Source organism: Rana temporaria, chromosome 11 (assembly GCF_905171775.1).
Source record: "Rana temporaria chromosome 11, aRanTem1.1, whole genome shotgun sequence".
NCBI lineage: Eukaryota > Metazoa > Chordata > Amphibia > Anura > Ranidae > Rana > Rana temporaria.
Window position 1 is genome coordinate 1,900,906 of NC_053499.1, and position 72,089 is coordinate 1,972,994.

General features: G+C 48.8%; 1 protein-coding gene across 1 annotated transcript; it reads right to left on the minus strand.

The window, feature by feature from the left end:
- Positions 1-5,582: 5,582 nt before the first annotated feature.
- NRIP3 (nuclear receptor interacting protein 3) lies at positions 5,583-49,059 on the minus strand. Its single transcript, XM_040327711.1, has 7 exons — positions 48,790-49,059; positions 21,674-21,850; positions 20,141-20,223; positions 16,434-16,573; positions 13,660-13,712; positions 12,270-12,367; positions 5,583-6,368 (listed from the first exon to the last, which is right to left on the minus strand). The coding sequence occupies exons 1-7, from the start codon at positions 48,979-48,981 to the stop codon at positions 6,353-6,355; spliced, it is 759 nt and encodes a 252-aa protein (XP_040183645.1). The 5' UTR covers positions 48,982-49,059; the 3' UTR covers positions 5,583-6,352.
- Between the last annotated feature and the right edge of the window lie 23,030 nt (positions 49,060-72,089).

The window sequence follows — 72,089 nt, forward strand, 5'->3', positions numbered from 1 at the left end:
AGTATATCTGTAGTAGTATATCTGGGAGTAGTATATCTGGTAGTAGTATATCTGTAGTAGTATATCTGGGAGTAGTATATCTGTAGTAGTATATCTGGTAGTAGTATATCTGTAGTAGTAGTATATCTGTAGTAGTATATCTGTAGTAGTATATCTGTAGTAGTATATCTGGTAGTAGTATATCTGGGAGTAGTATATCTGTAGTAGTATATCTGGTAGTAGTATATCTGTAGTAGTATATCTGGGAGTAGTATATCTGGGAGTAGTATATCGGGTAGTAGTATATCTGTAGTAGTATATCTGGGAGTAGTATATCTGGGAGTAGTATATCTGTAGTAGTATATCTGGGAGTAGTATATCTGTAGTAGTATATCTGGTAGTAGTATATCTGTAGTAGTAGTATATCTGTAGTAGTATATCTGTAGTAGTATATCTGTAGTAGTATATCTGGGAGTAGTATATCTGTAGTAGTATATCTGTAGTAGTATATCTGGTAGTAGTATATCTGTGGTAGTAGTATATCTGTAGTAGTATATCTGGTAGTAGTATATCTGTAGTAGTAGTATATCTGTAGTAGTATATCTGGTAGTAGTATATCTGTAGTAGTATATCTGTAGTAGTAGTATATCTGTAGTAGTATATCTGTAGTAGTATATCTGGGAGTAGTATATCTGGGAGTAGTATATCTGGGAGTAGTATATCTGGGAGTAGTATATCTGTAGTAGTATATCTGGGAGTAGTATATCTGTAGTAGTATATCTGTAGTAGTATATCTGGGAGTAGTATATCTGTAGTAGTATATCTGGTAGTAGTATATCTGTAGTAGTATATCTGGGAGTAGTATATCTGTAGTAGTATATCTGGTAGTAGTATATCTGTAGTAGTAGTATATCTGTAGTAGTATATCTGTAGTAGTATATCTGTAGTAGTATATCTGTAGTAGTATATCTGTAGTAGTAGTATATCTGGTAGTAGTATATCTGGTAGTAGTATATCTGGGAGTAGTATATCTGTAGTAGTATATCTGGTAGTAGTATATCTGGTAGTAGTATATCTGGTAGTAGTATATCTGGTAGTAGTATATCTGTAGTAGTATATCTGTAGTAGTAGTATATCTGTAGTAGTATATCTGTAGTAGTATATCTGGGAGTAGTATATCTGGTAGTAGTATATCTGGGAGTAGTATATCTGTAGTAGTATACGGTATCTGGTAGTAGTATATCTGGGAGTAGTATATCGGGTAGTAGTATATCGTGTAGTAGTATATCTGGGAGTAGTATATCTGGGAGTAGTATAGCTGTAGTAGTATATCTGTAGTAGTATATCTGGGAGTAGTATATCTGTAGTAGTATATCTGGGAGTAGTATATCTGGTAGTAGTATATCTGTAGTAGTATATCTGGGAGTAGTATATCTGTAGTAGTATATCTGGTAGTAGTATATCTGTAGTAGTAGTATATCTGTAGTAGTATATCTGTAGTAGTATATCTGTAGTAGTATATCTGTAGTAGTAGTATATCTGGTAGTAGTATATCTGGTAGTAGTATATCTGGGAGTAGTATATCTGTAGTAGTATATCTGGTAGTAGTATATCTGTAGTAGTATATCTGGGAGTAGTATATCTGGGAGTAGTATATCGGGTAGTAGTATATCTGTAGTAGTATATCTGGGAGTAGTATATCTGGGAGTAGTATATCTGTAGTAGTATATCTGGGAGTAGTATATCTGTAGTAGTATATCTGGTAGTAGTATATCTGTAGTAGTAGTATATCTGTAGTAGTATATCTGTAGTAGTATATCTGTAGTAGTATATCTGGGAGTAGTATATCTGTAGTAGTATATCTGTAGTAGTATATCTGGTAGTAGTATATCTGTGGTAGTAGTATATCTGTAGTAGTATATCTGGTAGTAGTATATCTGTAGTAGTAGTATATCTGTAGTAGTATATCTGGTAGTAGTATATCTGTAGTAGTATATCTGTAGTAGTAGTATATCTGTAGTAGTATATCTGTAGTAGTATATCTGGGAGTAGTATATCTGGGAGTAGTATATCTGGGAGTAGTATATCTGTAGTAGTATATCTGTAGTAGTATATCTGGGAGTAGTATATCTGTAGTAGTATATCTGTAGTAGTAGTATATCTGTAGTAGTATATCTGTAGTAGTATATCTGGGAGTAGTATATCTGGTAGTAGTATATCTGGGAGTAGTATATCTGTAGTAGTATACGGTATCTGGTAGTAGTATATCTGGGAGTAGTATATCGGGTAGTAGTATATCGTGTAGTAGTATATCTGGGAGTAGTATATCTGGGAGTAGTATAGCTGTAGTAGTATATCTGTAGTAGTATATCTGGGAGTAGTATATCTGTAGTAGTATATCTGTAGTAGTATATCTGGGAGTAGTATATCTGGGAGTAGTATATCTGTAGTAGTATATCTGGTAGTAGTATATCTGTAGTAGTATATCTGGGAGTAGTATATCTGTAGTAGTATATCTGGTAGTAGTATATCTGTAGTAGTAGTATATCTGTAGTAGTATATCTGTAGTAGTATATCTGTAGTAGTATATCTGTAGTAGTAGTATATCTGTAGTAGTATATCTGGGAGTAGTATATCTGGTAGTAGTATATCTGGTAGTAGTATATCTGGTAGTAGTATATCTGTAGTAGTATATCTGGTAGTAGTATATCTGGTAGTAGTATATCTGGTAGTAGTATATCTGGTAGTAGTATATCTGGTAGTAGTATATCTGTAGTAGTATATCTGGGAGTAGTATATCTGGGAGTAGTATATCTGGGAGTAGTATATCTGGTAGTAGTATATCTGGTAGTAGTATATCTGGTAGTAGTATATCTGGTAGTAGTATATCTGGTAGTAGTATATCTGGTAGTAGTATATCTGGTAGTATTGAGTCACATTCAGACGTTGAAGATGCTTTGTAGCTTATCCAAGTCACTTCTTCAGTTCTAATGAATATGAAGAAGACACCCCGATATTTAGAGGGGCCCGGGCAGCACAGACACCTCTATACAGGTTTTCTCAGGGAAGGTTTCATCCAGAAGTTGCTAGTCAGTGTTTCTCAACCTGGGGGGTCGAATGATGATTTGCCGGGGGGGGGGGGGGGGGGGGGGGTCACCAAATCCTGGGCTGTTCCCGGAGCCCACGGCTGCCCACTCAGCCTCTTCGCAGCTGCCCACTCAGTTAGCGGCATGGTTGGGGCAGAGACTAGAGGTCAGCTGACTGGTGAGGAATGTAAAGTGGGAGGGGCTGGAGGAGACCCCATCTCCTGATTTCGGCATAGGTGTCACTGCTGCGAGACATCACAGAGTCAGAGACACACTGAGTAACACTGCCTGTGATTAGAGTTGCCATTAAAAGTCCCCCCTACAGTTCTCAGATCAGCAGATGACCTTGATTAAGAGCACCTAAGTTGGCCGATCAGAACTCCCCCCCAGCACTGCCACTGATCCCAACTCCCCCCCAGCACTGCCACTGATCCCAACTCCCCCCCAGCACTGCCACTCATCCCAACACCCCCCCCCCCCCCAGCACTGCCACTCATCCCAACTCCCCCCCAGCACTGCCACTGATCCCAACTCCCTGCCAGCACTGCCACAGCAGGTCCACCAATCACATTGCTTGATATACAGCTGGCCACTAGAGGGGGCATGCACACATCCTGTATATGGAACATGGATGACAGGTCCACTTTAACTCTTAACAGCACAAAAGTCTAAACCTCCGTACAACATAAAGTAAAAAAACACAAAACACTCAGCAATTTGTATCTGAACATCAAAGCTTCTTCTCACTGACAGATACAATCATCCAGCTGTGAATGTGAATGGAATCATTTATAGGAAAATTACCAACTGGTCGTTATTTCATACAATATATTCTCTATAATATGGAGGGCCAATCACCTTCCTCTGATTTCAGTCTATACTCTGTACAAAAATATTCTTTCATCTTTAGGGTCCCTGAAAAGTTTGGAGCGGATTAAAGAGACCCTGTCATTGTGTGTCTATAGGAAAAGACGAGGATAGTACTCACTATTGGCCCCACTGATGGATCGTATTTGTGTTGCACGCCGACACTTCCAGGTGTGTCGGGGTTTTTGGGTCTCCCCTGCTGTACGCTGTCCCTCCCCCTCCAGACTGCTACGGCACTATCACGATGTCAGTAGAGCAGTGGACGGTGTCAGTAGAGCAGTGGACTGGGTCAGTAGGGCAGTGGACGGTGTCAGTAGAGCAGTGGACGGTGTCAGTAGAGCAGTGGATGGTGTCAGTAGAGCAGTGGACGGTGTCAGTAGAGCAGTGGACGGTGTCAGTAGAGCAGTGGACGGTGTCGATAGGGCAGAGGACGGTGTCAGTAGGGCAGCGGATGGTGTCAGTAGGGCAGTGGACTGTGTCAGTAGAGCAGTGGACGGTGTCAGTAGGGCAGTGGACGGTGTCAGTAGAGCAGTGGACGGTGTCAGTAGAGCAGAGGACGGTGTCGGTAGAGCAGTGGACGGTGTCCGTAGGGCAGTGGATGGTGTCAGTAGGGCAGTGGACGGTGTCAGTAGATCAGTGGTTGGTGTCAGTAGAGCAGTGGACGGTGTCAGTAGAGCAGTGGACGGTGTCAGTAGGGCAGTGGACGGTGTCAGTAGAGCAGTGGACGGTGTCAGTAGAGCAGTGGACGGTGTCAGTAGAGCAGAGGACGGTGTCGGTAGAGCAGTGGACGGTGTCAGTAGGGCAGTGGACGGTGTCAGTAGGGCAGAGGATGGTGTCAGTAGAGCAGTGGACGGTGTCGGTAGAGCAGTGGACGGTGTCGGTAGGGCAGTGGACGGTGTCGGTAGGGCAGTGGACGGTGTCGGTAGAGCAGTGGACGGTGTCGGTAGGGCAGTGGACGGTGTCAGTAGAGCAGTGGACGGTGTCAGTAGAGCAGTGGACGGTGTCGGTATCGCAGTGGACGGTGTCAGTAGGGCAGTGGATGGTGTCAGTAGGGCAGTGGATGGTGTCAGTAGGGCAGTGGATGGTGTCAGTAGGGCAGTGGATGGTGTCAGTAGAGCAGTGGACGGTGTCGGTAGGGCAGTGGATGGTGTCAGTAGAGCAGTGGACGGTGTCAGTAGAGCAGTGGATGGTGTCAGTAGAGCAGTGGATGGTGTCGGTATCGCAGTGGACGGTGTCAGTAGAGCAGTGGACGGTGTCAGTAGGGCAGTGGATGGTGTCAGTAGGGCAGTGGATGGTGTCGGTAGGGCAGTGGACGGTGTCGGTAGAGCAGTGGACGGTGTCGGTAGGGCAGTGGACGGTGTCAGTAGGGCAGTGGATGGTGTCAGTAGAGAAGTGGACGGTGTCAGTAGGGCAGTGGATGGTGTCAGTAGAGCAGTGGACGGTGTCAGTAGGGCAGTGGATGGTGTCAGTAGAGCAGTGGATGGTGTCAGTAGGGCAGTGGACGGTGTCGGTAGGGCAGAGGACGGTGTCAGTAGAGCAGTGGACGGTGTCGGTAGGGCAGTGAACGGTGTCAGTAGAGCAGTGGATGGTGTCAGTAGGGCAGTGGACGGTGTCAGTAGGGCAGTGGACGGTGTCAGTAGGGCAGTGGATGGTGTCAGTAGGGCAGTGGACGGTGTCAGTAGAGCAGTGGACGGTGTCAGTAGAGCAGTGGACGGTGTCAGTAGGACCCGACGCTCTAGCGGTGGGTCAATCCCAACAGACTTGTCACCAATGGAAGGGAGTTCTAGTGGCAGGAGAGGTAAGTCTTCTTTTTTCTCTGGGTAAGTGACAGGGTCTCTTCAATCCAGACTATGTGGAAATATACTGTCCGGTTTCTCCCGCCCGGCACCGGCAGCCCTTCGTCAGTGACAGGTACTCTTTCTCTAATGGTGCCAAATAAACCGATGGGCTTTCAGCAGTCAGTTCCAAGGAACGTGATTTAAAATTGAACTTTTGCTACAACTTTACAGAGCGGATAAGAATCGGATATTTTATCAGAAATCTATATGGCTGTTTGCTTCCCATTGGATCCAATGCTAGTCCTGTCTGGGGGCCCCCCCCTGTATACAGGCCCCTCGAGGCTCCGCCTTCTACATATACAAGACGTCTGGTGACAGGTTCACTTTACAGATCGGTAGAAGTACGAGGCTCGCCCCCGAGTACAGTGCGTGTCGTTATCTAGAAATTCCAGCATAGTAAAATACATCTAGTAAAAAATGGTAACAGTGATATAGAATCTCAGGGGGGGTGGGTGGGTGGGGGATGGGTATAAAAAGCACAGAGAGACTCGGATCTGGATACACACGAGGAGGACACACGAGCTTCCATCCCATCTGCTGATGATGGCGGCGCTTCTGGCTTGGTTGGCGCTCTTCCTCCGATTATGCATCTGATGGGCTGATACAAAGAGGCGATCGGTTATTGCAACGGCATTGGGCAGCAGATGTACAACAATGTCACAGAATTTATGAACACAACTCAAGCAGGGTCTGGGCCCAACTGGCCCTATGTTATTTCAACCCAACCCGCAGATCAGTCTGTCCCCCAGTATAGACTTTCCCTCCCCCAGGTCAGTCTGTCCCCCAGTATAGACTTTCCCTCCCCCAGGTCAGTCTGTCCCCCAGTATAGACCTTCCCTCCCCCAGGTCAGTCTGTCCCCCAGTATAGACCTTCCCTCCCCCAGGTCAGTCTGTCCCCCAGTATAATCGTTCCCCCCCCCAGGTCAGTCTGTCCCCCAGTATAGACCTTCCCCCCCCTAGGTCAGTCTGTCCCCCAGTATAATCGTCCCCCCCTGGTCAATCTGTCCCACAGTATAGACCTTCCCTCCCCCAGGTCAGTCTGTCCCCCAGTATAGACCTTTCCTCCCCCTAGGTCAGTCTGTCCCCCAGTATAGACCCTCCCTTCCCCAGATCAGTCTGTCCCCCAGTATAGCCCTTCCCTCCCCCAGATCAGTCTGTCCCCCAGTATAATCGTCCCCCCCTGGTCAATCTGTCCCACAGTATAGACCTTCCCTCCCCCAGATCAGTCTGTCCCCCAGTATAGCCCTTCCCTCCCCCAGGTCAGTCTGTCCCCAGTATAGACCCTCCCTCCCCCAGATCAGTCTGTCCCCCAGTATAGCCCTTCCCTCCCCCAGGTCAGTCTGTCCCCCAGTATAGACCTTCCCTCCCCCAGGTCAGTCTGTCCCCCAGTATAATCGTTCCCTCCCCCAGGTCAATCTGTCCCCCAGTATAGACCTTCCCTCCCCCAGGTCAGTCTGTCCCCCAGTATAGACCTTCCCTCCCCCAGATCAATCTGTCCCCCAGTATAATCGTTCCCTCCCCCAGGTCAGTCTGTCCCCCAGTATAATCGTTCCCTCCCCCAGGTCAATCTGTCCCACAGTATAGACCTTCCCTCCCCCAGGTCAGTCTGTCCCCCAGTATAGACCTTCCCTCCCCCAGGTCAGTCTGTCCCCCAGTATAGACCCTCCCTCCCCCAGATCAGTCTGTCCCCCAGTATAGCCCTTCCCTCCCCCAGGTCAGTCTGTCCCCCAGTATAGACCTTCCCTCCCCCAGGTCAGTCTGTCCCCCAGTATAATCGTTCCCTCCCCCAGGTCAATCTGTCCCCCAGTATAGCCCTTCCCTCCCCCAGGTCAGTCTGTCCCCCAGTATAGACCCTCCCTCCCCCAGATCAGTCTGTCCCCCAGTATAGCCCTTCCCTCCCCCAGGTCAGTCTGTCCCCCAGTATAGACCTTCCCTCCCCCAGGTCAGTCTGTCCCCCAGTATAATCGTTCCCTCCCCCAGGTCAATCTGTCCCCCAGTATAGCCCTTCCCTCCCCCAGGTCAGTCTGTCCCCCAGTATAGACCTTCCCTCCCCCAGATCAATCTGTCCCCCAGTATAATCGTTCCCTCCCCCAGGTCAGTCTGTCCCCCAGTATAATCGTTCCCTCCCCCAGGTCAATCTGTCCCACAGTATAGACCTTCCCTCCCCCAGGTCAGTCTGTCCCCCAGTATAGACCTTCCCTCCCCCAGGTCAGTCTGTCCCCCAGTATAATCGTTCCCTCCCCCAGGTCAATCTGTCCCACAGTATAGACCTTCCCTCCCCCAGGTCAGTCTGTCCCACAGTATAGACCTTCCCTCCCCCAGGTCAGTCTGTCCCACAGTATAGACCTTCCCTCCCCCAGGTCAGTCTGTCCCCCAGTATACTCCTCCCCCAGGTCAGTTTGTCCCCCCAGTAAAATCCTTCCCTCCCCCAGGTCAGTCTGTCCCCCAGTATAGACCCTCCGTCCCTCAGATTAATCTGTCCCCCAGTATAGACCTTCCCTCCCCCAGGTCAGTCTGTCCCCCAGTATAGACCTTCCCTCCCCCAGGTCAGTCTGTCCCCCCAGTAAAATCCTTCCCCCAGATTAATCTGTCCACCAGTATACTCCTCCCCCAGATTAATCTGTCCACCAGTATACTCCTCCCCCAGGTCATTCTGTCCCCCAGTATAATCCTTCCCTCCCCCAGGTCAGTCTGTCCCCAAGTATAGACCTTCCCTCACCCAAATGAATCTGTCCACCAGTATACTCCTCCCCGGGTCAGTCTGTCCCCCCAGTATAATCCGCCCCCCCTTCAGGTCAATCTGTCCCCCAGTAAAATCCTTCCCTCCTTCAGGTCAATCTGTCCCCCAGTAAAATCCTTCCCTCCTTCGGGTCAATCTGTCCCCCAATAAAATCCCGCCTCCAGGTCAATCTGTCCCTCCAGTATACTCCTCCCCCCGGTCAGTCTGTCCCCCAATAAAAAACCCCCTCCAGGTCAATCTGCCCTCCAATATAATCCTCCCCCAGTCAGTCTGTCCCCAAGTAAAATTCTCCCCCCCCTTCAGTTCAATCTGTCCCCCCAGGATACAAATCCTTCCTATTGCTTTGTATGGCCGAACGCCAATGCCGCCTGAAAAAAAGGGTCCGGGACTTTTTTTCATGCCGCAGGTGTACGGCGTCTATGAGATGTGAACCATCTCATAGACAGCAATGGGAATTCTCCCCTCCAGCGGCACGAGCGGCCGGCGTCGGGCGTTTTGTCGCGGAGGTGTGAATGGGGTGTAATAAATAATAAATAAATGCGTGGGAATGACATGAACGCAGCCCGGCCAAGGCAAGTGACCAAAGGCACAGAACCCAGAAGGAAGACCGGGTGAAGATGGAAGCGCCCGGGCCCCGCCTGATTCATCGCAGCACTGGAGGGCTCAGTCTGAAAATTGAAGTGTACACTAATGTGCTAATATGCTGTGCATACTTGTAAGTTGTGGCATAACCTACCCCAGGGCCTCTAAAAAGTAGTAATGTCAGGAAAGTTTACTACCGCTTTATTATCACAGGATCCCAGGAGCCTCTCATGGGGCCCCCTACTGACCCGGTGGACGGTGGCCCTTGGGCAGTGCCTAAGTGCACAGTTGCCAACATTTAAAAAATATTTTCAGGGCCACTTTTTTATATAAGTGCTATATTTAGAGTAGCTGAGATCCCCGATGTTCCTCTATACATCATAGTAGTAATCACAAAATTAAATGAGTACTAATAATGGGGCAGAACAAATATGAGAACTGATATTTCCTTTAGTTGAACTAACAAAAGTGTTTCCATTCTAGTGCTGGTAACATTGAGGATATTCAGTATAATTTTAAAGAACTGTTTTTGTGGGTAAGCGACATATGGGAGGAGTATGGACGGTATATAAGTGGGAAGAATGTGCAGGTGAGGGAGAGGAATGTGGAGGGTCTAACAGTGGGCACTATGTACAGGAGAGGAGTACAAAGGGTACGGAAAAAAGCACTATGTACAGGAGAGGAGTGTGAAGGGTATGACAATGGGCAGTATGTACAGGAAGAGTGAGGGGGTATGACAGAGGGTAGTACGTACCAGAGAGAAGTGTGGAGGGTATGATGGGGCAGTATGTACAGGAGAGGAGTGTGGAGGGTATGACAGTGGGCAGTATGTACAGGAGAGGAATGTAGACGGTATGATAGTGGGCTCTATGTATAGGAGAGGAGTGTGGAGGGTATGACAGTGAACACTATGTATAGGAGAGGAGTGTGGAGGGTATGACAGTGGGCACTATGTATAGGAGAGGAGTGTGGAGGGTATGACAGTGAGCAGTATGTACAGGAGAGGAGTGTGGAGGGTGCGACAGTGGGCACTAAGTACAGGAGAGAAGTGTATGACAGCAGGCACTATGTACAGGAGAGGAGTGTGAAGGGTATGACAGTGGGCGCTATGTATAGGAGAGGAGTGTGGAGGGTATGACAGTGGGCACTATGTACAGGAGAGGAGTGTGTAGGGTATGACAGTGGGTACTATGTATAGGAGAGAAGTGTGGAGAGTATGACAGTGGGCACTATGTACAGGAGAGGAGTGTGGAGAGTATGACAGTGAGCACTATGTACAGGAGTGGAAGGATATTTAGGGACTGAGTAGTGGTTAAGCGGGTCATACATGGATTGAAATTATGCCAATTATGCAGAGACCAGCCATAGTCAATCTATGTATGGGCTAGCTGGTTTTACACAAGTCAATCTATTAATCAACTTGAGTACAACCAGCCTGTTTTTTTTTTTTCTTAAATCAATCAGTGCTGCCAGCTATAGTTGGCAACACTGATCATTGTACGCACTGGCAGAACACAATAACACTGCAGGAGTGATTCCCCCATCCACAGGTCAGCAGGTGAGAGGGTGTGTGGGGACAGGCTGGGGAGAGATACTAGTCAGTGGCTGGGTAGGCACTGGTAGTATCAGAGCCAGATACACACAGGTTACATACGCCACGATCGTTAGAGCGAGAACAATAATTCTAGTACTAGACCTCCTCTGTAACTCTAAACATGTAACCTAAAAAAATGTAAAGCATCGCTTAGGATACCAAAAAAAATTGTGCTAACTTAACTAACTAATTGTTTTTTTAATGAATGAAATATTTTTTTCCAAAAAAACATGTTTGAAAAATTGCTGCGCAAATACCGTGCTAGAGCTGCACAATTAATCGTTAAAAAAATCGTGATCTCGATTCAACCCCCCTGACGATCTTCAATGCAGAGTTTGCTGATTCTTTCATATAACAAGTGGAGAGACTTTTAGCTATCAAAATAAAATATCCGGGCAGTCTGCCAAGTTTATAACAGGAAACATTGTAACTGACACTTCCTTCTTAGATCAAAGGGATACACTTCTGTGTGTAAAGAACAAATCTGGGCAGTCTGCGAAGTTTGTAAACAAAATGAAACATTGTAACTAACTAACATTGTAACTAAATTTAACCACTTAAAGTCCAACACTTGTTTCTTAAGTTAGAAAGCAATATTATTTGCTAGAAAATTACTTGGAACTGCCAAACATTATATATATTTTAGCAGAGACTCTAGGGAATACAATGGCTATTGCTGCAATATGTTATGTCACACTGCATTTGCCCACTTCAATGAATAATAAAAACCATAAAAACAAAACAGTGAAGTTAGCCCATTTTTTTGTTTTAATGTGAAAGATGATGTTACACCGCAACAATCGTGAGAGAATCGTGATCTATCTTCTAAGCAAAAAAATTGCAATTCTCATTTTAGCCAGAATCGTGCAGCTCTGTACCCTGCAACATAAAAAGTGCAAAGACCACCATAGAGTCATTTTCTAGCAAAAAACAAATGATGATTTTTACATGTAGGAGAGAAGTGTCAGAATTGGCCTGGGTGGCAAGGGGTTAATTACCATGAGTAATATACAAATAATTATTATAAGCACTGTGATCCTATCAGTCTGCTGTAGTGTGTCAGCTTGTATTTATATTGGCCGCTCTGAACGTAGCTTCTGACAGGCTGTGCAAGCAGGCCCGTATCTCCGGAACCATAAATGATAGCCGTCCCATATTTTAACCAGTTGTGGGGTAGCTCTTCCCATGCCTACCCCCAAATGTGGGGTTTCTGTGACCTCTGGTCATCGAGCTACAACCCCCCAAATTTTTTTTTTTGGGCAAATGGGCCTATCTTGAGAAAGGGGCCTGGAGCTGCAGCTCCATCAGCCCCATTGTTAATCCGGCCCTGTGTCCCCCAGTATACTCCTCCCCCAGGTCAGTCTGTCCCCCAGTATAATCCTCCCCCCTTCAGGTCAATCCGTCCCCCAGTAAAATTCTTTCCCCCCTTCAGGTCAATCTGACCCCCAATAAACCCCCCCTTCAGGTCAATCTGTCCCCTAGAATAATCCTCCCCTCCCCCAAGTCAATCTGTCCCCCAGTATACTCCTCCCCCAGGTCAGTCTGTCCCCCCCATTACATATTGTAGAACATATAATACTTACTGTTCCTCTCTAGCCGTGCTTCTGCTGGCAATAAATGGGAGGACCTCTTTGTCTGATCGTCCCACCTCCAGTTGGTTCTTCTCCAGATTTATCACACACTGACAAAGGAACCACATTATGTATTACTAATAGTAAGGGAACATAAAGCCTCCTTACTCAGGGCACCAGATAAGGACTTTTTATAGGGGTCAGCAAAAGGTTGAGGTCATGTGACAGGTTATAGATCGCAACCAGGGCCGCCATCGGGAATTATGGGGCCCCCTACACAGCTTCAGGCATGGGCCCCCTAGAAGTGGGGGGGATGCCGCGAATTGAAAAGCGGGGGGGGGGGGGCCTTTACAAAAAAATATATATATATATGTAACGGAATGGCCCGTGACACCCAGAGACTTTTGAAGGATGGGGGGTACTCCTGTGCCAGCTTCACTAATGACTCTTGGGTCTAGGGTCATCCTATGTCCAATAGGGGCATAGGATGTCTGAGAAATGATAATTAATGTATTGCAGGAGATCTGGACATATTACAGGTTGTTAATTCTGTCCACAACAGGTCAATAGAGTGTCTCCTTCAATGCTTAACATAGACTGTTGAGATGCTAATTAAGTCTGCTACTGTGGTGATGTGGATTGAAGCTTGAGAGCCAGCCTGGCTGGATATTATGGGATGTTTTAAGTGTAAAGCTGTGATTGCATTCTACGGTCTATTGTGTTAATTAAGCCTGGCTCCTAAGACCTTTCATTGTGGATGCTAATGACACTGTTTTGTGTGAAAAGTCTATTGATGATAAGATGTGGAATGTGACTTGTCAACCATGGAGGCTTCTAGATTTGGACCATGGAGGCCTCCAGATTTGGACCATGGAGGCCTTCAGATTTGGACCATGGTGACCTCTAGATATGGACCATGGAGGCCTTCAGATTTGGACCATGGTGACCTCTAGATTTGGACTATGGTGACCTCCAGATTTGGATCATCGAGGTCTCCAGATTTGGATCACGGAGGCCTCCAGATTTGGATCATGGAGGCCTCCAGATTTGGATCACGGAGGCCTCCAGATTTGGATCATGGAGGCCTCCAGATTTGGACCATGGAGGCCTCCAGATTTGGACCATGGCGACCTCCAGATATGGACCATGGTGACCTCCAGATATGTACTATGGTGACCTCCAGATATGTACTATGGTGACCTCTAGATTTGTTCCATGGTGACCTCTAGATTTGTTCCATGGTGACCTCTAGATTTGTACCATGGCGACCTCCAGATATGGACCATGGCGACCTCCAGATATGGACTATGTGACCTCCAGATATGGACCATGATGACCTCCAGATATGTACTATGGTGACCTCTAGATTTGGGTGGTTAGTACAGAACTGTAGATGTCTTACCTTCAGATGCCGCAAAGCCTGGAGACCCAGAATGGCGATCCTCTCGTTGTCATCTGGGGGGAGGAGGAGGAAGTCAGAAATGTGTATTTAATTTTTATTCCAGAGCTTATAATTTTACTGACCCGATGCTCAGTACCACTTTACCCTCCCCCTCCCCCCCTCATTTATAGAAGCCACCACTATACATGGATTTATGGAATTTCATGGGGTTTGTGTGTGAGGGAATATTACAGGGTGGGGGACATCGATCAGAAGAACCTCCTTTTCTTTATGACTACATCTGAGATTCTAGGAGTCCCCTTTTTCTTATAGACAGGTCCTCTTAATCTCAATCTCCCCTGCTTAGGAAACCTCACAACATGCAAAAAAAAAAAAAATTTCCAACGCTCCAATGCAATCTATTGGTGGGAACAGACTTTATACAAAAAAATCTCATGGAAAAGGGACCCCAAATGTCCCCATTTCATGAAAAACGGATAGTCCAGATCAGCCTCTCCCAATAAGGTTTCCACAGAACCCAAAGATTCCTCCAGAGGTTTCCAGGGGATCCCATCAGGTAAGTTATGACGGGTGCTAATACCCTTTTCAACTCTACTGGTCCCTGATCACCAGTATAAGGAGCTTTCCTCCCAATGACAACCAGTGTAAGGAGCTTTCCTCCCAATGACAACCAGTGTAAGGAGCTTTCCTCCCAATGACAACCAGTGTAAGGAGCCTTCCTCCCAATGACAACCAGTGTAAGGAGCTTTCCTCCTAATGACAACCAGTGTATGGAGCTTTATTCCCAATGACAACCAGTGTAAGGAGCTTTCCTCCCAATGACAACCAGTGTAAGGAGCTTTCTTTCCAATGACAACCAGTGTAAGGAGCTTTCCTCCCAATGACAACCAGTGTAAGGAGCTTTCTTCCCAATGACAACCAGTGTAAGGAGCTTTCCTCCCAATGACAACCAGTGTAAGGAGCTTTCTTCCCAATGACAACCAGTGTACTAAGTGGGAATTTCTGTACTGTCCACCACTGTGAGGAACATTCTTTGCAATGGCTGCCAACATAAAGAACATTGTTTCCGTCAGTGTAAGGAACATTGGGCCAGATTCACAAAAGGGATACGCCGTCGTATCTCTGTTTCTATCTATGTGGCTGATTCATAGAATCAGGTTACGCATAGATATCCATAAGATCCGACAGGTGTAATTGTTTTACACTGTCGGATCTTAAGATGCAATACCGCGGCCGCCGCTGGGGGGAGTTTGCGTCGTAAACCAGCGTCGGGTATGCAAATTAGGAGTTACGGCGATCCCGACGTTTTTTTGCGTTCGCTACGTCGCCGCAAGTCTAGTTTCCCGTCGCAAAGTTAGTAGTTTTGTTTTGGTGCCTTAACTTTACACAGCAATCGTATTGCTGTGTAAAGTATAGCCGTCGTTCCCGCGTCGAAATTTAAAAAATAACGTTGTTTGCGTAAGCCGCCCGGGAATACGGAATTACGCTCAAAAAAATTACGTCACGGCGCGCAAAGCATGGCGGGAGTTAAGAAACGGAGCATGCGCAGTAGGTCCGGCGCGGGAGCGCGCCTAATTTAAATGGCACACGCCCATTTAAATTGGCCCGCCTTGCGCCGGAGGCCGCCGGCGTAGTTTTCATCGCAAGTGCTTGGTGAATCAGGCACTTGCGATGAAAAATTGCGGCGGTGTAACGTATCTACGATACGTTACGCCGCCGCTGCCCTACGTGAATCTGGCCCATTCTTCCCAATGGCCACCACTGCTCAGAACGTTCTTCATAATGGCCACCAATGTTAGGAACATTCTTTTAAATGGTCACCAATCTACAGAACATTCTTTATAATGGCTACTAATATAAGGACATTCTTTCTAATGACCACCAGTATGAGGAACATTCTTTCCAATGGCCACCAATGTAAGGAACATTCTTCATAATGGCCACCAGTATGAGGAACATTCTTTCCAATGGCCACCAAGTTACCAAACATTCTTCCTATTGGCCACTAATGTAAGGAACATTCTTTCTAATGACCACCAGAATTCTTTCCAATGGCCATCAATGTACAGAACATTCTTTATAATGGCCACTAATGTAAGGAACATTCTTTGCAACATCTATCAATGTACAGAACATTCTTCATAATGGCCACCAGTGTTTGGAACATTCTCTCCAATGGGCTCCAATGTACAAAACATTCTTCATGATGGCCACCAGTATGAGAAACATTCTTTCTGAACATTCTTCATATTGGCCACTCTTTCCAGTGGCCACCAATGTACAGAACATTCTTCATAATGGCTACTAGTATAAAGAACATTCTTTCCAATGGCCACCAACATACAGAACATTCTTCATAATGGGCACCAGTATGAGGAACACTCTTTTCAATGGCCACCAATGTACAGAACGTTCTTCATAACGACCACCAATGTACAGAACATTCTTCATATTGGCCACCAGTATGAGGAACATTCTTTCCAAAGACCACCAAGGTAAGAACCATCCTTCACATGGACCATCACTGTGAGGAACATTCTTCCGAATGACCACTATGTAAGAAGGGGACACTTCTCTACTGACCACCAAAATGAGGGAGGAGCACCACAGCATTTTTTTGTATCATGAGCTGTAGATAGAAAAAAACATTTTTTGGTGGTACTTCCGTGTAAACAGATTGAGAGAGGCCGGTCCAGATTCTCCCGAAACGCCGTTCCAGTCTGAATCATGTACTTCCCCCCAATGACAGGTACCCTTTATTCTCTGACACTGACCTATGACGACCGCGCTGCACTCCACGGGAATGGCGCCCAGTGTGACCGGCATGTGGTCTATCTGTCCGAGGATCTTCATGTTGTATGGCAGATTGATGCCGTCCTCTTCATTCTTGTAGAACCTGAAATGTTCCTTCAGCCTACAGAAACAGGAAGAAGGAGATTATAGAACACTCTGCAGAGGAAGCCATCAGTCCCATAATTCCTGCACCACCCTCTCAGCTTCACCAACACCAGCTCAAGCAGGATCAGGGCCGATCCTAGGCAGGGTGCACAGGGTGCTTTGCACCCAGGCGCCTGCAGAGGTGGGGGCACCGAAGTGGCAGAGTTCTCCCCTCCCTCCTTCTCTCCTTGTTTGTGTCCTTCCAGAACTAGTGTTCTGAGCATAGGTGTGTGTCTGTCCAGAACTGATGTGTCTCTGACCATCTCCTATACTATGTCTGCAGTCTCTGACCATCTCCTGTACTATGTCTGCAGTCTCTGACCATCTCCTGTACTATGTCTGCAGTCTCTGACCATCTCCTGTAGTATGTCTGCAGTCTCTGACTGTCTCCTGTACTATGTCTGCAGTCTCTGACCATCTCCTGTACCACGTCTGCAGTCTCTGACCGTCTCCTGTACCACGTCTGCAGTCTCTGACCGTCTCCTGTACCACGTCTGCAGTCTCTGACCGTCTCCTGTACCACGTCTGCAGTCTCTGACCATCTCCTGTACCACGTCTGCAGTCTCTGACCGTCTCCTGTACCACGTCTGCAGTCTCTGACCGTCTCCTGTACTACTTATGCAGTCTCTGACCATCTCCTGTATCATGTCTGCAGTCTCTGACCATCTCCTGTATCATGTCTGTAGTATGTCTGGGGGTCTTTCTAACAGACTCTCTAACAGAAGCCCTTTCTGTGTCCATCAGAGAGGCCCCCCTCCAGGTCCCAATAAAGTACTCTGCTTCTCTTCCTTTATTTTGTTTATTGTGAAGATATCATGTGAGGATCCCAGGGTAATGAAGATTTTGTGGGGGACCATTTCTGTAGTTTAGTCATTGCCATAGAAACATTTGTAAAGGGGAGGAGTTAGTAAAACGACCACGCCCATGTGGGGGTGCCAGAAATATTTCTGCACCCAGGCGCCTGTGACCCTAGGATCGGCCCTGAGCAGGAGGGGGAGGTTGCATGTAACAGTATCATGGGACAAGAGGCTACAAGGGCTCTATAGACTTTTTAAAAAACAAAATAGCAGTTCTTGGTCACAAATGTCTGATGCACATCAGCCATTGCAGCCGCCTTTCATCTCGTGACATCATTTTCTACAAAGTTCAACATTGTCTGATCACGGGGAGAGGGGGGACTGAGGAAATGCTTCCTCATGTCTGCAGCAGACTGATCACATCATCTCAGCCTAGGCAAAGTCACTGACTGGAGCTGAAGAAAGTTTTTTTAGTACACTGTGATATCTCTCTATCCCCCGTCTGATCAATGTTTATAAACAATGTTACTTTGTATCTCTCTATCTCCCGTCTGATCAATGTTTATAAACAATGTTACTTTGTATCTCTCTATCTCCCGTCTGATCAATGTTTATAAACAATGTTACTTTGTATCTCTCTATCTCCCGTCTGATCAATGTTTATAAACAATGTTACTTTGTATCTCTCTATCTCCTGTCTGATCAATGTTTATAAACAATGTTACTTTGTATCTCTCTATCTCCTGTCTGATCAATGTTTATAAACAATGTTACTTTGTATCTCTCTCTCCCGTCTGATCAATGTTTATAAACAATGTTACTTTGTATCTCTCTCTCCCGTCTGATCAATGTTTATAAACAATGTTACTTTGTATCTCTCTCTCCCGTCTGATCAATGTTTATAAACAATGTTACTTTGTATCTCTCTATCTCCTGTCTGATCAATGTTTATAAACAATGTTACTTTGTATCTCTCTATCTCCCGTCTGATCAATGTTTATAAACAATGTTACTTTGTATCTCTCTATCCCCCGTCTGATTAATGTTGTCGGTGGACAAATCGGACACTAACTGAGACTTTGTGGGAACCAGCGACACTGGTTCTTATGGGGTACAGTGTCGCACGACCGCGCAATCGTCATTCGAAGTGTGACAGCGCTGAGAGCTGAAAATTGTGAGGCGAAAGTGCCCGGCGTTGAAGGGGTTAATCCGATGCCAGTGTGCCGGTGACAGCGAGGGGCGGGCACAATAATCCGGAGAGAAAAGTATAAAAGACGCGGATATAATCGCCGTGTCACCAGGCCGCCGCCGAGCCGCCGTGATCTGGATTCTTTGTATTTGTCGGGTAAAACGCATATTAATGAGTCTGACGATTGTGCGCTGACCTCATTCTGCCAGGCGTGCGGCGCGGCTCAGCATAATTACCGAATCGCTGATATTCCGGTGAGAACCGGCCGCCTGCCAGACCCCCGACCCGTCCTGATGACCTCCGTCGGCATCCTTCCTGACGATTTTGGAAAACGTTCAGGAAAAAAACGACGACGTGGCAACAATGTAGCTGGTGGTGTGGCCGTTGCGTTCCCTGCCACGCCGCCTGTGTAAACGTACAAATCCCCGTTCTCTCAGGGGCGAGGAGACCGATCGCCCGTTCATGCAATGTATGAACGCCGATCAATCTCTTCCCCTAGTCAGTCCCCTCCCCCTACAGTTAGAATAGCTCCCTAGGACACACTTAACCCCTTGATCGCCCCCTAGTGTTAACCCCTCCCGTGCCAGTGACATTTACACGCTCGTCTCACGGAGAGGAAGAGCGGGGGGATGTCTATGTAAACAAGGAATTTCCCCGTTCTTCCTAGTGACAGGACACTGATCACAGCTCCCTTTCATCGGGAGCGGTGATCAGTATCGTGTCACTCATAGCCACGCCCCCTACAGTTAGAACACATACCTAGGACACACTTAACCCCTTCAGCGCCCCCTATTGGTAACCCCCTTCCCTGCCAGTGACATTTACACAGTAATCAGTGTCATTTTTATAGCACTGATCGCTGTATAAATGACAATGGTCGCAAAATAGCGTCAAAAGTGTCCACCGCAATGTCGCAGTCGCGATACAAAACTCACAAATTGCTGCCATTACTAGTAACAAAAATAATTATTAATAAAAATGGCATAAAACAATCCCCTATTTTGTAGACGGTATAACTTTTGCGCAAACCAATCATTAAACGCTTATTTTACCAAAAATATGTAGAAGAATACGTATCGGCCTAAACTGAGGACATTTTTTTTTTATATATATTTTTGGGGGATATTTATTATAGCAAAAAAGTGAAAAATATTGCTTTTTTTTTTTTAAATTGTCGCTCTTTTTTTGTTTATAGCGCAAAAAATAAAAACCGCAGAGGTGATCAAATACCACCAAAAGAAATCTCTATTTGTGGGGGAAAAAGGACGTCAATTTCGTTTGGGAGCCACGTCGCACGACCGTGCAATTGTCAGTTAAAGCGGCGCAGTGCCGAATCGCAAAAAGTGGCCTGGTCTTTGGGCAGCCAAATCCTCCGGGGCTGAAGTGGATAGAGAAGCAGTGATGACACCACTGTGCATAAAATAAGGTTCAGTATGTAATAATATAAGAAATAATTCATTAAAAATATCATTATAATGTTGATGAGGTGGGAGGGAGGAAGTAAAGGAGGCAAAAAAAAAAAAATGATGAATATGAGGCCAGCGTTGGCCAGACTCACCCCAACCTGTCCAGACAGACGGAGGATATGATGCTGTGCTGACAAGAGGTGTCAATCTTGACCTTGAACTCCTTCCCTTCGCACTGCAAGATACAAAAGACAACGATGAAGCCGAGGCATTACTTCTACGCACGCGATTCTCATATTCATCCATTTATACATTTAAAACACTAATTCCCCCCTCCCCATCCGCCTCCCCACAATAATTCCCCCCCCTATCGTCTCCCCATAATAATTCCCATCCCCTTCCGCCTCCCAACAATAATTCCCCCCTCCCCATCCGCCTCCCCACAATAATTCCCCCCCCCCCTATCGTCTCCCCATAATAATTCCCATCCCCTTCCGCCTCCCAACAATAATTCCCCCCTCCCCACAATAATTCCCCCCTCCCCATCTGCCTCCCAACAATAATTCCCCCCCTCCCCATCCGCCTTCACAGAAATACCCCCCCTCCCCATCCGCCTCCTCACAATAATTCCCCCCCCCTCCCCATATGCCTCCCAACAATAATTCCCCCCCTCCCATCCGCTTCCCCCCAACAATTCCCCCCCTATCCGCCTCCCCACAATAATATCTACCTCCCCACAATAATGCCCCCCCTCCCCATCTGCCCTTCCCACAATAATTCCCCCCGCCTCCCAACAATAATTCCCCCCCCCTCCCCATCCGCCTCCCCACAATAATTCCCCCCATCTGCCTCCCCACAATAATTCCCCCCATCCGCCTCCCCACAATAATTCCCCCCCCTCCCCATCCGCCTCCCATCAATAGTTCCCCCCTCCCCATCCGCCTTCCCAGAATTATCCCCCCCCATTCTGCCTCCCCACAAGAATTCCCCCCCCCCTCCCCATCTGCCTCCCAACAATAATTCCGACCCATCCGCCTCCCCAGAATTATCCCCCCCTCCCCATCCGCCTCCCCACAATAATCCCGCCTCCCCACAACAATTCCCCTCTCCCCATCCGCCCTCCCCACAATAATCCCCCCCCCCATCCGATCCCCACAATAATTCCCCCCCTTCCCATCCGACTCCCCACAATAATTCCCCCCCTCCCCATCCGCCTCCCCACAATAATTCCCCCCCTCCCCATCCGCTTCCCCACAATAATTCCCCCCTCCCCCTCCACCCTCCCCACAATAATTCCCCCCCCCCATCCACCTCCCCACAATAATTCCCCCCTCCCCATCCGCCTCCCCACAATAATTCCCCCCCCTCCCATCCACCTCCCCACAATAATTCCCCTCCTCCCCATCCGCCTCCCCACAATAATTCCCCCCCTCCCCATCCGCTTCCCCACAATAATTCCCCCCTCCCCCTCCGCCCTCCCCACAATAATCCCCCCCCCCATCCGATCCCCACAATAATTCCCCCCCATCCGCCTCCCCACAATAATTTCCCCCCCCATCCGCCTCCCCACAATAATTCCCCATCTCCCCATCCGCCTCCCCACAATAATCCCCCCCCCCATCCGATTCCCCACGCCCTTGCTCCACTGACATTGATAATGTTGCGTGCTGTATATGTTGCCATACCTGACCCCAGACATAGAGGGCGTCCTCCTCGCTGCTCCGGGGCGTGGCTCCCTTCCCATGGCTCTGTTTGTTGCTCTGAGCTGAGTGGTCACTTTTTGGGGTCCACGTCGTTCTGCTGCTCCTCAGCTTTGATAAGTTGCTGTCCAGCAGTCGGCGTTGGAGGATGCTATGTGGTTGCTAAAAAAATACAATAAACATTTAATTGGACAAATATTTTGCCTTTTTTTTTCTTTGCATATATCCCATTTCTTGTCATATTATGGGGTGTATTTAAAAAGTTTAAAAAATTAGCATTGCTGTTCCTCCAGAGAAGCTGCTGCTACTTTCATTGCAAATGGGGCAAAATCTCTCTATTCTCTTTCCTCTACAAGCCGAATAATATTCTTCATGAAAATAGAGTGGTCAAGGGAAATACCCCATTATGGCCAGTAGATGGTGCTGAGGATCCTAGGAAATAAGAATGATCCAATCTAGTAGCCTTAATGGGGTGTTTTCCTGAACCACTCTATTTATTTATGAATGATCCACATTCAATCTGTAGATGTATCTTTCTATAAACCAGAGGCTCTGGATGGACAGTTGGATAAATGGCTCTATATTTAGGATGTATCTTTCTATAAACCAGAGGCTCTGGATGGACAGTTGGCCATAGGAACCTATGGAGATCAATTGCATGACTCTATTGGTCATTGTGCTTATGCCAGGGGAGACCATTCTTCAAAAACACCTTGGGCTAGATTCAGGTAGGGGCGCGCATATTTACGGCGGCGCATCGTATCATATTTACGCTACGCCGCCGTAAGTTAGAGAGGCAAGTGCTGTATTCACAAAGCACTTGCCTTCTAAGTTACAGCGGCGTAGCGTAAATGGGGCAGGCATAAGCGCGCGTAATTCTAATGTGGATGATGGGGCGTGTTTTATGTTAATTCTTGGTGACCCGACGTGATTGACGTTTTTTACGAACGGCGCATGCGCCGTCCGTGTACATATCCCAATGTGCATTGCTCCAAAGTAGGCCGCAAGGACGTATTGGTTTCGACGTGAACGTAAATTACGTCCAGCCCTATTCGCGAACGACGTAAAAAATTCAAATTTCGACGCGGGAACGACGGCCATACTTAACATTGCGTGCACCACCTAATAGCAGGAGTAACCATACGCCGAAAAAGCCTAACGTAAACGATGTGAAAAAATAGCGCCGGGCGTACATAAATTTGTGAATCTGCGTATCTAAGTCATTTGCATATTCTACGCCGAAAACGACGGAAGCGCCCCTAGCGGCCAGCGTAAATATGCACCCTAAGATACGACGGTGTAAGAGACTTACGCCAGTCGCATCTTAGGCTAATGTCGGCGTATCTTGCTTTCTGAATACAGAAAAAAGATATGCCGGCGCAGCTTTGAATTTACGCGCGTATCTATATATACGCCAGCGTAATTTATTGCTGAATCTAGCCCCTTGTTCCCATGCTGATGAGTATAAGGGCCACGTCCCCACAACCCTGGGGTGGTGGATGTGGGGGGTCTACATAAACCAGAGGCTCTGGATGGACAGTTGGATAAATGGCTCTATATTTAGGATGTATCCGGTCTATAAACCAGAGGATCTCGATGGACAGTTGGATAAATGGTTCTGTATTTAGGATGTATTTGGACTATAAACCAGAGGCTCTGGAATAACAGTTGGCCATAGGAACCTATGGAGATCAAGTGCATGTGTCATGTTACATGATATTATTTTTATTATGTACTGTCTCTTTAATGCCTATCTAGTTTGACTCTTGTGGCATTCCTTAGTTTGCATGCTGCTCAGTCTCCTCCCCCTCTTTTCTGTATCAGTCATTTTAATGCTGTAATTCATGTGACCTGTATGTTTCTTCTACCTGCATGGAAGAATCGTTCTTTTACCTGTTGTAACTTGCATTCTACGGATCATACGACGAATAAACATCGCCAGATCTTCTTTCATGTGAGTTGTGACTGAGTAAGCTATCTGGAAAGGTGATTTGGGATGGATAATCTCTTCAGGGCAATGAGCTCCATGTGCTACTGAAAAATACATTCATAGCCTTAGCAGCCGATTCAGAATAGTAAAAGAACGTATCCAGCAGCCTGCACAGAGATAACTGCGTCACAGAACAGATCATAGTGAAGTGTAACTGTGTGTATTGCATGAGAATTCTGCATACAACCCCAGCACAGCTTGTTACAGCTCCTCACAGTATACAGACACTCTTCACTGCTACAGTCAAGCCTGTGTACTGCAGGCCATCATGAGTGGAAAGGGCTCAGTGTGTGATGAAACACCACAGCATGCTTCACACAGAGAAAGCCAGGATGAGGACCCAGAGTCCACTGCATTGACCAAACGCTCTGTGAAACCCACTTGGAAGGTTAAAGAGAACTATGAATCCATGAGAACTGAACTAGCAACCAGTTTGAAGCAGATTTGGGATAAAATCCTCACCCACATTGATGTGATTTCATGTCCCAGCCATGAGGTACTGCAACTAGAGGGCGCCATAAAGCATCTCTCTGCTTCATACGAACTGTACCAGACTACAAGCAACAAATATAAAACTATTCTGCAAAGCATCAACACTGAGGAGTCCTTAGAGCAACTTAACAATGCCCAGCTTCTTAATGAGGAAAGAGAAAGCTTTATCCAGCGAACTAAAGCAAAGGCAGAAGCAAAATTAATGCTGCCACGGGACACTGTATCTCACAAATCTGTATCCACCAGACGTTCAAAAGGTTCCTCTAGATCCCGAAGTTCAAGGCACTCAACGCTTAGTGAACAGCTAATAAATGCCCGCGCCGAAGCAGAGGCTATCAAGGTACGGGCCGCATATGCAAAAAAGAGAGCAGAAATGGAAACCGAGGCAGCGCATCAAAAAGCAGAAATGGAAACCGAGGCAGCGCATCAAAAGGCAGTAATGGAAGCCGAGGCAGCGCATCAAAAGGCAGCAATAGAAGCTCAAACGGCACGTCAAAGGGCAGCAATTGAAGCTTTAAAGGAACAGAGCAACTACGAGGCAGCTGCAGCAAAACTAAAGGTTTTGGAACAAGCTATCGGTGCAGATGAAAATGCTAGCGAAAGGGTCAGCGTCAAGGCAGATGTAGAAGATCCTTTTGAACGCACTAAGAACTATGTTCTAAACCACAGCAGTGAACACTCAATTACCTCCACGTTTCACGGCAACGCAAGGACTTCACCACATCATCAGGTAAAAGCTGTTCCAGCCACTTCCTACATGCAAACCCACCCCAGTGCAGCTCCCGACTGTCATGCTGATCCCGCATATGTCACAAAACGGCACACTAATCCGCAAGCAAGTCGCCAGCCTCCTGCTAACAGTACTGTTCCAGACCTTCACCCAACAATTCAGCTGAATGCCCTTGCTGCACCATATCTTCCCACGTCTCTTTGCAACGATACCATAAACAATGCTATCCACAACAATCAACCAGCAACCTCCTATGTAAAGTCAGAGGCAACCGATACAACAGAGGTAGTAAAGTACTTACTTCGACATGAGCTCGCCAAGTCAGGCCTAGTAAACTTCGACGACCATCCTGAAAACTATAGAAGCTGGAAAGCCGCTTTCAAAACTACATTAGGCGGTATCGGTTTTACTGCCGATCGTGAGCTGGATCTGCTGATCGGGTTGCTTGGCCCACAGTCAACAGAACGTGTCAAGAGCCTCAGGTCAGTTTACATCGACAATCCAACTGCAGGTCTCACCGCAGCATGGGAGCGTCTAGAACAGACTTACGGTAGTCCTGAAGCCATAGAGAATGCATTGCTCAAACGATTGGAAAATTTCCCAAGGATATCTGGTAAGGACAATATAGAGTTCCAGAGACTCAGCGACCTTCTTCTCGAAGTCCAGCTTGCCAAAACTGACCCTAAGCTACCTGGCCTCAGTTACCTGGACACTGCTCGAGGAGTTAACCCTATCGTTTGCAAGCTTCCGCATGGCCTACAAGAAAAGTGGATCCAAGTTGGGTCATCATACAAACGGGAAAACAAGGTTTCCTTTCCCCCGTTCTCCTACTTCTGCAATTTCGTCAGGAACATTGCTGACACCAAGAACGATCCTAGTTTTGCATTCAGCGAGTTCAATACTCCCTCACCTAAAGGTGACAACCTACATACTAGCTACAGGAACCGCAGAGGTCCCGTGTCCGTTAGGAAGACAGACATTATTCCCACTCCCGCCCCAAACAAGAGCGGCAAGATCGAAAACCCAAACCGATTATGTCCCATCCACAAGAAGCCTCATCCCCTCAAAAAATGTATAGGTTTCAGAAAGAAGCCCCTACAAGAACGAAAGGAACTCCTAAAGACTTTTGGGGTATGTTATAGATGCTGTGCTTCCACCGATCACTTTGCCAAGGAATGTAAAACTCCTATCAAGTGCATAGAGTGCGATTCCGAGGACCATGTGCAAGCACTCCATCCCCTTGAGTCCAATCCTTCACAACATGCAGACCTTCCTCCTGGGCAGAACCACAGCAGGAAGAGTACAGATCACGTACCTAATTCCACCATGGTATTTTCTTCGTGCACTGAAGTCTGTGGGGAAGACCACTGTGACAAATCTTGCGCTAAAATATGCCTAGTGAATATTCATCACAAGGATCAGCCAGAAAAGACTTTAAGGGTGTATGCTATCTTAGACGATCAAAGCAATCGATCGCTTGCACGATCCGAACTGTTCGATCTATTTTGCACAAAAGGAGAGGTTCACCCTTACACCTTAGGTACTTGTAGTGGAACTACAGAGGTTTTTGGAAGAAGGGCTCATGGATTTATTGTGTCTTCCCTAGAAAATAACCTACAATTACCCTTACCTACACTTGTAGAGTGTAACCAGATACCAGCCAACAAAGAAGAAATACCTACACCAGAAGTTGCCTCCTACCACCCTCATCTAAGGTCAATAGCCAGTGAAATCCCACCACTTGACAAAGATGCTAAAATCCTTCTTCTGCTGGGAAGAGATATTCTAAGGATCCACAAGGTACACAGGCAGGTCAGCGGACCTCCAGAGGCCCCATTCGCCCAGTACCTGGACTTAGGCTGGGTCATCATAGGCAACGTCTGTATAGGCAAAATGAAAGGCCTACTAACATTTCTTCATTCAAGACAAATGTATTGCCAAATGGTCGTAATACTCACTTTGAGCCATGCCCACATCACTACTGGGTAAAGGAGAAGGTAACTAGCTGCAAGTTGCAACATTGCAACACAAACCTTTCCCGCACCTACGATGACAGCTTTGGTTCTACAGTTTTCAACGTAAGCAGTGAAGACGACAAGTTGGCTCCTTCGGCAGAAGACAAAGAATTCCTTAAAGTAATGGACAATGAGTTCTTTCAGGAAGATTCCAATAGCTGGGTAGCACCCCTACCCTTTCGCCTCCCGAGAGAGAAGCTACCAAACAATCTACATCAAGCAGTCAAAAGATTCTCCTCCTTAAAGCGTACCTTAAGCAGGAAGCCAGAGATGGAAAGACATTTTGTGGACTTCATACAGAATATCTTTGACAGGGGTCATGCCGAACCCGCACCCCCATTGAAAGAAGGAGAAGAATGCTGGTACCTCCCTTCCTTCGGTGTGTATCACCCACGAAAGCCAGACCAAATCAGAGTTGTCTTTGACTCCAGTGCCCAACATGAAGGCTTCTCACTTAACGACATGCTCCTCACAGGGCCCAACTTGAACAACAACCTCATTGGAGTCCTAATTCGCTTTCGTCAAGAACCTGTAGCGGTGATGGCCGACATTCAACAAATGTTCCACTGCTTCATCGTCAAGGAAGATAACAGGAATTACCTCAGGTTTCTATGGCACAAGGACAACGACATCAACAAAGAGGTAATTGATTACCGAATGAGGGTACATGTCTTTGGGAACAGCCCTTCCCCAGCTGTAGCAATCTATGGACTAAAAAAGACAGCTCAGCTTGGAGAAGCTGAGTATGGATCCGATGCTCGTCAATTTGTTGAAAGGAACTTTTACGTAGACGACGGGCTCAAATCCTTTCCTACTGCTAAAGAAGCAATTAATCTTCTTACCAGAACAAAGGAGATGCTAGCTGTAGCAAACTTGAGACTTCACAAAATTATATCTAACAGCCAAGAGCTAATGAATGCATTTCACCCTGAGGACTATGCTGCCAGTGTGAAAGACCTTGACCTTGGGTCAGACACACCCCCTATACAGAGAAGTCTAGGTCTGCTGTGGAACATCAAGGCAGACACATTCACCTTCCAGGTGTCAACCTGTGACAAACCCTTCACCAAGAGAGGAGTCTTGTCCGTAGTGAACAGCATCTACGACCCACTGGGATTTATAGCCCCAGTCACCATCCAAGGTAAGATGTTATTAAGACAGCTTACTACTGATAACATAGATTGGGACACTCCGTTACCTATTGAGAAACAACAAAGATGGGAGAAATGGAGAGGTTCTCTGAAGACATTAGAACAGCTCCAAATTCCACGTTGCTATGCCCCAGTCTCCATCTCAGCCGCTGTCCAGAGGGAAATCCATATTTTCTCAGATGCATCAGTTGAAGCTATAGCTGCAGTGGCCTATTTGAAGACCTCAGGAGTTAATGGAGACATACACTGCAACTTTGTTCTAGGCAAGACAAAGCTAACACCAAAACCCGCACATACCATACCCAGACTTGAACTTTGTGCAGCTGTGCTAGCAGTGGAAATAGCTGAAGTCATAATGAGTGACTTAGGCAGGAGTACCGGCTATACCCGCTATGGCGGGGAGAATATCACTATCACTATTGACTGTGCTACTGTTGAAGTCCCACGATTACAAACGATAGACTGCAGGACTCAAGCCATCTGTTTTTTGGACGTCATGTTTCATTGTTCATTATGGTCAGTGCGACTCATCGGACATGTCCGCTGGCCCGAGAAGTGGTTCGACGCATGCGTGGAAGCATTGAACTTCCGGGTTCGCGCACGTCGCCGCGTCATCGTCGCCGCCACATCGCCGCCACGTCACCGCGTCGTCTGTGCGCTGGGAATTTGGTCTGATGGTGTGTACAGCCATCAGACCAAATGATCCCATCGGACATGTCCGCTCGTCTGTACGAGGCCTAAGGCTTCAAAATAGGATGGGCTCGGAGGGGGGGGGGGGGCAGAGCATTACATCCGATTTACAAAAATGTTGTCAGAATTTCGATTTGTAACGAAAACAAATCGCACATCTCTATCTCTGTCACTGCCGGGCGATTAACCGCGTCTACGAAAATGTTTCCCTCCTTACAAATCCCTTCTTCCCGCCATCTGTAATCCTCCTCGGATCTCCATATTGATTTGTCGGAGGTCCCCTTTAGGTTCTGCATTCCTCTGACTGTCCGCAGGTTCGGCACGTAGTCATGTGCTGGTTAATCTGGTTTAAATCCCGCCATGGAGACTCATTTAATTAAATTGGCGCGGCACGGTCCAGGCGACGTATACGGGGCTCCTTGGGAAGGTCTGCAGCTTTGTATTCATTAACCACTTCAGCCCCGGACCATTTGGCTGGCCAAAGACCAGAGCACTTTTTTGCGATTCGGCACTGCGTCGCTTTAACTGACAATTGCGCGGTCGTACAAAATTGACGTCGTTTTTTTCCCCCCCATAAATAGAGCTTTATTTTGCTGGTATTTGATCACCTCTGCAGTCTTCCCCCCCCCCAAAAAAAAAATACTGACCCTGACCTTTGACCCTGACCTTGACCCAAACACTGACCTAGATCAAACCTTCATCTAGCTACATTTTATTATTATTATTATTTTTAACTTATTATTATTTTTTATTATTATTATTTTTTTACACACACTTTTTTGACCCTGACCTTGATCCAAACACTGACCTAGATCAAACCTTGATATATTTTTTATTATTATTTTAATTATTATTATTATTATTATTTTTTTACACACACTTTTTTGACCCTGACCTTGACCCAAACACTGACCTAACCCAAACCTTGATATATATATTTTATTATTATTATTATTATTATATTTTTATTTTTACACACACCTTTGTGACCTTGACCCAAACACTGACCTAGATCAAACCTTGATCTAGTTATTTTTTTATTTTTATTTTTTATCATTATTTTTTTTAATTATTATTATTTTTTTTAAAATATTATTATTATTATTATTTTTTTTTTACACACACTTTTTTTCTCTCTTTGCAAGGACATATAGCGATATGATGTATCTCTCTCTCCTCCATTCACAGAGAGAGAAAACATGGGGGGGGGGGAGGCTTCACAGTGACTAATCACTGCAATAGCCAATCAGAGGCTATCACCACGATCAGGTGACCAGGAATCGGAAGTTCCGGGTCCCGATCGTTAGTACAGGGCTCGGGCCTCTGGGTGAGACCCCCCGTTCTCTGTACTGCGAGCGCGTCATGCCGCACGCTCCCAGCACAGTGGGAGATACACAAATATGCGGCTCTACGGATAGAGCCCAGTCCAGTGGGACCGCACATTTGTACGCTCGGCGCCAAAGAGTTAAACAAATAATTTCCCATTTTACCGCCCCCCCTCCCCCCCTATGGTTTGCCAAAAGATCTAAACTTTGCTTCCTTGTAACCATGACAACATGTGGCAAGCTTTGCACACTACAGCTGATTATCACAGTCAGTGGTAATGTTACAATATAATGTAACGCGGCGTGCGACCCACAACCAAAAATTCCACATATTGCGGCTCATCAATCATTAGATGGGGCGGCTGCATTTGTTTTCTTTTTTAGGCTTTTTCTCCCTGGTTAAAAAAGCGAATGGGAAGGGAAAGGAAAAAAAATTAGGAGAAAAAGAGAAAGGAAGGAAAGGAAAGGAAATGAGAAAGGAAGGAAAGGAGAAAGGAAGGAAAGGAAAGGAAATGAGAAAGGAAGGAAAGGAAAGGAAATGAGAAAGGAAGGAAAGGAAAGGAAAGGAAAGGAGAAAGGAAAAAAAGGAAAGGAAAGGAGAAAGGAAAGGAAATGAGAAAGGAAAGGAGAAAGGAAAGGAAGGAAAGGAGAAAGGAAGGAAAGGAAAGGAGAAAGGAAGGAAAGGAAAGGAGAAAGGAAGGAAGGAAAGGAAAGGAACGGAAAGGAGAAAGGAAAGGAGAAAGGAAGGAAGGAAAGGAAAGGAGAAAGGAAGGAAAGGAAAGGAGAAAGGAAGGAAAGGAAGGAAAGGAAAGGAAAGGAGAAAGGAAGGAAAGGAGAAAGGAAGGAAAGGAACGGAAAGGAGAAAGGAAGGAAGGAAAGGAGAAAGGAAGGAACGGAAAGGAGAAAGGAAAGGAAAGGAGGAAGGAAGGAAGGAAAGGAGAAAGGAAAGGAAAGGAGAAAGGAAGGAAAGGAACGGAAAGGAGAAAGGAAAGGAGAAAGGAAAGGAAGGAAAGGAGAAAGGAAAGGAAAGGAGAAAGGAAGGAAAGGAACGGAAAGGAGAAAGGAAAGGAGAAAGGAAGGAAGGAAAGGAAAGGAAAGGAAAGGAGAAAGGAAGGAAAGGAGAAAGGAAAGAAAGGAAAGGAGAAAGGAAAGGAAAGGAGAAAGGAAGGAAGGAAAGGAGAAAGGAAGGAAGGAAAGGAGAAAGGAAAGGAAAGGAGAAAGGAAGGAAGGAAAGGAGAAAGGAAAGGAAAGGAGAAAGGAAGGAAAGGAACGGAAAGGAGAAAGGAAAGGAGAAAGGAAGGAAAGGAAAGGAGAAAGGAAGGAAAGGAAAGGAGAAAGGAAGGAAAGGAGAAAGGAAGGAAAGGAAAGGAGAAAGGAAGGAAAGGAAAGGAGAAAGGAAGGAAGGAAAGGAAAGGAACGGAAAGGAGAAAGGAAAGGAGAAAGGAAGGAAGGAAAGGAAAGGAACGGAAAGGAGAAAGGAAAGGAGAAAGGAAAGGAAAGGAGAAAGGAAGGAAGGAAAGGAACGGAAAGGAGAAAGGAAAGGAGAAAGGAAGGAAAGGAAAGGAAAGGAGAAAGGAAAGGAAAGGAAAGGAAAGGAGAAAGGAAAGGAGAAAGGAAAGGAAAGGAAAGGAAAGGAGAAAGAAAGGAAAGGAGAAAGGAAGGAAAGGAAAGGGGAAAGGAAGGAAGGGAAAGGAGAAAGGAAGGAAAGGAAAGGAGAAAGGAAGGAAAGGAAAGGAAAGGAGAAAGAAAGGAAAGGAGAAAGGAAGGAAAGGAAAGGGGAAAGGAAGGAAGGGAAAGGAGGAAGGAAGGAAAGGAAGGAAAGGAAAGGAGGAAGGAAAGGAAAGGAAAGGAAAGGAGAAAGGAAGGAAAGGAAAGGAAAGGAGAAAGGAAAGAAGGGAAAGGAAGGAAAGGAAAGGAAATGAGAAAGGAAAGGAAGGAAAGGAAAGGAAAGGAGAAAGGAAAGGAAATGAGAAAGTAAGGAAATGAGAAAGGAAAGGAGAAAGGAAGGAAAGGAAAGGAAAGGAAAGAAAGGAAGGAAAGGAAAGGATAAAGGAAGGAAAGGAAAGGAGAAAGGAAGGGAAACAAAGGGAAATGAAAGAAAAAGGGGAGGGAAAGGGATGAAATGATGGAAAGAAAGGGAAGGAAATGGGGAAGGGAAGGGAGACACTCTTCTAGCACTCATTGGTTGGCTTCAGCAGACAATGGTGGGAGGGGTCTGCAGGCCTTTTGGATAGGTGGACGAGGAGTTTGCCACTCCCCTGTCAGGAGTCTTACACCTCAGGGTGTCGGGGGGGGGGGGGGGGGGGGAGTCCTTCTTCTTCTTTGGGACTTTTTATTTATGTTTTTCACATTACCTGTTTTTTATACGTTTGGTTTCTGCTCACCACTTATTACCTGCGTTCGATGGATTGCGTGTATTCTTCACACAGGAAGTGACGCTCTTCCTTTGCGGATTGTGCCGTTTGTCTTTCTTTATTTCTCCTAACAGAATAAACTCTTTGACATTGACACTTGTTGCTAGGAGACGGCTCTTTATATAGGAAGGGACTTTATTCCTCGGAGGTTTCAAAGTGGATTATGGCCTTCGGCTCCCCGCCTGGAGTCATAAAACAGCGTTCCGCCATCGATTACTTGTTGCAAATACATCGCTGGACTTGCAAAAGTTTGCAGGTATCGAAAATAAGCCCTACCCCAAAGATAAGACCTAGCGCTATTTCCCAGGAGAGCTGCAATATAAGCCCTACCCCAAAAATAAGACCTAGCGCTATTTCCCAGGAGAGCTGCAATATAAGCCCTACCCCAAAGATAAGCCCTAGCGCTATTTCCCAGGAGAGCTGCAATATAAGCCCTACCCCAAACATAAGACCTAGCGCTATTTCCCAGGAGAGCTGCAATATAAGCCCTACCCCAAAAATAAGCCCTAGCGCTATTTCCCAGGAGAGCTGCAATATAAACCCTACCCCAAAGATAAGACCTAGCGCTATTTCCAAGGAGAGCTGCAATAAAAGCCCTACACCAAAAAATAAGCCCTAGGTTAACCACTTAAGGACCACCTCCTGCACATATACATCAGCAGAATGGCACGGCTGGGCATCAAAATTGTCCAATGTGTTCCGCCATAATGTCGCGGTCACGGAAAAAAAATCGCTGATCGCCACCATTAGTAGTAAAAAAAAATTATTAATAAAAAGGCAATAAAACTATCCCCTGTTTTGTAAACGCTATAAATTTTGCGCAAACCAATCGATAAACGCTTATTGCGATTTTTTTTTACCAAAAATAGGTAGAAGAATACGTATCGGCCTAAACTGAGGGAAATTTTTTTTTTTTTATATATTTTTGGGGGATATTTATTACAGCAAAAAGTAAAAAATATTTATTTTTTTTCAAAATTGTCGCTCTATTTTTGTTTATAGCGCAAAAAATAAAAACCGCAGAGGTGATCAAATACCACCAAAAGAAAGCTCTGTTTGTGGGAAAAAAAGGACGTAAATTTTTATTTGCGAGCCACGTCGCACGACCGTGCAATTGTCATTTAAAGCGACGCAGTGCCGAATCGCAAAAAGTCCTCTGGTCTTTGGGCAGCAATATGGTCCGGGGGTTAAGTGGTTAAAAAAACAAAAAAATGAAAGCGATCCCCCTGTGCTCATGTGCAGATGCATACGTAAGGCGTGCACCACATATGTAAACGATGTTCGCACCACACATGTGAGGTATCGCCGCGAACATTAGAGCGAGAGCAATAATTCTAGCTCTAGACCTCCTCTCCATCTCCAAACAGGTAGGGCCAGATCCACGTACCTCCGCGTATTTTTCTGTCCGGCGTAGCGTATCTCAGATACGCTATGCCGCCGTAACTTTCAGCGTTTTTTCTGTATCCTGGAAGAATTTGCGCCGTAAGTTACGGCGGCGTAGTGTAACTGTGTCGGCGAAAGGGCACGCAATTCAAATAGATAAGATGTGGACGTGTTTTATGGTAATTCCTATTGACCCCACGTAATTGACTTTTTTTTGAACGGCGCATGCGCCGTCCGTGGGGGTATCCCAGTGCGGATGCTCCAAATTAACCCGCAGCATGCCAATGCTTTCGACGTGAACGTAATTCTACGCAAAGCCCTATTCGCGAACGTTTTACGCAAACGACGGAAAATTCGACGCTGGCCCGACGTCCATACTTAACATTGCGTACGCCTCATAAAGCAGGGGTAACTATACGCCAAAAAAAGCCTTACGGAAACTACGTTAAAAAATGCGCCGGCCGCATGTACGTTTGTGGATCGCCGTATCTAGCTCATTTGCATATTCTCTACGCGGAAATCAACGGAAACGACACCTAGCGGCCAGCGTAAATATGCACCTTAGATCCGACGGCGTACTAAGACGTACGCCAGTCGGATCTAGCCCACATTCAGTCGTATCTCGTTTTGTAGATACAAAACAAAGATACGACGGGGGATCTTAGAAATTACGCGGCGTATCAATAGATACGCCGGCGTAATTTCTTTGTGGATCTGGCCCGTAACCTGTCAAAAAAAATGTAATGTTGCCTATAGAGATGTTTAAGTATTGTAGTTTGTTGTCATTCCACGAGCATGCGCAATTTTAAAACGTGACACGTTAGGTATCCATTTTCTCAGCGTGACATCATTTTTTATATTTTACCAAAAACATGGGTTCTATATTGTGTGTTTTTTTAATGCATTAAAATTAATTAAAGTGTCATTTTGAATACTGAGAGGCAGAAATAACAACAGTGAGCATTCGCAGCCCCGCTGAACTTTTTTTTAATGGGGGTTTATTCGTTTTTTGTTTGTTTTTTTTTGTATCTTTTTTTTTTTGCTGTTTTGTATATTTTTGTATGTATCCTTTTTGTTTCTTTCTGTTTTGGTAAGATTTATAAAGGAACATTTATGATTGCTGAGCAATTGTGATAGTGAAGCGTAAAAGCGGCGCACGTGAACGCCTTTATTATACGCGATTTCTATTGGGTGAAGCCGGCGCTGAGCGGATAATTACTATAATGAAGAGGTTTATAAAGAGGGTTCTTTTGTACTCCATTCAGGTCTCTGTTGCTTTCTTGTGTCCCAATTTGAGTGATTTTAGCTCTTCTATTGTCACCGGGGCAAGAAATGAGGATAAACTTCACCAAATGGGGGGGAAAAAAAGTCTTCTCCCCCCTCCCTTCATCCTAAGCATGAGGACAGGATTGGGATACGGACTTTAGAGAGCCTGGTCTCCTGACTTCTGTCTGAACTCTGCCTGATTTTTTTCATGTTCTGCTTAGACTGGCTGTACAGTGACTGCGCTTTACTGTTCCTTCAGGCTCCATTCACACCTTTGGCGTATTTACGCCCGACGATCGATACGCTGGAGGGGAGAAATACCATTGCCCTCTATGGAGATGGTTCACATCTCCACGCCGAACGCCGAACGCCTGAACCTCAAAACAAGTCCCGGACCCTTTTTTTTCAGGCGGCTTCGGCGTTCGGCATAGGAGATGTGGACCTGGGGGTTAAAATCGCGGCGTTTTGTCGCCGCAAATCGTGGTACAAAACGACGCAATTTGTCGCCGCAATTCGCGGGACAAAACGCCGCGATTAGGTGTGAATGCAGCCTTAAGGCCGGGTTCACACTGGTGCGACGCGACGCGACACTCGTCCTACTTTGGAATCCGACTTTGCCCTGCAACTTGAAGTCAGAGACGCGTCCGACTTCAATGAACGGGGATCCGACTTGGATCCCCGCCAATACCAGGCACTGTGTTTGGTATGAACCTTGAGGGGGAACTCCAGGGCCGGGACAAGGGGTGGGCAGAAGGGTCGGCTGCCCTGGGCACTGTGGTATCAAGTCAGATGGATGGGGGGCACCACAATGAGGTTGGGGGGGAGGGGATTTGTGTTGAGAGGGGGAATTTGGCAAGGGATAAGTATTGGTCTAGCACACCTCCCTAAATTTACCCTCCTAGGAGTGGTGATTTGAAGGGGATTTGTGTTGGGAGGGGGAATGGTGGAAGATGATTTGTGCTAGGATTGGACATTTTTTTTTGGGGGGGGGGTTGTGCTAAAAAAGATGGATGAGAGGGGATTTGTGCTAGGAGGGATGATTGGAGGTATTTGTACTAAGAGGTGGGAATTTTTTTCAGGGGGTGGGGTGGATTTCTGCGGGGGTCATATGGGGAATGAGAGGATTTGAGCGGGGGGGGGGGGGGGGCAAAGATATATGCTGGGAAGGGGATTTCAGCAGGGATGGATTTGTGTGGGGGGGGAAGGGGCTCATGCTTAGGGAGAGGGCCCTTTTGGGGCGGGGCGCCATTTGCCATGTTCGCCCCGGGCTCGAGATAACCTTGTCCCAGCACTGGGGAACTAAATTTTAAATAAAAACCCGGCATGGGTTCCCCCTCCAAGAGCATACCAGGCCCTTCAGTCTGGTATGGATTTTAAGGAGAACCTCCCACGCCGAAAAAAATGGCGTGGGCGCCCCCCCCCCCCCCCAAAATCCATACCAAACCCTTATCCGAGCACGCAGCCTAGCCGTTCAGAAAAGGGGGCGGGGACAAGAGAGCGCGGGGGGGGGTGCTTTGGTGCAGGGGGTGCAGTGTGGCCCCCCCACCCCAAAGCACCTTGTCCCCATGTTGATGAGCACAAAGGCCTCTTCCCGACAACCCTGGCTGTTGGCTGTCGGGGTGCTTATCGGAATCCGGGAGCCCTCGTTTTTTTCGGCATGGGAGGTTCTCCTTAAAATCCATACCAGACTGAAGGGCCTGGTCAGGGCCGTCTTTAATATGGTTTGGGCCCTGGGCATACATTTTTTTTGGGCCCCCCTCCAGCTTATTTTGGGCCTGGCTGGTTCACATGCATGTGTTTTGGCGGCCCTCATTTGTGCAGGCACAGCAGCCCATTGATTTGAATGGGCTGCCATGCCTTCGTATTTATAAAAAATAAAAGAAATAAAGAAATATATATATAAAAAAAAAAAATTTATATAAAAAAAGGGGGGTTGTCATCCGGGGCCCTGGGGACCTCCAGACCTCTAAAAAAAAAATTGTCCCTTTAATAAAAAATAAAATAAAAATATATTAAACAAATATATTTTTTTTATTTAAAAATAAATAAAAAAAGGGGGGTTGCCATCTGGGGCCCTGGGGACCCCTAAAAAAAATTGGCCCTTTAATAAAAAATAAAAATATATTAAAAAAATATATATTTTTTTGTATTTAAAAATAAATAAAAAAAGGGGGGGTTGCCATCTGGGGCCCTGGGGGGTTGCTTTGTGCCCCCAGCAGTGACAGGGCCCTGGGCAGCTGCCCCTGTTTGTCCTATGGTAAAGACGGCCCTGGGCCTGGCATGCTCTTGGAGGGGGGAACCCATGCCGGTTATTTATTTAAAATTTGTCATGGAGTTCCCCCCTCAAGATCATCAGAGCACAAGTCGCATGCCAAAGTCGGATGATGCAAGACGGCGTTCCGACTTTGATCTGACTTCAATGTTATTCAATGGGCTGAAGTAGGATCAAAGTCAGACCAAAGTAGTACAGGGAGCATTTTCAAAGTCGGAGCGACTTGTGTCGGACCATTTAAGACGCTCTCCCATAGGGAAACATTGCCCTCAATGTCGGAGCGTTTGTCGCACCAGTGCGAACCCGGCCTAAATCCAACCTTATCCATCTCAGCACTCCTGCAGCATCAGTCCCTCCCTGACCACATTCCCTCATATATGACTGCATAGAAATATGGAACAGCAAGGATGTAAAAGTCACGTTGGCAAAATCGATGGTGAATATCACAACAAATAACCTAGAGGTTGCTGAAATCTGGTTGCTATGGGTTACTGCGTGTTCCACTCCCCTATGCTGTCCATGCAGATCAGACTCCACGGTTCTCAGGTTTGGTCACACCTGGGATGTCTGTTATTGGGGGGGGGGGGGGGGGGGGGGTGTACCAGAGTCTCTGGTGATTCTTGTCTGGATCATGTGGGAGGAATGTTTGGTGTCGGAGGAGATTCTGGCGCAGAGAGCGGATTCTGGCGAGGAAGCAGACGGTGTTGGCGGGAAGCGCGCGTCTGCTGATTTGTAGGAAGGTGTCATTTGTTGTTTTTCTGAAATCTGAGTCATGAGATGCGGAACGATCCGACATCGATTGTTAAAATATGAGGAGATGAGCAGATTAACCCCTCGGTGCGGAAATCTAATGTGACTAATGGAAAGGCCCCAATATATCGATACCAGTGCCAATAAGTGCCACCTGCCAATCAGTGCCTTCTGCTAGTACCATCTTCCAGTGCCACGAGCCAGTGCCACCAAAAAAAATAAAAAAATCGGCCTAAAATCGCCATCATATATCGGCCATCGGCCTCCCCGATTTCTAAATATCGGCATCGGCCAGAGAAAAACCCGTATCGGTCGCCCTCCAATCTAGAGCCCCGCCTCATTTAAAGGGCCGGGACAAGGGGTGGGAGCAGAAGGGATGGTTACCCCGGGCGCAGAATGTTTTGTAAGGATGGGGGCACCACAAGTTCCTTCTACTATACGGGTGTGAGAGAACGCAACGTCACCCGCGTGTGGAATCCAAAACACCGGCCCTAATATTTGTTCCATCCTTATTAGCGTCGCATACACCAAAGAATCAATCGATAACAATGATGGCGGATTGTTACATTGCGTGCGCAGAGCGATACAAAGCTAAACCACCAACAAAGTGAGCAGAACAATAATGACAGAGCGCGGTCTGCCCGGCAATATATAACATTACAGATAATTGTCCCCCCCCCCCCCCCCCCCCCCCCGGCAACCAGACGGCAGATTAATGGAGAAATTCATTTAGGAACGACATGAGGCTTCAATTTCCAGTTAAAATGATTGAAAGAAATGAGAAGAGAGAAATGAGATGCAATCTGCTGGGCTTCAGAGAGGATTGAGAGGGGGGGGGCCTGTCGTGGCAGCGGACTGCGAGCTCCGAGGCGGGGCTGTCGGGGCAGCGGACTGCGAGCTCCGAGGGGGGGCCTGTCGGGGCAGCGGACTGCGAGCTCCGAGGGGGGGGGGCCTGTCGGGGCAGCGGACTGCGAGCTCCGAGGGGGGGCCTGTCGGGGCAGCGGACTGCGAGCTCCGAGGGGGGGGGCTGTCGTGGCAGCGGACTGCGAGCTCCGAGGGGGGGGGCCTGTCGTGGCAGCGGACTGCGAGCTCTGAGGGGGGGACCTGTCGTGGCAGCGGACTGCGAGCTCCGAGGGGGGGGCTGTCGTGGCAGCGGACTGCGAGCTCCGAGGGGGGGGGGGGCCCGTCGTGGCAGCGGACTGCGAGCTCCGAGGGGGGGGACCTGTCGTGGCAGCGGACTGCGAGCTCCGAGGGGGGGGGGGGACCTGAGGATGGAGGTGACACAGGCTGGAGAGGGGAGCCCTGTCTGTGGTGTGACCTCTCACCTCACCTCCTAACCAGGGACATGCGGTCAGCCTACATCTGTATGGCCTGTACCCCCCTAATAGTGGCCCTGCTCTTGGTGTGTCGGTGCCAATACAGGGAGGATCACTATAGAGCAGTGGTCTCCAAACTGCGGCCCGGGGGCCTGGATGAGGCCCTTTGCTTGCTTTTATCCGGCCCTTGGTGAACTATTTCATTCACTGACGCCAACAAAGGTACACAGTTACGCATAATGACACCAACAATTGGGCCCAATGACACCTAAGATGGGTCACAATTCCTCCCAATGACATCAACAATGGGGCCCAATGACGGGGCACAATTCTTACCAAAGACTCTAAAGATGGGGCACAATTCCTCCCAATGACATCATGAATGGGGCCCAATGACGGGGCACAATTCCTGCCAATGACACCAAAGATGGGGCACAATTCCTACCAATGACACCAAAGATGGGGCACAATTCCTACCAATGACACCAAAGATGGGGCCCAATGACGGGGCACAATTTCCACCAAAGACACCAACGATTGGGGCATAATTCATCCCAATGTCACAAGTGATGGGGCACAATGCATCTCACTGACATCGAAGATGGAGCATGGTTTACTCCAACTGATGCTGGGACCTTTTTCTTCTCCCGATGGCCACAGTCCGGCCCCCCTAAAGCCTGAAGAACAGTAAAGTTTGGAGAGCCCTGCTATAGAGGGACTGCAGAAGGACTGAACTATCCAGCAGCTCCCTACAGGGCAATAAAGCTACAAGAGGGTGAAATCTTTAAAGCTGAACTTTAGTCTAAATGAGAAGTTCTACTTTATGTCATCCTCCCCTCTACATTTTTTTGGCATTAAGAAGGGGGGAGCGGGTATCTACAGTAGTTTTGGCAGTGCCCGAGGAGCCCGGGGCCAGTAGGGGTCGCCATGAGCAGTGACAGTCACACTCTTTAAGAAGGTGTTCCGTTACAACTCAATCCCGGGGTTTGTCAATAGCAGTGTCATTGCTTCTAAATACATATACTGCCCGGCGGTGTACGGATTTAGAAGTTCAGAGTCTTCTTTCTGTCTTCCCCTTCAGTTTTCTCCTGCACACTTGCTCTGTGTTTCCCTCAGTCAGATCCCCCCTTCAGTGCTGTGTGATGGGAGAACCCAGAGAAGGGGCATAGCTACTGCCGGACTTTCAGAGCCTGTGCTGTTAAGGTGGCACTGCCCACGAGAGGCTCTAAGTACATTTATTGGGTCACCAGCTTTAAAGCGGGGGTTCACCCTATCGACGGGAAAAAAAATTATTTTATTTTTTTTACCTTAAAATCAGGCATTGTAGCGCGAGCTACAGTATGCCTGTCCCGAATTTTTTCCCCCCATACTCACCTTGTAGTCGTCCATCGAAGATACCGGGGAATGGGCGTGCCTCTGGAGACGGAGGATGATTGACGGCCGGCTCTGGCGCGTCACGCTTCTCCGGAAATAGCCGAAATAGGCTTGGTCTTCACGACGCGTGCGCATAGCCTGTGCGCAGGCGCCGTGAAGAGCCGAGACCTACTCCGGCTGTCTTCGGGGAGAGTGACGTGCCAGGGCCGGCCGTCAATCATCCTCCCTCTCCATAGGCACGCCCATTCCCCGCGGGAGCCGGAATCTACGATGGACGACTACAAGGTGAGTACGGGGTTAAAAAAATCGGGACAGGCATACTGTAGCTCGCGCTACAATGCCTGTCTCGATGGTAAAATCATGGGATTGTGGGTGAACTACCGCTTTAAGTTTTCTGCCACTCTTCATGTCATGTCTGTGGCGCCGTACTCACAGTTTACTGCCGTAATGAAGTTTCAGACTCCCCGCGGGGAATGGGCGTTCCTATGCAGAGGGAAGATGATTGACTGCCGGCTATGGCGCGTCACGCTTCCCGAAGATAGCCGAAATAGGACTTGCCTCTTTACGGCGCCTGCGCAGTCAGCTCCGATGTCTGTGCGCAGGCGCCGTATAGCGCCGTGAAGAGGCAAGTCCTATTTCGGCTATCTTCGGGAAGCGTGGGAACGCCCATTCCCCGCGCAGTATGTTCGGCGCGGGAACGTGCCTAATTTAAATGATCCGTGCCCCCTACGGGATCATTTGAATTACGCGCGCTTACGCCGGCACCTTTTACGCTACGCCGCCGCAACTTTACAGGCAAGTGCTTTGTGAATCAAGCACTTGCCCATAAAACTTGCAGCTGCGTAACGTAAATGTCATACGTTACGCCGCCGCAGTTTTGCGCGCCCCTACCTTAATCTACCCCACTGTTGACAATTTTCTGTCGGGCTCGTTGGACTTTTCAATCACAGGGTGTTGGGTGAAGTGGTGCCATGAATTGGATTTCATGTATGCCCACTTGGCCAGCACTGATATAGAGAAATTCTTCTGGATCTGAACATTCGGAGCTGTAGAGTTCCAATTGCTTTTTTCGAAAACATCCCATTCACACGCACTCGGCGTCATCTCACATCTTTGGACGCGCACGCCAACAATCTGCCGCTCCATCTTCCTGTCCAACTAGTGCTTCCCAGGAATTGTTTTCTTCCAATTTTTTGAATTGTTGTCTCACCCGCTATGTTCCCTTCTTCTACATCTGAAGGATTAGGGGCCAGATTCACGTAGGGCAGCGGCGGCGTAACGTATCGTAGATACGTTACACCGCCGCAATTTTTCATCGCAAGTGCCTGATTCACCAAGCACTTGCGATGAAAACCTACGCCGGCGGCCTCCGGCGCAAGGCGGGCCAATTTAAATGGGCGTGTGCCATTTAAATTAGGCGCGCTCCCGTGCCGGACCTACCGCGCATGCTCCGTTTCCGAACTTCCGCCGTGCTTTGCGCGCCGTGACGTAATTTTTTCGAACGGCGACGTGCGTAGCGTAATTGCGTATTCCCGGACGGCTTACGCAAACGACGTTATTTTTTAAATTTCGCCGCGGGAACGACGGCCATACTTTATACAGCAATACGATTGCTGTGTAAAGTTAAGGCACCAAAAAAACCGACTAATTTTGGAACGGGAAACTAGACTAGCGGCGACGTAGCGAACGCGAAAATCCGCCGGGAATCGCCGTAACTCCTAATTTGCATACCCGACGCTGGTTTACGACGCAAACTCCCCCCAGCGGCGGCCGCGGTATTGCATCCTAAGATCCGACAGTGTAAAACAATTACACCTGTCGGATCTTCTGGCTATCTATGCGTAACTGATTCTATGAATCCGTCGCATAGATAGAAACAGAGATACGCCGTCGTATCAGGAGAAACGCCGTCGTATCTCCACTGTGAATCTGGCCCTAGGAGCTTTAGAAGACATTTTTCTGATGAGTTTGTTGAGGGATTTCCAGGTATTTTCCTCTCTTCTTCTTCTGACTCATCCGATGAAAATACACACAGTGCTCACCGCTTCCATGGTGAAGCTTTACAATGCCCCGGTGGATTATGAATCTATATCCAGCAGCCCTTCATGTACCGCTCCATTGCTCTCTGAGTCATTTCCCCCCAGGGGAGACATCATTTGTCTAACGAGCGGAAATGAACTACAGATCTCAGCATGCCTTCTCTCCATCAGGGTTGAGATCGATGCACAGCAGCAGAAGGGAAATGATTGTCTCTTATTAATATCTCATGACACCAACCTAGAGGGCTATGATGGATTTGATTTTTATTCCCGTATTTATCGGCGTATACCGCGCACTTTTTTGCCCTGAAAATCAGGGCAAAATCGTGGGTGCGCGGTATACGCCGATACCCGCTTTCCCGCGCCGAGTTTGAACACTGTGCCGGCATATACCGAGCGCAGTACACTCGTGTATAGCCGGGAAGTCTCGGCTCCTCTCGCGCTCACGTCCTGTACTTACAGGACGTGAGCGCGAGAGTAGCCGAGCCTACCCGACTATACACGAGTGTACTGCGCCGGCATATACCGAGTGCAGTACATTCGTGTATAGTCGGGCAGGCTCGGCTCCTCTCGCGCTCACGTCCTGGACGTACAGGACGTGAGCGCGAGAGTAGCCGAGCCTGCCCGACTATACACGTGTGTACTGCGCTCGGTATATGCCGGCACAGTATTCAAACTCGGCGCGGGAAATGAGCGGGGAGGACGCCGCAGAAGGACGCTGGACCCGACGAAGAGGACACCCGAAGCCACAGACGGACGCCGGACCCGACGAGGCCGCCGATGGAGGCCGCGCAAGACACCAAAGTACAAAAATCTTTTTTCCACAGGAATGCGGGTCCACTTTAGGGGTGCGCGCTATACGCCGGAGCGCGCAGTACCCCGATAAATACGGTATTTTTTTATATAGCACTGATGTAGTATTTCATTATTGAGCAGTGGTTCTCAGTCGCCGCGCCTACTAGTGAACCCCAAACCTTTAAAATAATTTAAAATAATGAGGCAATGAAGGAGCAATGTGGTCATTCATTGGCCTCATTGTTTTTTCCTTCGAATTAAAACATTTAACAGTGCAAAAAAAAAAAGGAAAAAGTCAATGAAAATGTTTATATACTGTACACAAAAAAAAAAAAACAATTACATTTCCAGGAAGCTCTGATCGCATCCTTAACCACTTAAGACCCGGACCATTATGCAGGTAAAGGACCCTGGCCCCTTTTTGCGATTCGGCACTGCGTCGCTTTAACTGACAATTGCGCGGTCGTGCGACGTGGCTCCCAAACAAAATTGGCGTCCTTTTTCCCCCACAAATAGAGATTTCTTTTGGTAGTATTTGATCACCTCTGCGGTTTTTATTTTTTGCGCTATTAACAAAAATAGAGCGACAATTTTTAAGAGAAATCTATATTTTTTGCTATAATAAATATCCCCCAAAAATATATAAAAAAAAACATTTTTTTCTCAGTTTAGCCAGATACGTATTCTTCTACATATTTTTGGTAAAAAAAAAATCGCAATAAGCGTTTATCGGTTGGTTTGCGCAAAATTTATAGCGTTTACAAAATAGGGGAGAGTTTTATTGCATTTTTATTCATTTTTTTTTTTACTACTAATGACGGCGATCAGCGTTTTTTTTTCGTGACCTCGACATTATGGCGGACACATCGGACAATTTTGACAAATTTTTGGGACCATTGTCATTTTCACAGCAAAAAATGCATTGTTTATTGTGAAAATTACAATTGCAGTTTGGGAGTTAACCACAGGGGGCGCTGTAGGAGTTATGTTTCCCCTAATGTGTGTTTACAACTGTAGGGGGGTGTGGCTGTAGGTGTGACGTCATCGATTGTGTCCCCCTATAAAAGGGATCACACGATCAATGCAGCCGCCACAGTGAAGAACGGGGAAGGTGTGTTTACACACGGCTCTCCCCGTTCTTCAGCTCTGGGGACCGATCGCGGGTCTCCAGCGGCGATCGGGTCCGCTGGTGCCGCGGTCCCGGTCACGGATCTTCGGACCGGGTTGGGGGAGCGCGCCCGCGACCCACGGCTGGGTACTAGTACAGTATGTACCTGTACGTACATGTGCCTAGCCGTGCCATTCTGCCGACGTATATGTGCAGGAGGCGGTCCTTAAGTGGTTAAGTATAAGTGGAAGTGACGTTGTGACGTCGCCTCCGCCCTGCTATGGTATGGAGACGGGTGGGGGGGTCATCTTCCCCTGACTCGTCTCCATACCCAGTAACAGAGAGGACCCGATCGCCTCCCCACTACCGACGGCTCCGGTAAGCAGCGGAGGGCACAGGAGAGCTGCGGGAAGGAGGGTCCCCTCTCCCGCCGTCGATAAAGGTGATCTTGCGGCAAATCTGCCACAGAGACCACCATTATCGGAAACCGGGGTGCCGGCTGAAGATGAGCATATCTGGGTTTTGGTAGCTAGCTGCACTTGGGGTTAGGGTTAGGGGTTAAGGGTTGGGTTAGGGTTTCCCATTGAAGAATATGGCTAGGACTCAGGAATTGGAACAGGGACCTCCCCCAAAGGGTAAAGGTCAGAAGGCGGGTTCCCAGAGGTCAAAGGTCACAGGGCGCGGCTGACCCACCCCCACCAAAGTGTACCGCCTACCCCAACTAAGTCGGGGAATGAACAAGTCGGGGAAAGCGCCGACGTATATCGGCGTGCGGCGGTCCTGAACCTTTCTAATGTCACCTTCCTGTTCACACCAACGCGTTTCGTCAAAATCAGAAAAAATTTCACCAAAACCTGATTTTTTTTATGAAACTTTAAGAAAATGTAAAATGATTTCAATTCCACTTATTACAATGTTGCTTTGGATTGTCGCAGGAAAAAGAAGCGCCAATACGAACCCCCGGAGAAGCCCAGAGCGCAGAACACACGGGACCCTCAGCTGCAGGGCAGGAGTGCCGACCACCGAGCTACCATGTCGTCTGTCACATGACCCAACCCCCCCCCCCCCTTTATGAACTTCCTGTGCTATCCCAATAATTAGATTCTATCGTTAATTGTCCTTTTTTTTGGCAAAGAATAAAGAGGAACAGAATGTCTCCCTTCCTAGAATAACCACTTCAGAGGCGGCCAATCTGCGTCATCCTCCAGACCTCTGCGATCAACAACAGCGTCACATTCGTGTTTCTCGAAGGATTTCCTTCCAGCCTGTCGCTTAATATTCTTTATTTTCAATTACATTCGAAGACAAGTTCTACCACTTCACCCCCCAGACCAATTGGCTGCCCAAAGACCACAGCGCTTTTTGCGATTCGGCACTGCGTCGCTTTAACAGACAATTGCGCGGTCGTGCGACGCGGCTCCCAAACAAAATTGGCGTCCTTTTTTCCACACAAATAGAGATTTCTTTTGGTGGTATTTGATCACCTCTGCGTTTTTTTATTTTTTGCGCTATAAACAAAAATAGAGCGACAATTTTGAAAAAAATTCAATATTTTTTACTTTTTTCTATAATAAATATCCCCCAAAAAATATATAATGTTTTTTCCCTCAGTTTAGGGCGATACGTATTCTTCTACCTATTATTGGTAAAACAAAAATCGCAATAAACGTTTATTGATCGGTTTGCGCAAAAGTTATAGCGTCTACAAAATAGGGGATAGTTTTATGGCATTTTTATTAATATTTATTTTTTTACTAGTAATGTCGGCGATCTTTATCGTGACTGCGACATTGCGGCGGACACATCGGACACTTTTGACACTATTTTGCGACCATTGTCATTTATACAGCGAACAGTGCTATAAAAATGCAATAAAACTATCCCCTATTTTGTAAACGCTATAACTTTTGCGCAAACCAATCAATAAACGCTTATTGCGATTTTTTTTACCAAAAATATGTAGAAGAATACGTATCGGCCTAAACTGAGGAAAAAAATATATATATTTTTTGGGATATTTATTGTAGCAAAATGTAAAAAATATTGTTTTTTTTATTTTTTATTCTCGCTCTATTTTTGTTTATAGCGCAAAAAATAAAAACTGCAGAGGTGATCAAATACCACCAAAAGAAATCTCAATTTGTGCGAGAAAAAAAAAGGATGCAAATGTCTGCAGTCTCTGATCATCTCCTGTATCATGTCTGCAGTCTCTGACCATCTCCTGTATCATGTCTGCAGTCTCTGACCATCTCCTGTACTATGTCTGCAGTCTCTGACCATCTCCTGTATCATGTCTGCAGTCTCTGACCATCTCCTGTATCATGTCTGCAGTCTCTGACCATCTCCTGTATCATGTCTGCAGTCTCTGACCATCTCCTGTACTATGTCTGCAGTCTCTGATCATCTCCTGTACTATGTCTGCAGTCTCTGATCATCTCCTGTACTATGTCTGCAGTCTCTGATCATCTCCTGTACTATGTCTGCAGTCTCTGACCATCTCCTGTATCATGCCTGCAGTCTCTGATCATCTCCTGTAGCATGTCTGCAGTCTCTGACCATCTCCTGTAGTATGTCTGCAGTCTCTGACCATCTCCTGTAGCATGTCTGCAGTCTCTGATCATCTCCTGTAGCATGTCTGCAGTCTCTGATCATCTCCTGTAGCATCTCCTGTAGCATGCTTGCAGTCTCTGACCATCTCCTGTACTATGTCTGCAGTCTCTGACCATCTCCTGTAGTATGTCTGCAGTCTCTGACCATCTCCTGTAGTATGTCTGCAGTCTCTGACCATCTCCTGTAGCATGCTTGCAGTCTCTGACCATCTCCTGTGCTATGTCTGCAGTCTCTGACAATCTCCTGTAGTATTTCTGCAGTCTCTGACCATCTCCTGTAGCATGCCTGCAGTCTTTGACCGTCTCCTGTATTATGTCTGCAGTCTTTGACCATCTCCTGTATCATGTCTGCAGTCTCTGACCATCTCCTGTATCATGTCTGAAGTCTCTGATCATCTCCTGTACTATGTCTGCAGTCTCTGACCATCTCCTGTATCATGTCTGCAGTCTCTAACCATCTCCTGTATCATGTCTGCAGTCTCTGACCATCTCCTGTAGCATGTCTGCAGTCTCTGACCATCTCCTGTATCATGTCTGCAGTCTCTGATCATCTCCTGTAGCATGTCTGCAGTCTCTAACCATCTCCTGTGTCATGTCTGCAGTCTCTGATCATCTCCTGTATTATGTCTGCAGTCTCTGACCATCTCCAGTATCATGTCTGCAGTCTCTGACCATCTCCTGTAGCATGCATGCAGTCTCTGACCGTCTCCTGTAGCATGCCTGCAGTCTCTGACCATCTCCTGTAGCATGCCTGCAGTCTCTGACCGTCTCCTGTAGCATGCCTGCAGTCTCTGACCATCTCCTGTAGCATGTCTGCAGTCTCTGACCGTCTCCTGTAGCATGCCTGCAGTCTCTGACCATCTCCTGTATCATGCCTGCAGTCTCTGACTGTCTCCTGTAGCATGCCTGCAGTCTCTGACCATCTCCTGTAGCATGCCTGCAGTCTCTGACCATCTCCTGTACTATGTTTGCAGTCTCTGACCATCTCCTGTATCATGTCTGCAGTCTCTGATCATCTCCTGTATCATGTCTGCAGTCTCTGACCATCTCTTGTATCATGTCTGCAGTCTCTGACCATCTCCTGTACTATGTCTGCAGTCTCTGATCATCTCCTGTATCATGTCTGCAGTCTCTGATCATCTCCTGTATCATGTCTGCAGTCTCTGACCATCTCTTGTATCATGTCTGCAGTCTCTGACCATTTGGAGATGTCGGGGGTCACACTTGAGGATCCCTATATAAAGGAAGTTGCCCCCCATCGCCCTATCAGGCTCCTTTCTACCCCCTTCCCCTCCCCCCTTCCCCTCCCCCCAAATACGACACCAAAATGACCTCCCGGCGTTCGCGGTGTATGACGGAAACCTCCGATCGTTTCTCCTCACCGTGTCCTTGGACGTGCCGAGCTTCTTGAGTCCATCGAGGGGCAGAAGATCGGCGGAGTCCTTGTGGATGAACTGGACCGACTGCTTCATCCTCCTCTGTTGCCGTAGCGACGCAGCCTCCCTGAGGTCCACCTCCTTCCTGCCTCCGCCGCCGCCGCCGCCGCTCTCGGTCAGCATCCCGGAATAGAACATGTCGCAGCCGCCGGTGTCGCCGTCTCCCCAACGCACACGACTGAGCAGCTCCTCCGACTCCTCTGCGCACTTATATACTCCGAGACGTCAGCTGACGCGCTGCCTCTGTACTGTGCAGAGCTGTGAGGGTCCGGCGCCACCTGGAGGACGTGTGCGGTACGTCTGTCGCCAAAACCTGCCATAGAGACGGGCATTTCCTTAAAGGGCAACTCCACCCAAAACTGGCGAGATTAGAAAAACGGAAAACTACAATCTGATTTTTTTTTTTCCTTTGCTTAACCGTTTACGGATCGCCCGCCGCAGGAATACGCCGGCTGTTTGAAGAGGAATGCCGGCAGAGACACAAAATACTGCAGGAAATCTCACCATTGTGGGAGGGGCAGAGACACAAACCACTGCAGGAAATCTCCCCATTGTGGGAGGGGCAGAGACACAAACTACTGCAGGAAATCTCCGCCTTGTGGGAGGGGCAGAGACACAAACTACTGCAGGAAATCTCCCCATTGTGGGAGGGGCAGAGACACAAACTACTGCAGGGAATCTCCCCATTGTGGGAGGGGCAGAGACACAAACTACTGCAGGGAAATCTCACCATTGTGGGAGGGGCAGAGACACAAACTACTGCAGGAAACCTCCCCATTGTGGGAGGGGCAGAGACACAAACTACTGCAGGAAATCTCCCCATTGTGGGAGGGGCAGAGACACAAACTACAGCAGGAAATCTCCCCATTGTGGGAGGGGCAGAGACACAAACTACTGCAGGAAATCTCCTCATTGTGGGAGGGGCAGAGGCACAAACTACTGCAGGAAATCTCCCCATTGTGGGAGGGGCAGAGACACAAACTACAGCAGGAAATCTCCCCATTGTGGGAGGGGCAGAGACACAAACTACTGCAGGAAATCTCCCCATTGTGGGAGGGGCAGAGACACAAATTACTGCAGGAAATCTCATCATTGTGGGAGGGGCAGAGACACAAACTACTGCAGGAAATCTCATTGTGGGAGGGGCAGAGACACAAACTACTGCAGGAAATCTCATCATTGTGGGAGGGGCAGAGACACAAACTACTGCAGGAAATCTCCCCATTGTGGGAGGGGCAGAGACACAAACTACTGCAGGAAATCTCCCCATTGTGGGAGGGGCAGAGACACAAATTACTGCAGGAAATCTCATCATTGTGGGAGGGGCAGAGACACAAACTACTGCAGGAAATCTCATCATTGTGGGAGGGGCAGAGACACAAACTACTGCAGGAAATCTCACCATTGTGGGAGGGGCAGAGACACAAACTACTGCAGGAAATCTCCCCATTGTGGGAGGGGCAGAGACACAAACTACTGCAGGAAATCTCCTCATTGTGGGAGGGGCAGAGACACAAACTACTGCAAGGAAATCTCACCATTGTGGGAGGGGCAGAGACACAAACTACTGCAGGAAATCTCCCCATTGTGGGAGGGGCAGAGACACAAACTACTGCAGGAAATGTCCCCATTGTGGGAGGGGCAGAGACACAAACTACTGCAGGAAATCTCCCCAATGTGGGAGGGGCAGAGACACAAACTACTGCAGGAAATCTCCCCATTGTGGGAGGGGCAGAGACACAAACTACTGCAGGAAATCTCCTCATTGTGGGAGGGGCAGAGACACAAACTACTGCAGGAAATCTCCCCATTGTGGGAGGGGCAGAGACACAAACTACTGCAGGGAAATCTCACCATTGTGGGAGGAGCAGAGACACAAACTACTGCAGGAAACCTCCCCATTGTGGGAGGGGCAGAGACACAAACTACTGCAGGAAATCTCCCCATTGTGGGAGGGGCAGAGACACAAACTACTGCGGGAAATCTCCTCATTGTGGGAGGGGCAGAGACACAAACTACTGCAGGGAATCTCCCCATTGTGGGAGGGGCAGAGACACAAACTACTGCAGGAAATCTTCCCATTGTGGGAGGGGCAGAGACACAAACTACTGCAGGAAATCTCCCCATTGTGGGAGGGGCAGAGACACAAACTACTGCGGGAAATCTCCCCATTGTGGGAGGGGCAGAGACACAAACTACTGCGGGAAATCTCCTCATTGTCGGAGGGGCAGAGACACAAACTACTGCAGGAAATCTCCCCATTGTGGGAGGGGCGGAGACACAAACTACTGCGGGAAATCTCCCCATTGTGGGAGGGGCAGAGACACAAACTACTGCGGGAAATCTCCTCATTGTGGGAGGGGCAGAGACACAAACTACTGCAGGGAAATCTCCTCATTGTGGGAGGGGCAGAGACACAAACTACTGCAGGAAATCTCCCCATTGTGGGAGGGGCGGAGACACAAACTACTGCGGGAAATCTCCTCATTGTGGGAGGGGCAGAGACACAAACTACTGCAGGGAATCTCCCCATTGTGGGAGGGGCAGAGACACAAACTACTGCAGGAAACCTCCCCATTGTGGGAGGGGCAGAGACACAAACTACTGCAGGAAATCTCATCATTGTGGGAGGGGCAGAGACACAAACTACTGCAGGAAATCTCACCATTGTGGGAGGGGCAGAGACACAAACTACTGCAGGATATCTCACCATTGTGGGAGGGGCAAAGACACAAACTACTGCAGGAAATCTCCCCATTGTGGGAGGGGCAGAGACACAAACTACTGCAGGAAATCTCTTCATTGTGGGAGGGGCAGAGACACAAACTACTGCAAGGAAATCTCACCATTGTGGGAGGGGCAGAGACACAAACTACTGCAGGAAATCTCCCCAATGTGGGAGGGGCAGAGACACAAACTACTGCAGGAAATCTCCCCATTGTGGGAGGGGCAGAGACACAAACTACTGCAGGAAATCTCCTCATTGTGGGAGGGGCAAAGACACAAACTACTGCAGGGAAATCTCACCATTGTGGGAGGGGCAGAGACACAAACTACTGCAGGAAATCTCCCCATTGTGGGAGGGGCAGAGACACAAACTACTGCGGGAAATCTCCTCATTGTGGGAGGGGCAGAGACACAAACTACTGCAGGGAATCTCACCATTGTGGGAGGGGCAGAGACACAAACTACTGCAGGGAATCTCACCATTGTGGGAGGGGCAGAGACACAAACTACTGCGGGAAATCTCCCCATTGTGGGAGGGGCAGAGACACAAACTACTGCAGGAAATCTCCCCATTGTGGGAGGGGCAGAGACACAAACTACTGCAGGAAATCTCCCCATTGTGGGAGGGGCAGAGACACAAACTACTGCGGGAAATCTCCCCATTGTGGGAGGGGCAGAGACACAAACTACTGCGGGAAATCTCCTCATTGTGGGAGGGGCAGAGACACAAACTACTGCAGGAAATCTCCCCATTGTGGGAGGGGCGGAGACACAAACTACTGCGGGAAATCTCCCCATTGTGGGAGGGGCAGAGACACAAACTACTGCGGGAAATCTCCTCATTGTGGGAGGGGCAGAGACACAAACTACTGCAGGGAAATCTCCCCATTGTGGGAGGGGCAGAGACACAAACTACTGCAGGAAATCTCACCATTGTGGGAGGGGCAGAGACACAAACTACTGCAGGGAAATCTCCCCATTGTGGGAGGGGCAGAGACACAAACTACTGCAGGGAATCTCCTCATTGTGGGAGGGGCAGAGACTCAAACTACTGCAGGGAAATCTCCCCATTGTGGGAGGGGCAGAGACACAAACTACTGCAGGAAATCTCCCCATTGTGGGAGGGGCAGAGACACAAACTACTGCAGGGAAATCTCCCCATTGTGGGAGGGGCAGAGACACAAACTACTGCAGGAAATCTCACCATTGTGGGAGGGGCAGAGACACAAACTACTGCAGGAAATCTCCCCATTGTGGGAGGGGCAGAGACACAAATTACTGCAGGAAATCTCACCATTGTGGGAGGGGCAGAGACACAAACTACTGCAGGGAAATCTCCCCATTGTGGGAGGGGCAGAGACACAAACTACTGCAGGAAATCTCACCATTGTGGGAGGGGCAGAGACACAAACTACTGCAGGAAATGTCCCCATTGTGGGAGGGGCAGAGACACAAACTACAGGGGGAAATCTGCATCCCCAGCCGAAGTGTGTTATTAATCTCTCTCTATATGTGAATGGTGTTCCTTGCCACGTGTGGGGGAGGGGGGAGAACTTCCATGGTCATGGAGACGAGACGTTAAACAGCGCGGCTGGAATAACAATACTACAATGACACTGCGAGGGATCTATAAAGATGACTGTCATTGGCCGAGAAAAGCAGAATTCCTGGTAGATGACGCCGCCGCTCCCGTCCTTCTATCAGACTCCGGTCCCCTCCCCCGATCACTTCTATGGGGGACCCGACCAAAATGATTAACTTATCATTACAGCCAATAGGAGAGCGATGATGTCACCCATAGCAACGCCCCGGTGTTTTCTCATGTCACCCATAGCAACGCTCCGGTGTCTTCTCATGTCACCCATAGCAACGCTCTGGGGTCTTCTCATGTCACCCATAGCAACGCTCCGGTGTCTTCTCATGTCACCCATAGCAACGCTCCGGTGTCTTCTCATGTCACCCATAGCAACGCTCCGGTGTCTTCTCATGTCACCCATTGCAACGCTCCGGTGTCTTCTCATGTCACCCATAGCAACGCTCCGGTGTCTTCTCATGTCACCCATAGCAACGCTCCGGTGTCTTCTCATGTCACCCATAGCAACGCTCCGGTGTCTTCTCATGTCACCCATAGCAACGCTCCGTGGTCTTCTCATGTCACCCATAGCAACGCTCCGGGGTCTTCTCATGTCACACATAGCAACGCTCCGGGGTCTTCTCATGTCACCCATAGCAACGCTCCGGTGTCTTCTCATGTCACCCATAGCAACGCTCCGGGATCTTCTCATGTCACCCATAGCAACGCTCCGGTGTCTTCTCATGTCACCCATAGCAACGCTCCGTGGTCTTCTCATGTCACCCATAGCAACGCTCCGGGGTCTTCTCATGTCACACATAGCAACGCTCCGGGGTCTTCTCATGTCACCCATAGCAACGCTCCGTGGTCTTCTCATGTCACCCATAGCAACGCTCCGGTGTCTTCTCATGTCACCCATAGCAACGCTCCGGGGTCTTCTCATGTCACCCATAGCAACGCTCCGGTGTCTTCTCATGTCACCCATAGCAACGCTCCGGGGTCTTCTCATGTCACACATAGCAACGCTCCGGGGTCTTCTCATGTCACACATAGCAACGCTCCGGGGTCTTCTCATGTCACACATAGCAACGCTCCGGTGTCTTCTCATGTCACCCATAGCAACGCTCCGGGGTCTTCTCATGTCACACATAGCAACGCTCCGGGGTCTTCTCATGTCACCCATAGCAACGCTCCGGTGTCTTCTCATGTCACACATAGCAACGCTCCGGGGTCTTCTCATGTCACACATAGCAACGCTCCGGTGTCTTCTCATGTCACCCATAGCAACGCTCCGGGATCTTCTCATGTCACACAGCGACCAAAGTGCATAAGATGCGTTTCTAATAAACCTACAACTCCAGGAAAACAGATCAATACACAAATTGGATACATATATGGGAGTTGCTTTACCTCCCGGGGGGGGGGGGGGGTAGCTTTGCTGTACTAAGTGTGAACAACTGGAAGACATAGTACAGGAGACAGTCAGAGACTGCAGACATAATACAGGAGATGGTCAGAGACTGCAGGCATGATACAGGAGACGATCAGAGACTGCAGGCATGGTACAGGAGATGGTCAGAGACTGCAGGCATGATACAGGAGACGATCAGAGACTGCAGGCATGATACAGGAGACGATCAGAGACTGCAGGCATGGTACAGGAGATGGTCAGAGACTGCAGACATGGTACAGGAGATGGTCAGAGAGTGCAGACATACTACAGGAGACGGTCAGAGACTGCAGACATGATACAGGAGACAGTCAGAGACTGCAGACATGATACAGGAGATGGTCAGAGACTGCAGACATGGTACAGGAGATGGTCAGAGAGTGCAGACATACTACAGGAGACGGTCAGAGACTGCAGACATGATACAGGAGTTGGTCAGAGACTGCAGACATGGTACAGGAGATGGTCAGAGAGTGCAGACATGATACAGGAGATGGTCAGACAGTGCAGACATGGTACATGAGATGGTCAGAGACTGCAGACATGATACAGGAGATGATCAGAGACTGTAGACATGATACAGGAGATGGTCAGAGACTGCAGACATGATACAGGAGATGGTCAGAGACTGCAGACATACTACAGGAGATGGTCAGAGACTGCAGACATGATACAGGAGTTGGTCAGAAACTGCAGACATGGTATAGGAGATGGTCAGAGAGTGCAGACATGGTACAGGAGATGGTCAGAGACTGCAGACATGATACAGGAGATGGTCAGAGAGTGCAGACATGGTACATGAGATGGTCAGAGACTGCAGACATGATACAGGAAATGGTCAGAGACTGCAGACATGGTACAGGAGTTGGTCAGAGACTGCCGACATGATACAGGAGTTGGTCAGAGACTGCAGACATAATACAGGAGATGGTCAGAGACTGCAGACATAGTACAGGAGATGGTCAGAGACTGCAGACATAGTACAGGAGACGGTCAGAGACTGCAGACATGATACAGGAGTTGGTCAGAGACTGCAGACATAATACAGGAGATGGTCAGAGACTGCAGACATAGTACAGGAGATGGTCAGAGACTGCAGACATGATACAGGAGTTGGTCAGAGACTGCAGACATGATACAGGAGATGGTCAGAGACTGCAAATATACTACAGGAGATGGTCAGAGACTGCAGACATACTTTGGAGATATGTTACATGAGAACGTTAGAGATCACGGCTATTATATTCCCAGTCAGCTCCGTCACATATGAGCTCCCTGCAGCCCCCCAATAATGACTTGTGTCACATCTATAATCTCTCTATCAGAAAAGATCAGAGGAAAATAATAAAAAGAGAAAAGGGACAGAGATCACAGGAAAAAGAGACAAACCAAAACGAATAACGGTCAGCACAAAGAATAGACTTCTTTCAATGGTTTAAGCAAGCACCGAAACAGACCGCTGTCTGCCGGGACCCCAAGGGCCACACAGTAATTGTCAAAGGGCCACAGAATGGGCGCCGGGGGTTCTGTATCAGAAATCAAATCTACTTACAGCCAGCACTTCCCCGGTTCTGCCACCAGATGGAGACAAACTTCAGCAATTCCATGTGTCACGTGTATCCTATTTGCACCTATTGCAATTATCAGAGGGCTAGATTCAGGCACAATTGCGCTTTTTTTTACGGAGGCGCAGGGCAACGTTTTTGCCCTGCGCCCCCGCAAATTTACTGCGCTGCCCTTGATTCACGGAGCAGTAGCTCCGTAAATTGCGTGGGCGAGCCGGCAAGATGCCCGGCGTAAGCGCGCGCAATTTAAATGATCCCGTAGGGGGCGGGAATCATTTAAATTAGGCGCGTTCCCGCGCCGATCGTAGATCGCATGCTCCGTCGGGAAACTTTCCCGAAGTGCATTGCGGCAAATGACGTCGCAAGGACGTCATTTGCTTCAAAGTGAACGTGAATGGCGTCCAGCGCCATTCACGAATCACTTACGCAAACTACGTAAATTTGAAATTTCGCGACGCGGGAACGACGGGTATACGTAACATTGGCTGCCCCTGCTAATAGCAGGGGCAGCCTTACGCGAAAAACGCCGTACGGAAACAACGTAAATTGCGTACGCAGGGCTCGCGTAACGTTGTGAATCGGCGTTAGTATGCAATTTGCATACTATACGCTGAGCACAATGGGAACGCCACCTAGCGACCATCGCAAGAATGCAGCCTAAGATATGCGGGCATAAGAGCCTTATGCCGCGCAGATCTTAGGCTGCAGTCGGTGTAACGAGGTTCCTGAATCAGGAGCATTCGCTACGCCGGGGCAAGTAAGCAATTGCGCTGTGTAACTATGGTTACGCAGGCGCAATTGCTTCTTGAATTCAGGCCAGAGTTTTCTTCTTTTTTATTCCTTTTTGCACGTGACCCTCCTACTTTCACCTACCAGTATGGAGAAATCTCAGTAAAGATGTACAGTATCTCACAAAAGTATGTACACCCCTCAGTCACAGCTGATCACATGGTCAGGGTTCGGGTTCGACCCCTTCCTCCGATCTGTGATCCAGCGAGTTTCATAGACGCGCTGATCACAGAGCACTCCGCGCGCGCCCTGCAGGGTAGGTCTCCATTTTATTAGCAAAACAGTCCCGACCAATGGCGGCCAGTCAAATTTTCTTCTTTTTTTCTGGGGGGGTGGCAAACAGAATGCCGCCGCCACCCCTTCTCCTCCCTGGTCGGTCGGTAGCACTTACCCCATCACCAGCGTTTTTTCCTTCTCTCCACGTGTCGCGGCGGCGGTGGCTTCCGTCTCCATCCTCCTCCTCGGCGGCCAATCGGGAGTCTTCTCTTTTCGGCCAATCGGAAAATGGGTCTCGCACCCGCTTCTGATTAGCTGGATTGAGGATCAGTGTTTCAACAGCAAACATTAATTTCCTGGGTGGGCTTCAAGCGCACTCTCTGCAACCTGAGACCACCCCATTTTGAAGACGATTAGAGCCTCTGGCTCTAATCAGGTGCTTAAAAAAAAAAACGGCCGCTGTAATTCATGCGCTCGGTGCCCTGAAAGGGACCGGACACATGATTAGGGGGGCAAGGCAAGGACAAGAGGTGGGCAGGAGGGGGGGCTGCCATGGGAACTGTGTTATCATGTGAGGTGAGAGGGGCACCACAAGGAGAATGGGGGGGAGGGTGTTTCTATTGAAAGTGAAAATTGGGGGGTGGTAGGGGATAAGTATTGTTCTAGGAGTGAGAAAGCAGTGGCGGGATCGGGCATCTGCGGGCACATCGTGCAGCGATGGGAATCAGGTATTTGCGGGCACATCGGGCAGCAGCAGGGATCGGGGCATCTGTGGGCACATCGAGCAGCAGCGTGGTTCCGGGCAGTGGAGGACACATCAGGCAGCGGTCGGAATCAGGCATCTGTGGGCACATCGAGCAGCACCCCTAACCCTAACCCTATTAGTAGAACACTGCATACTACAAATTATCCACAAGATGGCGCCATTTATCTCCAACTGACATCTGTTATTCTTTCAGAGTAACTCACCAACATATTAGACGACACAGGAGCTGCTGCCCGATGCCCGCCACTGCCTGATGTGCTCGCCGATGCCCAATTCTCATCTTTGCCCGATGTGCCCACTGATGCCCAATCCCAGATGCTGCCTGATGTGCCCACCGATGCCTGAACCCCCGCCGCTGCCTGATGTGCCCTCCACTGCCCCGATCCATGCTGCTTCCCGATGTGCCAACAGAGGCCCCGATCCCTGCTGCTGCCCGATGTGCCCGCGAATGCCTGATTCTCATCACTGCTTGATGTGCCCACAGATGCCCAATCCCGCCACTGCTTAATGTGCCCGCCACTGCCCCGATCCACGCCGATGCCCGATGTGCCCACGGATACCCCGATCCCTGCTGCTGCCCGATGTGCCCGCGAATGCCTGATTCTCATCACTGCTTGATGTGCCCACAGATGCCCAATCCCGCCACTGCTTAATGTGCCCGCCACTGCCCCGATCCACGCCACTGCCCGATGTGCCCACAGATTGTTGGTGTTATTGGAAGGAATTGTGCCCCAGCTTTGGTATTACAGGGGAGAAATTATGCCCTGAGGGCCAGATAAAAGCAAGCAAAGGGCCGCATCTGGCCCCCGGGCTGCAGTTTGGAGACCACTGGGCTAGAGCCTTTGGCAAAGCTGGTGAGCCTGATGGGCGAATCTACTGCCTACACTTGTAGTTCTATTTTATTTTCTCTTTAACCACTTACATTTACGTCGGCAGAATGGCACGGCTGGGCACATGCACTTACAGGTACGTCCTGTGCTAGTACCCAGCCGCGACCCGCTGCAAAGCTCTGTGACCGGGACCCGATCGCCGCTGGAGTCTCACGATCGCTCCCCGGAGCTGAAGAACGAGGAGAGCTGTGTGTAAACACAGCTTCCCCGTTCTTCACTGTGGCGCCGTCATCGATCGTGTGTTCCCTGATATAGGGAAACACGATCAATGACGTCACACCTACAGCCACACCCCCTACAGTTAGAAACAGAGATTAGGTCATACTTAACCCCTTCAGCGCCCCCTTGTGGTTAACTCCCAAACTGCAATTGTCATTTTCACAGTAATCAGTGCATTTTTAATGCATTTTTTGCTGTGAAAATGACAATGGTCCCGAAAATGTGTCAAAATTGTCCGAAGTGTCCGCCATAATGTCGCAGTCACGAAAAAAATCGCCGCCATTAGTAGTAAAAAAAATATATTAATAAAAATGCAATAAAACTATCCCCTATTTTGTAAACGCTATAAATTTTGCGCAAACCAACCGATAAACGCTTATTGCGATTTTTTTTTTACGAAAAATAGGTAGAAGAATACGTATCGGCCTAAACTGAGGAAAACAACGTTTTATATATATTTTTGGGGGATATTTATTATAGAAAAAAGTAAAAAATATTGAATTTTTTACAAAATTGTCGCTCTATTTTTGTTTATAGCGCAAAAAATAAGAACCGCAGAGGAGATCAAATACCACCAAAAGAAAGCTCTATTTGTGGGAAAAAAAGGACGCCAAGTTTGTTTGGGAGCCACGTCGCACGACCGCGCAATTGTCAGTTAAAGCGATGCAGCGCCGAATCGCGAAACCTGGCCGGGTCCTTTAGCTGCCTATAGGTCCGGGTCTTAAGTGGTATTTTGGATAAAACACCAGGCCGGTGTGACTTGTGTTTTTATCTATTTTCTGCAGTCTTCTGAGGAAAAGCCGCAGTCCCGGAGGGCAGCAAGGCCGAGCGACAACATCCACCTGCGGCCGCAAAGTTCTCTTTGTCCGATTTGCACCATCACACCGGAGAAGACGCAGGAGAAGATCGGCACTGTCACCAATCATCCTACCAAGAGAGTGAAGGAAGAAACGGCCCACACAAGCGAGGGGAATACATGCAAACTCCATGCAGATCCTGACCTATGACCCCCACCCCCCTCTCCAGGGCCCCTGAGCCATGTGAAGCTGTGCTCGGCTCTTGGTGGCCGTACAACGCCATAGACTGTGGGCCGGATTCAAGTAAAATTGCGCATTTTTTACGGAGGCGCAGGGCAACGTTTTTGCCCTGCGCACCCGCAAAATTACTGCGCTGCCCTTGATTCACGGAGCAGTAGCTCCGTAAATTGCGTGGGTGCGCCGGCAAAATGCCCGGCGTAAGTGCGCGCAATTTAAATGATGCCGTAGGGGGCGGGAATCATTTAAATTAGGCGCGTTCCCGCGCCGATCGTAGAGCGCATGCTCCGTCGGGAAACTTTCCCGACGTGCATTGCGGCAAATGACGTCGCAAGGACGTCATTTGCTTCAAAGTGAATGTGAATGGCGTCCAGCGCCATTCACGAATCACTTACGCAAACTACGTAAATTTGAAATTTTGCGACGCGGGAATGATGGGTATACGTAACATTGGCTAATAGCAGGGGCAGCCTTACGCGAAAACCGCCGTACCGAAACGACGTAAACTGCGTACGCAGGGCTCGCGTAACATAGTGAATCAGCGTTAGTATGCAATTTGCATACTATACGCTGAGCACAACGGGAACGCCACCTAGCGGCCATCGCAAGAATGCAGCCTAAGATATGCGGGCATAAGAGCCTTATGCCGCGCATATCTTAGGCTGCAGTCGGCGTAACGAGGTTCCTGAATCAGGAGCACTCGTTACGCCGGCGCAAGTAAGCAATTGCGCTGCGTAACTATGGTTACACAGGCGCAATTGCTTCTTGAATCCAATGTCAGCAATCTACATCTACTGTAGGAGAGATGACGGTAATAAACACAGAGCGACTGCGCAGTATGATGGATGTTCATCGGACGGGGAATGTGCGTTTCGGCCTCTTGGCTCCCTGCGCTGTTATTTTATCGGTTCCCCAGACATTTCTCAGTCGCTTGATGCTGAACATCTGCTGGGACCGCAGAACCGTCACAACCCCCCCTCCCCCCAGAGGCGGGGGGGGCAGAGAATTGGGGGGGCTCTCATACACATCGCCCCCCACCAGGATCTCCACCGCAGGAAATCTATTTACTGACAGATTTCCCAGTTCAATGAAAACCTAAAACTTTAAATGTCAGGGAAAAAAGTAACGCCGAGAAATCAGATCACGTGACCGACATTCACCGAGGATCTCCGAGGGACTCCGAGCACGGGAAATACGTCTGATTGGACCTGATTCTAACATAATACATATATATATATACAGTATATCACAAAAGTAAGTACACCCCTCGGTGACATTCCTTGTATCTTTTCATGTGACAACACTGAAGAAATTACACTTTGTATCTCCAATGGGGTAGATTCGCGTACCTTTTTACGGCGGCGTATCTCCAGATACGCCGCCGCAATTTGAAATCCGCTCCCGCGTATCGTTGCGCCGATTCCCAAAGGCAGATACGCTAAAAAAATAGGCTTCCTCCACCGACGTAACTTGATGTCTAATGCCCCCCCCCCCCCCCACAGTCACATCAGTCTCTGTACAGAGGAGCTTACACTCTAATGTCCCCCCCCCCCCCCCCCCACAGTCACATCAGTCTCTGTACAGAGGAGCTTACACTCTAATGTCCCCTCCCCCCCACAGTCACATCAGTCTCTGTACAGAGGAGCTTACACTCTAATGTCCCCTCCCCCCCCCCCACACACAGTCACATCAGTCTCTGTACAGAGGAGCTTACACTCTAATGTCCCCTCCCCCCCACAGTCACATCAGTCTCTGTACAGAGGAGCTTACACTCTAATGTCCCCCCCCCACAGTCACATCAGTCTCTGTACAGAGGAGCTTACACTCTAATGTCCCCTCCCCCACAGTCACATCAGTCTGTGTACAGAGGAGCTTACACTCTAATGTCCCCTCCCCCCACATCACATCAGTCTCTGTACAGAGGAGCTTACACTCTAATGTCCCCTCCCCCACAGTCACATCAGTCTGTGTACAGAGGAGCTTACACTCTAATGTCCCCTCCCCCACAGTCATATCAGTCTCTGTACAGAGGAGCTTACACTCTAATGTCCCCTCCCCCCCACAGTCACATCAGTCTCTGTACAGAGGAGCTTACACTCTAATGTCCCCTCCCCCCCACAGTCACATCAGTCTCTGTACAGAGGAGCTTACACTCTAATGTCCCCTCCCCCCCACAGTCACATCAGTCTCTGTACAGAGGAGCTTACACTCTAATGTCCCCTCCCCCCCACAGTCACATCAGTCTCTGTACAGAGGAGCTTACACTCTAATGTCCCCTCCCCCACAGTCATATCAGTCTCTGTACAGAGGAGCTTACACTCTAATGCCCCCTCCCAGTGGCGTCTCCAGCTTTCATATTTAGGGGGGGCACATGGGGGGACAGGGACAAAAGTAGGGGGGCCGACTATAAAATGCAATTATATATATATATATCCTGGGGCCCATTACTACGATCCCACTATGGGCCCTTTCACATGTTCTGCAGTGAGCTCCCTTCCTACTATACTGGGGCCCCCCAGGGTGGCAGAAAACAAGAGATATGTCACCAGCACACCTAGAAAATATAAGGGTCCAAAGCAGTGGGAGAACTATCATTGTTGCAAAGGTTGTCTTGCCACCGGGCCCTGGTGTTCTGCCACAGTGGGGATCCCCAGCTGTCCTGTCCCTGCTATTTACAGCGCTGATCTGGCGTCTGTCTCCTTGGCAGCGGCGGCAGTCTATTAGGACCTAGTGCTGGTGACAGGGCTCAAGTCCTGCGGGAACGCGTGGGAACGGAGTTCCTGCACTTTTTTCACAGCAGGAACGCCGTTCCCTTTGCAGGACTAGAGCAGCTGAGAGCAGCCGTGCCGCCCGAGCCGATCCTTCACTAAGCGGCGATGCCCAGCTCAAGTCACTGTCAGGGGCAGGCGAACCTTAGTAATCCTTTATGTTACTGGCTGCTTCCTGTATATGGATTCATCGGGTAGTGTGCGGGTATTTCGTCACTTCCTCGATGCCGCAATGTCTCCTGGGAGCTTTTGTCATTGTTCCCAGGAGACATTGCGGAGGCCTGCCGTGGGTTATTGTGGGATTTAGAAAGAACTTGCGGTTTAGTAATTATGCATATGAGCGTATCATTTTTTATTTTATTTTTGGTGGGGGAGTGGATCTTGGGTGGGAGTTCCCACACTTTTTTCCCCAGGACTTGACCCCTGGCTGGTGACATTATGGGTGCATGCAGGGGAAGGCTGGCACTATTGGTTATAGAGAGCTGAGCCCCCAGCTGGTCACCTAGCAGCAGTAATGCTGTATAACCTTCACTGGTGACATGCTGATCGGCATGTGATCCAGGTGATGCTCCCAGTCAGATCTAATAAACACAGTATTTATTAGTATCAAGAGTACAACCACATAAATATAATCAACCATATGTTCCGCAGCCATGTGGGCTCTATGCCTGTAAAGTGTGGGCTCTATGCCTGTAAAGTGTGGGCTCTATGCCTGTAAAGTGTGGGCTCTAGGCCTGTAAAGTGTGGGCTCTATGCCTGTAAAGTGTGGGCTCTATGCCTGTAAAGTGTGGGCTCTATGCCTGTAAAGTGTGGGCTCTATGCCTGTAAAGTGCGGGCTCTATGCCTGTAAAGTGCGGGCTCTATGCCTGTAAAGTGCGGGCTCTATGCCTGTAAAGTGCGGGCTCTATGCCTGTAAAGTGCGGGCTATATGCCTGTAAAGTGCGGGCTCTATGCCTGTAAAGTGCGGGCTCTAGGCCTGTAAAGTGCGGGCTCTAGGCCTGTAAAGTGTGGGCTCTAGGCCTGTAAAGTGTGGGCTCTAGGCCTGTAAAGTGTGGGCTCTATGCCTGTAAAGTGTGGGCTCTAGGCCTGTAAAGTGTGGGCTCTGGGCCTGTAAAGTGTGGGCTCTGGGCCTGTAAAGTGTAGGCTCTGTGCCTGTAAAGTGTGGGCTCTAGGCCTGTAAAGTGTGGGCTCTAGGCCTGTAAAGTGTGGGCTCTAGGCCTGTAAAGTGTGGGCTCTGTGCCTGTAAAGTGTGGGCTCTGTGCCTGTAAAGTGTGGGCTCTGTGCCTGTAAAGTGTGGGCTCTGTGCCTGTAAAGTGTGGGCTCTATGCCTGTAAAGTGTGGGCTCTATGCCTGTAAAGTGTGGGCTCTAGGCCTGTAAAGTGTGGGCTCTAGGCCTGTAAAGTGCGGGCTCTATGCCTGTAAAGTGCGGGCTCTATGCCTGTAAAGTGCGGGCTCTATGCCTGTAAAGTGCGGGCTCTATGCCTGTAAAGTGCGGGCTCTATGCCTGTAAAGTGCGGGCTCTATGCCTGTAAAGTGCGGGCTCTATGCCTGTAAAGTGCGGGCTCTATGCCTGTAAAGTGCGGGCTCTAGGCCTGTAAAGTGCAGGCTCTATGCCTGTAAAGTGCGGGCTCTATGCCTGTAAAGTGCGGGCTCTATGCCTGTAAAGCGCGGGCTCTATGCCTGTAAAGTGTGGGCTCTAGGCCTGTAAAGTGCGGGCTCTAGGCCTGTAAAGTGCGGGCTCTAGGCCTGTAAAGTGTGGGCTCTAGGCCTGTAAAGTGTGGGCTCTATGCCTGTAAAGTGTGGGCTCTATGCCTGTAAAGTGTGGGCTCTGGGCCTGTAAAGTGTGGGCTCTGGGCCTGTAAAGTGCGGGCTCTATGCCTGTAAAGTGCGGGCTCTATGCCTGTAAAGTGCGGGCTCTATGCCTGTAAAGTGCGGGCTCTATGCCTGTAAAGTGCGGGCTATATGCCTGTAAAGTGCGGGCTCTATGCCTGTAAAGTGCGGGCTCTAGGCCTGTAAAGTGCGGGCTCTAGGCCTGTAAAGTGTGGGCTCTAGGCCTGTAAAGTGTGGGCTCTAGGCCTGTAAAGTGTGGGCTCTATGCCTGTAAAGTGTGGGCTCTAGGCCTGTAAAGTGTGGGCTCTGGGCCTGTAAAGTGTGGGCTCTGGGCCTGTAAAGTGTGGGCTCTGTGCCTGTAAAGTGTGGGCTCTAGGCCTGTAAAGTGTGGGCTCTAGGCCTGTAAAGTGTGGGCTCTAGGCCTGTAAAGTGTGGGCTCTGTGCCTGTAAAGTGTGGGCTCTGTGCCTGTAAAGTGTGGGCTCTGTGCCTGTAAAGTGTGGGCTCTATGCCTGTAAAGTGTGGGCTCTATGCCTGTAAAGTGTGGGCTCTAGGCCTGTAAAGTGCGGGCTCTAGGCCTGTAAAGTGCGGGCTCTATGCCTGTAAAGTGCGGGCTCTATGCCTGTAAAGTGCGGGCTCTATGCCTGTAAAGTGCGGGCTATATGCCTGTAAAGTGCGGGCTCTATGCCTGTAAAGTGCGGGCTCTAGGCCTGTAAAGTGCGGGCTCTAGGCCTGTAAAGTGTGGGCTCTAGGCCTGTAAAGTGTGGGCTCTAGGCCTGTAAAGTGTGGGCTCTATGCCTGTAAAGTGTGGGCTCTAGGCCTGTAAAGTGTGGGCTCTGGGCCTGTAAAGTGTGGGCTCTGGGCCTGTAAAGTGTGGGCTCTGTGCCTGTAAAGTGTGGGCTCTAGGCCTGTAAAGTGTGGGCTCTAGGCCTGTAAAGTGTGGGCTCTAGGCCTGTAAAGTGTGGGCTCTGTGCCTGTAAAGTGTGGGCTCTGTGCCTGTAAAGTGTGGGCTCTGTGCCTGTAAAGTGTGGGCTCTGTGCCTGTAAAGTGTGGGCTCTATGCCTGTAAAGTGTGGGCTCTATGCCTGTAAAGTGTGGGCTCTAGGCCTGTAAAGTGTGGGCTCTAGGCCTGTAAAGTGCGGGCTCTATGCCTGTAAAGTGCGGGCTCTATGCCTGTAAAGTGCGGGCTCTATGCCTGTAAAGTGCGGGCTCTATGCCTGTAAAGTGCGGGCTCTATGCCTGTAAAGTGCGGGCTCTATGCCTGTAAAGTGCGGGCTCTATGCCTGTAAAGTGCGGGCTCTATGCCTGTAAAGTGCGGGCTCTAGGCCTGTAAAGTGCAGGCTCTATGCCTGTAAAGTGCGGGCTCTATGCCTGTAAAGTGCGGGCTCTATGCCTGTAAAGCGCGGGCTCTATGCCTGTAAAGTGTGGGCTCTAGGCCTGTAAAGTGCGGGCTCTAGGCCTGTAAAGTGCGGGCTCTAGGCCTGTAAAGTGTGGGCTCTAGGCCTGTAAAGTGTGGGCTCTATGCCTGTAAAGTGTGGGCTCTATGCCTGTAAAGTGTGGGCTCTGGGCCTGTAAAGTGTGGGCTCTGGGCCTGTAAAGTGCGGGCTCTATGCCTGTAAAGTGCGGGCTCTATGCCTGTAAAGTGCGGGCTCTATGCCTGTAAAGTGCGGGCTCTATGCCTGTAAAGTGCGGGCTATATGCCTGTAAAGTGCGGGCTCTATGCCTGTGAAGTGCGGGCTCTAGGCCTGTAAAGTGCGGGCTCTAGGCCTGTAAAGTGTGGGCTCTAGGCCTGTAAAGTGTGGGCTCTAGGCCTGTAAAGTGTGGGCTCTATGCCTGTAAAGTGTGGGCTCTAGGCCTGTAAAGTGTGGGCTCTGGGCCTGTAAAGTGTGGGCTCTGGGCCTGTAAAGTGTGGGCTCTGTGCCTGTAAAGTGTGGGCTCTAGGCCTGTAAAGTGTGGGCTCTAGGCCTGTAAAGTGTGGGCTCTAGGCCTGTAAAGTGTGGGCTCTGTGCCTGTAAAGTGTGGGCTCTGTGCCTGTAAAGTGTGGGCTCTGTGCCTGTAAAGTGTGGGCTCTATGCCTGTAAAGTGTGGGCTCTATGCCTGTAAAGTGTGGGCTCTAGGCCTGTAAAGTGCGGGCTCTAGGCCTGTAAAGTGCGGGCTCTATGCCTGTAAAGTGCGGGCTCTATGCCTGTAAAGTGCGGGCTCTATGCCTGTAAAGTGTGGGCTCTAGGCCTGTAAAGTGTGGGCTCTAGGCCTGTAAAGTGTGGGCTCTAGGCCTGTAAAGTGTGGGCTCTGTGCCTGTAAAGTGTGGGCTCTGTGCCTGTAAAGTGTGGGCTCTGTGCCTGTAAAGTGTGGGCTCTATGCCTGTAAAGTGTGGGCTCTATGCCTGTAAAGTGCGGGCTCTAGGCCTGTAAAGTGCGGGCTCTAGGCCTGTAAAGTGCGGGCTCTATGCCTGTAAAGTGCGGGCTCTATGCCTGTAAAGTGCGGGCTCTATGCCTGTAAAGTGCGGGCTCTATGCCTGTAAAGTGCGGGCTCTATGCCTGTAAAGTGCGGGCTCTATGCCTGTAAAGTGCGGGCTCTATGCCTGTAAAGTGCGGGCTCTATGCCTGTAAAGTGCGGGCTCTAGGCCTGTAAAGTGCGGGCTCTATGCCTGTAAAGTGCGGGCTCTATGCCTGTAAAGTGCGGGCTCTATGCCTGTAAAGTGCGGGCTCTATGCCTGTAAAGTGCGGGCTCTAGGCCTGTAAAGTGCGGGCTCTATGCCTGTAAAGTGCAGGCTCTATGCCTGTAAAGTGCGGGCTCTATGCCTGTAAAGTGCGGGCTCTATGCCTGTAAAGTGCGGGCTCTAGGCCTGTAAAGTGCGGGCTCTATGCCTGTAAAGTGCGGGCTCTAGGCCTGTAAAGTGCGGGCTCTATGCCTGTAAAGTGCGGGCTCTATGCCTGTAAAGTGCGGGCTCTAGGCCTGTAAAGTGTGGGCTCTATGCCTGTAAAGTGTGGGCTCTATGCCTGTAAAGTGTGGGCTTTGATCAATAAAATCACTGATATTTATGACTAGGATTTGACTAAGAGCATCACCTGGATTGCATCCCGATCAGCTTGTCAGAGAAGGGTCCACTGCTGCTAAGCAACCTGCAGGGAGCTCAACTGTCTACAACCAATAGAGATGGGCTCGGGTGTGTTTGAAATCCCACATGCCCGATCCCGCCAGGAAGCCGACACTCCACAGTGCTAATCAATGTATGGGCTGCCTAAGAGCTAAGACCAGCCATAGACAGTTTAAATCTCAGCTGGTTCAGCAGAAACTGGCTGAGATTTGAACCATTAATGAGCAGATTCTCTTATAATTATCACTAGTGGTTGCTGTATAGCCACTGGTGATAATCACTGTTTGTCGGGAGAATATAATTGCTGGGCAGGAGGGATATTCCCCTGTCACCACTGTCTGTTGATGGGGGAATCATGCAAGTTTCTTTCCTGTAATCTGTGGATGCAGGAAAGAAATTTGCACCATATATTATCTGCCTAACTGAAAGTGAAAGTAAATTGTGAATGTTTTGAAAGAACAGGAGAGGGGGAGGGAGACAGATGGGGGGGGGGGAGAGAAGGGATGGAGATAATGTAGTTCAGTGATTACAGTGTACTGCAGTCTGCAGTGCACACACTTAAACACGGCCCAGGCTAGAATATCTGGTTGTGTGAGCGCTCACATTATGCAGTGTCGGCGAGCAGAGGGAGGGGGAGGAATCCCCCGCAAAGCTGACTGGGGACGCTCTCTCTCTCGGGGAGCAAAATACAAAAATTGCAAAAAAAAAAAAATGTCCCCTCCCCCCACAGTCACATCAGTCTCTGTACAGAGGAGCTTACACTCTAATGTCCCCTCCCCCCACAGTCACATCAGTCTCTGTACAGAGGAGCTTACACTCTAATGTCCCCTCCCCCCCCACATCACATCAGTCTCTGTACAGAGGAGCTTACACTCTAATGTCCCCTCCCCCCCACAGTCACATCAGTCTCTGTACAGAGGAGCTTACACTCTAATGTCCCCTCCCCCCCCCACATCACATCAGTCTCTGTACAGAGGAGCTTACACTCTAATGTCCCCTCCCCCCACAGTCACATCAGTCTCTGTACAGAGGAGCTTACACTCTAATGTCCCCCTCCCCCCACATCACATCAGTCTCTGTACAGAGGAGCTTACACTCTAATGTCCCCTCCCCCCACATCAGTCTCTGTACAGAGGAGCTTACACTCTAATGTCCCCTCCCCCCCCCCCCCCACATCACATCAGTCTCTGTACAGAGGAGCTTACACTCTAATGCCCCCCCCCCACAGTCACATCAGTCCTCTGTACAGAGGAGCTTACACTCTAATGCCCCCTCCCCCACAGTCACATCAGTCTCTGTACAGAGGAGCTTACACTCTAATGTCCCCTCCCCCACAGTCACATCAGTCTCTGTACAGAGGAGCTTACACTCTAATGTCCCCTCCCCCCACAGTCACATATGCCAGTGTCGGCGAGCAGAGGGAGGGGGAGGAATCCCCCGCAAAGCTGACTGGGGACGCTCTCTCTCTCGGGGAGCAAAATACAAAAATTGCAAAAAAAAAAAAATGTCCCCTCCCCCCACAGTCACATCAGTCTCTGTACAGAGGAGCTTACACTCTAATGTCCCCTCCCCCCCACAGTCACATCAGTCTCTGTACAGAGGAGCTTACACTCTATGTCCCCTCCCCCCCCCACATCACATCAGTCTCTGTACAGAGGAGCTTACACTCTAATGTCCCCTCCCCCCCACAGTCACATCAGTCTCTGTACAGAGGAGCTTACACTCTAATGTCCCCTCCCCCCCACATCACATCAGTCTCTGTACAGAGGAGCTTACACTCTAATGTCCCCTCCCCCCACAGTCACATCAGTCTCTGTACAGAGGAGCTTACACTCTAATGTCCCCTCCCCCCACATCACATCAGTCTCTGTACAGAGGAGCTTACACTCTAATGTCCCCTCCCCCCACATCAGTCTCTGTACAGAGGAGCTTACACTCTAATGTCCCCTCCCCCCCCCCCACATCACATCAGTCTCTGTACAGAGGAGCTTACACTCTAATGCCCCCCTCCCCCACAGTCACATCAGTCTCTGTACAGAGGAGCTTACACTCTAATGCCCCCCTCCCCCACAGTCACATCAGTCTCTGTACAGAGGAGCTTACACTCTAATGTCCCCTCCCCCACAGTCACATCAGTCTCTGTACAGAGGAGCTTACACTCTAATGTCCCCTCCCCCACAGTCACATCAGTCTCTGTACAGAGGAGTTTACACTCTAATGCCCCCCTCCCCCACAGTCACATCAGTCTCTGTACAGAGGAGCTTACACTCTAATGTCCCCTCCCCCCACAGTCACATCAGTCTCTGTACAGAGGAGCTTACACTCTAATGTCCCCTCCCCCACAGTCACATCAGTCTCTGTACAGAGGAGCTTACACTCTAATGTCCCCTCCCCCCCACATCACATCAGTCTATGTACAGAGGAGCTTACACTCTAATGTCCCCTCCCCCCAGTCTCTGTACAGAGGAGCTTACACTCTAATGTCCCTGTCGGTGACTGAACCCGGGACCCCGGCGCTGCAGCCGCTGATCCCTCTCTGACCCTCACACGCCACCTCATAATCTTCTCTCTCACACTGGAGAAGTTCTGAGACTTTTCTCCACAAAATAAAAAAAAATTAAAAAATGTAAGAAATAAAACCGCACAGTCGCAGCTTTCAGTGCGAAAAGCGAGATTTACGGCCGCCATAAAAAACGGACAAAGCAGATTTACAAATCCGTGTAAATTTCCAGGAACCGCGTCGCGGCCGTGCGATGATTAACCCTTTCATCCCGCAGAGCTTTCATAAGAATCAATGGCACTGCTGATAAACTCATCACATATCGGGGGCCTCAAATGTGGCCCCTGACATCAACAAGGGGGCCCCACACAGTATTCAGGAGGTGGTCAGAGACTGAGGACATCATTCAGGAGATGGTCAGAGACTGAGGACATCATTCAGGAGATGGTCAGAGACCGAGGACATCATTCAGGAGGTGGTCAGAGACTGAGGACATCTTTCAGGAGATGGTCAGAGACCGAGGACATCATTCAGGAGGTGGTCAGAGACTGAGGACATCATTCAGGAGGTGGTCAGAGACTGAGGACATCATTCAGGAGGTGGTCAGAGACTGAGGACATCATTCAGGAGATGGTCAGAGACTGAGGACATCATTCAGGAGATGGTCAGAGACTGAGGACATCATTCAGGAGGTGGTCAGAGACTGAGGACATCATTCAGGAGATGGTCAGAGACCAAGGACATCATTCAGGAGATGGTCAGAGACTGAGGACATCATTCAGGAGGTGGTCAGAGACTGAGGACATCATTCAGGAGATGGTCAGAGACCAAGGACATCATTGAGGAGATGGTTAGAGACTGAGGACATCATTCAGGAGATGGTCAGAGACTGAGGACATCATTCAGGAGGTGGTCAGAGACTGAGGACATCATTCAGGAGATGGTCAGAGACCAAGGACATCATTGAGGAGATGGTTAGAGACTGAGGACATCATTCAGGAGATGGTCAGAGACCGAGGACATCATTCAGGAGGTGGTCAGAGACTGAGGACATCTTTCAGGAGATGGTCAGAGACTGAGGACATCATTCAGGAGATGGTCAGAGACTGAGGACATCATTCAGGAGGTGGTCAGAGACTGAGGACATCATTCAGGAGATGGTCAGAGACCAAGGACATCATTGAGGAGATGGTTAGAAACTGAGGACATCATTCAGGAGATGGTCAGAGACCGAGGACATCATTCAGGAGGTGGTCAGAGACTGAGGACATCATTCAGGAGATGGTCAGAGACCGAGGACATCATTCAGGAGGTGCTCAGAGACTGAGGACATCATTCAGGAGATGGTCAGAGACCGAGGACATCATTCAGGAGGTGGTCAGAGACTGAGGACATCATTCAGGAGGTGGTCAGAGACCGAGGACATCATTCAGGAGGTGCTCAGAGACTGAGGACATCATTCAGGAGATGGTCAGAGACTGTGGATGTTCTTCCACATGTTTTCTGTGTCCCCTCCCCCACATGGCTTCTCACAAACTGCAAACTGGACTTCTTATGTCTTTCTTCTTGTCACTCTTCCATAAAGGGCAGATTTGTGGCGAGACCACTAATAGTTGTACTGAGATGACATGACACACAGGGGGACTCTCTTTACTAATTAGGTGACTTCTGAAGGCGATTGGCTGCACTAGATTAGTTATCAGAGTAAAGGGGGCTCCTGTGTCCTGGTTCTGTGGATCTCCTGTGTCCTGGTTCTGCGGATCTCCTGTGTCCTGGTTCTGCGGATCTCCTGTGTCCTGGTTCTGCGGATCTCCGGTGTCCTGGT

Excerpts from the sequence above, each read along its gene's own strand:
- NRIP3 (XM_040327711.1), bottom strand. The coding sequence starts at position 48,981 with ATGTTCTATTCCGGGATGCTGACCGAGAGCGGCGGCGGCGGCGGCGGA. Across the intron at positions 20,224-21,673 it reads CCCTCTATGTCTGGGGTCAG|TGCGAAGGGAAGGAGTTCAA; the intron begins GTATGGCAACAT and ends TGTATCTTGCAG. Across the intron at positions 13,713-16,433 it reads GTGCAGCGCGGTCGTCATAG|ATGACAACGAGAGGATCGCC; the intron begins GTCAGTGTCAGA and ends TCCTCCCCCCAG.